The sequence below is a fragment of the Acomys russatus genome, chromosome X (assembly GCF_903995435.1).
Source record: "Acomys russatus chromosome X, mAcoRus1.1, whole genome shotgun sequence".
Lineage (NCBI taxonomy): Eukaryota > Metazoa > Chordata > Mammalia > Rodentia > Muridae > Acomys > Acomys russatus.
Genome location: NC_067169.1, coordinates 104100145 through 104172233, shown reverse-complemented (window position 1 = coordinate 104172233; position 72089 = coordinate 104100145). Strand labels below are relative to the sequence as shown.

General features: G+C 39.2%; 2 protein-coding genes across 2 annotated transcripts; one reads left to right on the top strand and one right to left on the bottom strand.

Moving 5' to 3' along the window:
• Positions 1-15521: 15521 nt before the first annotated feature.
• Positions 15522-36061, bottom strand: LOC127185444 (angio-associated migratory cell protein-like). The gene is given in 3 exon segments (XM_051141903.1): positions 15522-17191; positions 34109-34140; positions 36041-36061. Coding segments are annotated over 3 exon segments (1416 nt in total). The 3' UTR covers positions 15522-15828.
• Positions 36062-36732: 671 nt separating this feature from the next.
• LOC127185443 (olfactory receptor 151-like) lies at positions 36733-37656 on the top strand. The gene has a single exon (XM_051141902.1). It carries the CDS (start codon positions 36733-36735, stop codon positions 37654-37656), a length of 924 nt encoding a protein of 307 aa, XP_050997859.1.
• Positions 37657-72089: the final 34433 nt, after the last annotated feature.

Sequence of the window (72089 nt, the reverse complement as noted above, 5' to 3'; positions counted from 1 at the left end):
ATGGTTGAAGTTATTGATACATCAGTCAAAGAAAATGTTATAACTAAAAACTTCCTTACACAAAACATCCAAGAAATCTAAAATCTAAAAACAGCAAACATAAGAATAATAGGAATAGAAGAAGACATTTTCAACAAAACTCATAGAAGAAAACTTCCACAACCTAAAGAAAAAATAATGCCCATAAACATACAAGAAGCCTATGGAAGTCCAAATAGATTGGACCAGAATAGAAAATCCTCCTGCCACATAGTAATCAAAACACTAAGTTACTAAGAACAAAGAAATACTATTAAAAACTGGAAGAGCAAAAGGCCAAGTCACATATAAAGGCAAACCTATCAGAATTTCGCCTGACTTCTCAACAGAAACTATGAAAGACAGAAGGGCCTGGACAGATGTCATGTAGACACTAAGAGACCACAGATGCCAACCCAGACTACTATTCCCAGCAAAACTTTCAATCACCATGGATGGAGAAAACAAGATATTCCATGAGAAAACCAAGTTTAAATAGTACCTAGCCACAAATCCAGCCCTACTGAATATACATGAAGGAAAACTACAACCCAAAGAGGCTAACTACACCCAGGAGAACAGAAATAATAACTAATCCCACATCCACAAAATCAAAACAAAGGACAGGGACACACACACACACACACACACACACTACCACCACCAATATTTAAAAAAAAAAAAACAAGAACTAACAACCACTGGTCATTTATATCTCCAAACATCAATGGCCACAACACACCAATAAATGACACAGGCTAACAGAATGGATGGAAACACAGGGCCCATCATCCTTTTACATACATGAAACACACTTCAGTAATAAACATAGACATTACCTCGGATGGCATTCCAAGACAATGAACCCAAGAAGCAAGCTAGGGTAGCTTACAGTAGCTAATAAAATAGACTTTCAACCAAAACTAATCAAAAGAGATGAGGAGGGAAATTTCATACTCATCAAGGGAAAAAATACACCAAGATGATGTCTCTTTATTATTTTATTTTATTTTATTAATTTATTCAGATTACAACAAAATTGTTATCCCATCATTCGTATCCTCCCATTCCTCCCTCCCTCCCACTTTAACCCTATTCTCCTCCCCTAGGCAAGATGATGTCTCAATCATGAACACCTATGCCTGGAATCCAGGAGCTCCTACATTTGTAAAAGAAACATTACTAAAGCTTAAATCACATACTGAACCTTGCACGTTAGTAGTGGGAGACTTAAATACCCTATTATCACCAATAGACAGATCATCAAGACAGAAAATAAATGGAGAAATAATGAAACTATAGACATCATGAATCAAATGGATGTAACAGGTATCTACAGAACATTTCACCCAAACACAAAAGAATATACTTTATTTGCAGCACCTCACGGAACCTTCTCCAAAATTGACCATATACTTGGTCATAAAGCAAACCTCAACAGATACAGGAAGATCCAAAAAATTCTTGCATCTTATCATATCACTATGGATTAAAGCTGGAACTAAAAAACAATAGAAAGCCTACAGACTCCTGGAAACTGAACAGCTCCCTACTCAATGACCACTGGGTTAGGGATGAAATAAAGAAAGAGTTTAAAGACTTTCTAGAATTAAATGAAAATGAAGGCACAACATATCCAAACTTATAGGACACAATAAAAACAATGCTAAGAAAACAGTTCATAGCACTAAGTGCCTTCATAAAGAAATTGGAGAGATACCATACTAACAACTTAACAGCATACTTGAACGCTCTAGGAAAAAAGAATCAGACACAACAAAGAGGAGTAGACAGCTGCAAATCACCAAACTCAGGGCTTAATCAATAAATTAGAAACACATAAAACAATTTAGGAATCAATGAAAAGAAGACCTGGTTCTTTGAGAAAATCAACAATATAGACAAATCCTTAGCTAATCTAACTAAAAGGAAGAGAGAGAGAGAGAGAGAGAGAGAGAGAGAGAGAGAGAGAGAGAGAGAGAGAGAGAGAGAGAGAGAGTGAGAGTACTCTAATCAACAAAATCAAAAATGAAAAGGGAGACATAATGACAGAAACTGAAGTAATCTAAAGAAGCATTAGGTCATACTTCAAAAACCTATATGACAGAACTTTTGAAAATTTAAATGAAATGGATAATTTTCATGAAAATTGTCAATTACCAAAATTGAATCAAGATCATCTCCTAAGGGAATAGAAGCAGCCATCAAAAGTCTCTCCACAAAAAAAAAAAAAAAAAAAAAAAAAAAAAAAAAAAAAAAAAAAAAAAAAAAAAGCACAGGGCCTGATGAATTTAGCAAAGAATTCTATCAGACCTTTAAATAAGAATGAAGACCAGTTCTCTTCAAACTATTCCAGAAAATACAAATGGAAGGAACCTTACCAAAGTTATTCTAGGATGCCACAGTCACCTTGATACCTAAACCACACAAAGAACCAACAAAGAAAGAAAATTTCAGACCAATTTCCCTTATGAACACTGATGCAAAATACTCCCAAGCTTAATCCAAGAACACATCAAAAATATCGAACACACACACACACACACACACACACACACACACACACACACACCTATATCATTCACCATGACCAAGTAGGCTTCACCTGAGGCATTCAGGTGGTGGTTCAATATAAAGAAATCTATCAATGTAATCCATCATATAAACAAACTGAAGGAAAAAACCCCACATCATCATTCCCTTAGATGCTGAAAAAGTATTTGACAATATCCAACACCCATTCATGTTAAAAGTCTTGGAGAGATCAGGAATACAAGGCACATACCTAAACATGGTAAAGGCAATATACAGAAAGCTTATAGCTAACATCAAATAAACAGAGAAAACCTAAATCAATTCCAGAGAAATCAGGGACAAGAAAGGCTGCCCACTCTCTCTGTATCTTTTCAATATAGTACTTGAAGTCCTAGATGGAGCAATAAGACAACTAAAGGAGATCAAGATACAAATTGGAATGGAAGAAGTCAAAGAATCACGTTTTGAAGGTGATATGATAGTATATATAAAGTGATAGTATACATAAGTGACCCCAAGAGTTCTACCAAGGGTCTCCTGCAGCTGATAACACTATCAGCAAAGTGGCTGGATACAAAATCAATTTTAAAAGTCAGTAGCTCTCCTTTATACAAAAGACAAACAGGCTGAGAAGAAAATAAGGGAAACAACATGTATCATAATAGCCACAATAAAAATAAAGTATCCTTGTATAACTCTAACCACGCAAGTGAAAGACCTATATGAAAAACTTCAAGTCTCTGAAGAAAGAAATTGAAGAAGATATCAGAAGACGGAAAAATCTTCTATGTTCATAGATGGATAGGATTAACATAGTAAAAATTGCCATCTTATCAAATGCAATCTTCAGATTCAATGCAATTCTTATCAAAATGCCAACACCATTCTTACAGAGCAATTCTCAGCTTCATATGGAAAAAAGTAAATAAACTGAGACTACCTAAGACAATCCTATAGAATAAAAGATCTTCTGGAAATATCTCCATCCCTGGTCTCCAGCTGTACTACAGAGCAACAATTATAAAAATGACATGCTGCTAGCATAGAAAGAGACAAGTGGATCAACTGAATCCAATCAAAGACCCAGAAATTAACCCACATAACTATGGATACTTGATTTTTGACAAAGAAGCCAAAACCATATAACGGAAAAAAAGATAGCATCTTCAATAAATGGTGCTGGTACATCTGGATGTCTACTTGTAGAAAAAATGCAAATAGAGACTTATTTATCACCATAAGCAATACTAAAGTCCAAGTGGATTAAAGATTACAACAACAACAACAACAGCAGCAGCAGATACACTAAATCTGTTAGAAAAATTGGGGAAAAGCCTTGAACTCAATGGCACAGGAGACAACTTCCTGAATAGAACACCAATATCTCAGTCTTTAAACTCAACAATTAAAAATGGGGCCTCATGAAACTGAAAAGCTTTTAGAAGGCAAAGAACACTGTCAATACAAGAAAATTATATTCTACAAATTAGAAAAAGATTTTGACCAACCATACATCTGACAAAGAACTAATATCCAAAATATATAAAGAACTCAAGGAATTATATACCACCAAAACAAACAACCCAATTAAAAATTGAGTACAGAGCTAAACAGAATTCCCAACAGAGGAATATCGGATGATTGAAAAACACTTAAAGAAATGCTCAACATTCCTAGTCATGAGGGAAATGGAAATCAAAATGATGCTTAAATTCCATCTTACATCCCTCAGAATAGCTAAGATCAAAAACTCAAGTGACAGCACATGCTAGCAAGGATGTTGAGAAAGGGGAACACTCCTCCATTGCTGGTGAGAGTGCAAATTTGTACAACCATTTTGGAAATCAAACTGACACTTTCTCAGAAATCTGACAATCATTCTACCTCAATACCACACCTGAACATATATCTGAAAGATGTCCCATAATACAACAGGGACATTTGTTCCACTGTGATCATAGAAGCTTCATTCATAATAGCCAGAATCTGGAAACAACCTACATGCCCCTAACCAAAGATTAGACAAAAAAACTGTGGTGCATTTACACAATGGAATACTATCCAGCTATTAAAATCAAGGAAATCTTGAAATTTGCAGGCAAATGGATGAAAGTAGAAAAGATCATCCTGAGTGAGGCAAACCACACCCAGAAAGACATACATGATATATGCTCACTTATAAGCAGATTTTAGCCACATAATACCTGGTAGCCACACTACAACACACAGACCTAAAGAAGCTAAATAACATGCAGGATTCTAGGAAGTATGCTTAATTCTCATTCATGAAATCAATTAGAATAGACACCAGAAGCATTTGAACGAAAGGAATAGGAAAGGAGTCTATCATAGAGGTCCTCTGAAAGACTCCACCCAACAGGGGATGGAAGCAGATATTGAGATTCACAGCCAAACTTCAGGGTACATCTCAGGGAGTCTTATGGAAGAGTTGGGAGATAGCAGGACCTGGAAGCCTCAGGAGCTTCATAAGGAGATTAATGGAGACAACAAATCTTGGCAGAGAAGGAGGGAGCTGGAGAGACTGATGTACCAAGGACTGTACATTGTGAGGACCTAAACACTCTGCTTAGATGTAGTAGATATCAGTCTCCTTGTGGGTCCTATGGGGAATAGGGACTACTTTTGACATGGAGTCTGGCGCCCACTCATTGATCACTTCCTCTAGGCCACAGAGAAAGAGGATACAGACAGTGAAGATAAAACTTGATAGGCTGAAGGCAGATGTTAGGTGAGACATGCTTTCCCTTTCTGAGGACTAGCAGAGTGGGATTAGAGAGGAAGGGTGGGATTGGGAGGTGCCAAGGGGCTGGTGACAATTGGAGTGTAAAGTGAACAAATTAAAAATAAATAAATAAAAATAAGTCATTAAAAATAAATAGAAAGAAAGAAAAGAGACAATAAAGTTAACTGGGAGCAAATATCACCTTATTACTTTTTCCAGAAACAAAAATCATTTACATTAGCATATCTCTGTACTTTTCATACCATTCCACCTCCTCATCATTTTCCTGAAAAGTCTCAACTTTGAGGTAGGAAAGATATGTATTTATTGCTTCTCATTGTATGAGTTATAAAACCACTAGTCACTTGTATCAATAAAGCAAGTACATGATGAAACTAAAATGTACTTGCTTTAGCATTCTTTGCTAGGATCCTCATTGAGTCTTTGAATAATAATTCAGGTACATGTGAATAGAGCTATCCTGGGGAAAGACTGCAATTTCACTGTGTACACCCCTGATGCCTCACCTGATCAAATCTCCCTTTAAGTTTCTTGAGTTTGATGACTCATGTTCTACTGTATCCCTCTTCCTATTGTGTCAACGAATTTGATTTCCACTTACACAGGCATTTTTCAGGTCTTATTTAGGCAACTATCTATTGAGAGTTTCACAGCACACTTCCAGGCCATCTGCTCTAAAAACCTCCCTGCCCCCTCTTCTGTAATCTTTTCTCGATTAATGATGGCTGAGAGAGAAAAATTAGCCTCTCCTAAAGATGTAACCCCTAACTAATTAAGCAATACAAAGTGGTCAACAAGAATTTACATACACACAATAAGAAACCTAAGCCAGCAAGTTGTATTTATATATTTGTACACGCACACATGTGTGCACGTGTGCACTCATGCACACACACACACACACACACACACACAGAGAGAGAGAGAGAGAGAGAGAGAGAGAGAGAGAGAGAGAGAGAGAGAGAGAGAGAGAGAGAGAATAAGCAAAGTAAAAGAAGCCATTAATTTGAGAAAGACTGAGTGGGCATGAGAGGATTTAAAGGGATAAAAAACAAGTGGATGTGACATAATTTTTATTGATTAATTTATTCATTTTACATCTCTGCCATAGCCCTCCTGTTCTCCCAGTCCCACCCTCTCTCCCCCACTCCCCCACCCTTTCCCTTATTCCTCAGAAAAGTGGAACCCCCCAATACCATCCACCCCAGTTCATCAAATTAAATCAGGACTGAGCTCATCCTCTTCCCCTGTGGCCTGGCAAGGCAGTCCCATCATTGGGGAATTATCAAAAAGTTGACATTAGAGTCCATATCAGAGACACTCCCCACTTCCCTTACTTGGGGACTCACATGAAGCCTGTGCTGCCCATCAGCCACATCAGAACCAACTAACCAGGTCCCAGAGGTGCCTGTGGAATCTGAGCACCAAAGGACCATGCATGGACTGGGCATAGTTCCTATACATAGACATAATTATATTTTAGTCAAAATTTGTTTTAAAAAACAAATTTTTTTTCTATACAGAGTCAATTCGGGAAACCTGAAGACTAGGAAAACTTAACTCTAATTTTGCTGTGGAGGCAAAAACACAGAAAATGTTTCATTTAGAATTTGAGTTATTTATCCCTGTACCTGGAGACATCTAAATATCATTCTAGCCTAAGTGAATACTTTGGCATGCATGTAAATTCATTTTAAGGGCTGTGTTTCACCATTAAATTCTCTGTAAATACACAAATCACTTAGGAAATCCCATTTAATATAGTCTGAAAAGGTGGTATGGTTTTGCCTGTTAAACTGTAGATGGCCTGTGTGAGAGGACGAGGCAGTACAATGATGTCTCATTGACTATGGAGATTTCCTTAACCAAGCCTGAAAAAAGATCCAAAGGAAGACAGCTAACTTGCAAAGACTATGGATTTCTTCTCCTCGGTGGTGAAATTCTCCTTCAGCTTACAGTCCTGAACTTCTCTAATGCCTTCTTTGTTTTAATATTTTTCTCTGCAAAGAAAAGATAGAGGTGCCTACAAATGAGAAAAATATTAAAAGGCGATGGAGTTTACTTTTGTGGGACCCAGTGATAGGCTGCATCAAAGTTCCTCTTCTTTGGGGCAATCTTATTCATTTACTCTATGTCGTGGGAGTGATATTTTCATTACCGGTATCCATATTGAATTTCTCCTGCTTTTTTCACACATTTATCCTACAATATCTGTAGCTGTTCTGCTAGATTCATAAGTATGGTTCTTGTGTGTTATTGTAAATGTTTTCCCACTATATTTTATCATGACCACTTATCCCAAACAATTATTTGCACTTCAAAGTTATGGTAATTTTCTCTTGCTATTATGTTCTATTACATTCTATGACAGATCTGTTGAAATGTCAAACTCATTATGAATAAAAATGATTGCATCTAGATGGGTATTGTGCCACTGCTTTCTCTTTTTTTGCATTTAACTCATTCCTTTATAATATTTATCATTTATTTTTGAGATTACAATATAAATACATCTTTCCTCCCTCCAGTTCTTACTTCCAAATCCTTCCATATACCCCTGTTGACTCTCTTTCAAATTCAGTGCTTTTTCTTTAATTAACTTTTGTTACATTCATATATGTATATATACATATTTCTAAACATAACCTGAACAGTCTGTATAGTGTTACTCCCATGTATATTTTCAGGGCTGATGATTTGGTATTGGATAATCAATTTGTGTGTTCTTATCTGGAGAAGTCTATTTCTATACTCTCAGTATTTCTTAGTTGCCTATCACTGAGGGCTCCTGGGCTTTTCCACATTCTGTTGTCCTTTTTTGGCAGATGTTCAACTTTATGCTATAGATTCTGACACTACTAGGAGACACAGTCTTACAACAAACTCTCTGTTCCTTTGGTTCTTACAAACTTTTCATCTCCTCTTCTGCAATGTTTCCCAAGACATACAAACAGGAGTTGTTTTGTAGATGTACACACTATGGCTGGGTTTCTCAACTCTGTATTTTAATTAGTTGCAGTTTTCTGTAATGGTTTGAATTGCAAAGATGAGTTTCCTTCATGGGGTGCAAGGAGTACACTTACTTGTTGGCATAGAGACAAATATTGTGTTGGTGTAATAGTCTAATGTTTGTAGATACCCCTTCAAACCCATGATTTTATTAGCCTTGGGCAATTGGCTAGGCTTTCAGTACCAAACATGATTTCATTGTTGGATGAGCTCTTGAGTCCAAACTGAGGCCTTTTGATTACTTCAGGGTTCTGTTGCCATGGTGGATATTCTTGTTGTTCATAGACATCATAGCTGAGAGGGAATGTGGATTGCTTCCTGTTTGTGGAAGCTTGCACAGTGTTCTCTAGTACCATGAAAGCTAGTACTCAAAGAGGAAGAATTCAGGTCAGTTCCAGATCAGTGCACGGTGTCTTCAGGAATAGGGACTTAATTTCTACTACTGGGTGAAACGCACAGCCAATATCAATAGCCTGTGATGTTTTGGAAGTCTCTTAGGCAATCATGACCAACAATGCAAAAGAGGCCTTCTCAGACCCAATCTTGAGGTTTTTGTTAGGTAGTCTTTGATTCTTGGAGGGGCCATTGTCAGCCCAGATGAAAAGTTTTACTTAAACTATATATGTGTGTGTATATACAGTTATGTGTTTTTAGTGTTTTTTGGGTAGAAAGTTAGCAGTATTATTCCTTATGACTTTCAGATATCCTTTCTGTGACTTCACACTTTTTCTACCCTTTGTATGTGTTTCCCTCCTCTCTTTGAATTACAGGCTTCACTTCCCAATCACATAGTGCTTTGTTATCTCACCCTGATACCCAAGCAATGGTCCCTTTTAATTATCCTTGTTTCTGCAGTTACTCCAGAATAAATGCTCATATCGGAAGATTTGGAGCTGTGAGCTTCCAGTAAGATAAAACAGGAGACATTTGTCTTTCTGGTCTAAGTTCACTGTACAATCTTTTCTAGTTGCAACCATTTACTTACAAAGTTCATGATTTCATTTTCTTTACAGCTGAATAGTACTCTATAGTGTCTCTATACTATATTTCATTATCCAATCATCAGTTGAAGGACTTTTAGGTTGTTTCCGTTTTCTAGATATTGTGGAAATAGCAGCAATTAATATGGCTGAGCAAGAATCTACACAGTAAGATGTCTAGGCCTGTGGACATATGCCAAGGAGTGATATAGTTTGGTCATTTAGCAGATTTATTTTTAGCGTTTTGAGAATTCTCCACACTAATTCCCATAGTGCCTTCACCATGCTGCAGTACAACCAACAGTGAATGAGGGCTCCCTATTCTCCAGCATCCACTCCAGCATTTGTTGTGAGCTGCCTTGATGGTCTTTGTCATCCTGATAAGATGAAATAACAACTTTTAACTTAAATTTCCTAAATTGCTAGTGTCGAAAAAGATTTTAAAGAGGTTCTTAGCCATTTTTATTATTTTTTCCTTTTATTGAAAATAGTCCTTTCTCATACAATATATCCTGATTACTAAAGTTTTGCCTCATTCCACTTCACTCAGTTTCTCACCACCTGACTTCCTATTCAGATTTGTTTCATTTCTGTCTCTCATCATAAAAGAACAAACTTCTAAGAGATTACAAACACAATAAAACAAAACTATCACATTGAAGTTGGACAAGGCAAACCAACAAAAGGAAAAGAGCCCAAAAGAAGGCACAATCAACAGAGATGCACTCAGGATTCTCATAAAAACACTAAACTAAAAGCTATAATATGTGTACAGAGGACCTTGTTTAGAGCCATGTAGTCCCAGTGCTTGGAGTTTCAGTCTTTAGGAGTTCATATGAACTTCACTCATCTGATTTAGAGGGTCTTGTTTTCCTGGGGTCCCCCATCCCCTCTGGCTTTATACTCTTTTTGCTTTCTCTTCTATGGGGCTCTCTGAGCTATTAGAGGAGGAATTTGATGGAGATATCACATTTAGAACTGAGTGTTCCATGGTCTCTATGTAGAATTCTTGCTCCAGTATTCTTCAGGATGAAGCATCTCCTAATGCATTGATCTATCAACACAGCAGAATATCATTAGGAGTCATTTTTACTGCTACTTTTTTTTTTAGACCAGTAGTATTTTGACTTCCTAGATTTCTGCACTGTCCTGTCTCTGGTTCTTGGTCACCCAAGCAGTGTCAGGTATGGCCTCCATCTCATGGAGAGGGCCTTAAGTCAAATCAAACATTGGCTAGTTTTACTCTAACAAGCTTTGTGCCACAATGCCAGAGCATATTTTTCACAGAACACACCATTGTAGATCAAAGATTTTGGGGGGAGCTGGCATTTATGTTTTCTTTTGGTAGCCTGCAGAGTACCTTCTAGTACCAAAGATAGTAGAACATAAGAGTGAAGGTTCTATGTAGGCACCAGCTTGACCTTTCCATGTTCAGTGAAAATTGTTTGGGTGTTGTGCTCAGCATTGGAGTCTTGCTGTCAGATTTTCCAAATTTGTGGAGTACAGATTTTAAAGTATGTCCTTATTATTCTCTGGATTTCTTCAGTATCTGTTGTTATGTCCCCCTTATCAGTTCTGATTTTTATTAATTTCGATATGTGTTTGTCTATCTTGTTGATTTTTTTCAAAGAACCAGCTCTTTGTTTCATGGATTCTTTGTATTGTTTTTTTGTTTGTTTGTTTATACTTAATGATTTTAACCCTGGACTTGATTATTTCTTGCCTTTTTCTTTTAGGTGAGATCTCTTCAGTTTGTTCTAGAGCTTAAAAACAGTATGTTAAATTGGTAGTATTAGGCCTCTCTGTCTTTTTCAGTTATTTCATTTAATAATAATTTACAATTTTCTCTTAAAATATATTGACTCATATTTTAATGCAATTATTCTTAGATACCTTACAGGGTCTTTTTTTTTTCCAAAAATTTGCTTATTAATTATTCACTTTACATCCTGGTCATAGCTCCCTCCTTCCCTGTTTCCCCCTCCCACATCCTGCCCTTCCACTCTTCTTCAAATTCATGGCTACTTTTTAAACTAATTTTTGTTATGTATACACATATATATATTCATAAATATACCTGGTTCATTCTATGTGATATTACTCTTAAGTATGTTTTCAGGGCTGACCATTTGGTATTGGATAACCAACTGTTGTGATCTTGCCTGGGGATGACTATTTCTCTCACTCTCAGCAGTCTTATCTGTCTGTATTTTTGTGTGCATGCAGGGCTGAGGCTGTCTCAGCTTTCCTCTGCCCTCTTTGGCATATTGTTGTGCTTCTTAGGCTCATGTTTAGGTAGTCATGTTGATGAGGCTTTATGGAGTAGCTTCTGACATTACTAGGAGGCATAGTCTTACAGGAAACTCCTCATTCCTCTGGCTCTTACAGTCATGTTGCTCTCTTTTACAAAGTTTCCTGAGCCTTAGTTGTAGGGATTGCTTTGTAGATGTAGCCATTGAGACTGGTCTCTACAACTCTGTGTTTTTTATTGGTTGTCTTTTTGTTTTGTTTGTCTGTTTTTATAATGGTCTATGTGTTTCAAAGAGATGTTTCCTTGATGAAATAAAATATCTTTGGGTATAAGTACAGATATTTATAATGTGGTTTAGGACTATACTCATTTAATGAATTATTGGTTCCTAGGTTCTCTTATAAAATCTATGGGTTCACCAGCCTAAGTAGCTGAATGGTTTGCCAGTACCAGGCATTTCCCCCTCCTCAGTGGGTCTCAAGTCCAATGAAACAACTGTAGGTTACCAACAAAGTATGTATGCCACTACTGTGCCCTTAAGGTTATTCTGCTGTACTGGATGTTGTAGATCATAGCTGATATAGCTGAGTCTGGCTCTTGATTGTTTTTCTCCTTTAGACACTTGTATGGCACCTTCTGCTACCATGAAACTTAGCCCTCAGGGAAGAGACATTAAAATATGTTCTGTTTCAGAGACCTGTGGTCTCTCTGTCTGAAGTGAATGGTGTCTTCAATAGTATGGATTTACCTCCCACCTCTGGGAGACAACTAAGAGCATCAGCAATACTCTGGCTGTATGCTTTAGAAGTCTCTTCAACAGCCCTAACCAAGAACTCAAAGATGACTTTAAAGAAGTTTCCTTTTTTCTGATTATACCTGTTGGATAAAGGTAATCCCTCCCTGAAATCTCTGGGCTCAGCTCACACACATTCCTGGCACCTCTTTCTACCTAACTTTGTTCATATTTTAAAATGTTTAAGTGCATGGGATATGCAGATCAATTGTAGAGTGTTTTCCCAGCTCGTTTTGTCACCATAGTCCTCCTATAAGGTAACCTAGAGTCATTAGACATCATGGAAGGGGGTAGAAAGAATGTAAGAACCAGAGAATTTGCTGTGACATTCTTTTTTTCTGGACATAGCATGGGTATAACTTTTATGAATTTTTTTTTAGCCACTGTGGTTACTTGTTCATGAACAAACTAGACAAAATTCTTTCGTGGAGGGGGAGATGCTATGAGGCCTGCTCCGTGTCTCAGAATATATTGACAATTAACAACTGCTCAGGGAAGGAGAGACATTTTTTCTCAGCAAATGCTCACTGGCAGGTTTTCTGTGCTGTAGTGGATGGCTGCAGACTGCTGCACACATGAGAAGCTCTAGCTAGAATCAGTGAGTTATTTTTAAAGGACATGAAGTTGGGAGAGGGAGTGTAGGTTTCATGAGGGTAAATGGTGTTATTTATAGTTACATTCCATTTTAGATATATGTAATTCTTATAAATAAAGGTAAAACTAAATAGACAGGAAGTAAAGAAGTGGCTGTATTGATGGGATGGGGATAGAGGGTAAAAAATGGGGTTGATATTATAATATTTTCATTGTATAGATGGATAAAATTCTCAAATAGTAAATTTTTAAAAAAATTAAAAAGACTAAGAAAGACAGATATTATATGTTTTTCTCAATCTTCATCATAAAATTTATGGAGATACATCAAAATATGTATGTATGTATGTATGTATGTATGTATGTATGTATGTATGTATGACCTGAAAATGAAGAGGAACTTTTCAGGGAAACAAAGTCAACTAACAGGATGGACAGAGGCTGAAAAAGAGAGCAGGGATATAAGAGAAGAATATTCTCAGCCTGTGGCATGTACTTTTGTATGAGAATGTTCTTACTGTTGTACAGTACCACCTACAGTGAATATACAGAGTGGGAAATAAGTGAAACTTTAAAAACTTATCTTGCCTCTGCTATATATGGTAAGCACCATTGTCAAAAGCCAGTTTAAGGTAGATTTAGACTCTGTATGTTTAATGTGCATCCAGAGATTTCTATACTCACTGCTTCACTTGGCCTGTGTGTCTGCTTTTAAATAAATCATATTCTTTTTTGATTACTGTGCCTTAGTGAGTCACTTGGTGCACTGCCTTCTGTTTTATTTTCAAAGGAATTTGAACTATTTGTATTTCATTTTGACTTGATACATTTATAATAATTTTTCTAGCTCTCTGAGCACCCTTAGTATTTCAATAGAGATTACTGCCTTGGTTAAGGTTTTATTGCTGTGAAGAGACAACATGACCACAGCAAGTCTTAAAGAAAAACATTTAATTTGGGATTGGCTTACAGTTTCAGAAGTTTAGTCCATTGTTGTTATAGCAGAAAGCATGGTGGTGTGCAGGAAGATATGGTGCTGAGGAATGAGCCAAGAGAGTTCTATATCTTGATCTGCAGGTGTCAAGGAGGAGGCTGAAGTTCCATACTGGGTATGGCATAAACCTCAAAGCCCACCCCTACAGTGACACACTTCCTTCAACAAGGCCACGCCTACCTCAACAAGGCCATACTTCCTAATAAGGTTACTCCCTATGGGCCAAGCATTTAAACACATGCATCTATGGGGGCTATTCCTACTCAAACCACCATAATTTCCTTGAATTTGTAGGTGCTTTGTGTAAGATATTCTCAATGCCGACACTTCTACTTTATGAAGAATAGAAATCTTTCATTTCTTGTGTCAACTTTAATTGTATCCAAAATGTGAAAGGTTTCATTACAGAGCTCTTTCACCTCATTGCTTAAATTTATTTTTAAGCATTTCATTATTTTTCTGTAGCTATTGGAAATAAGATTACTTTCTTTTTTATTTATTTTTATTATTTAATTTATTGAGATTGCATCTCAATTGTTTTCCCCTCACTTGTATCCTCCTGTTCCTCCCTCCCTCTTTCTTTCACCCTATTCCCTTTCCCTAGGTCTATGACAGAGGAGGACCTCCTCCCCCACTAAATAGTCATAAGCTATCTATCAAGTCTCATCTTGGTAGCCTGCGTACCCTTTCTTTGAGTGCCATCAGGCCTCCCCACCAAGGGGAAGTGGTCAAATATGGGGCACCAGAGTTCATGTCAGAGTCAGTTCCCACTTTCCACATAACTGTGGAGAATGTCCTGTCCATTGGGTATATCTAAATGTTTATTGCATGTATTGTCCTTGGTTGGTGCAGTAGTTTGAGCAGACCCCCTTGGGTCCAGATCCACCTATCATGATGTTCTTGTAGGTTTCTAGGACCCTCTGGGTCCTTCTATTTTCCCATTCTCTCATACTTCTCTCACCTAGGGTATCAATAGGAGGTCTTCACATCTATCCCAATCTCCTGGTTAAGTGAAGACTTTCATGAGACATCCCTTTTGAGCTAGTGTCTAATTATAAGTGAGTATATAACATGTGAGTCTTTTTGCTTCTGAGTTAACTCACTCAGTATTATCATTTCTACCATTTGTCCAGAAATTTTGGGATTTCCTTGTTTTTAATAGCTAAGTAGTATTCCATAGTGTGAATGTACCACAGTTTCTTTATCCATTCTTCAACTGAGGGACATTTAGGTTGTTTCCAGGTTGTAGCTATTATGAATAAGGCTGCTATGAACATATGCTGAACCATGTTCATAGATGTCCTTGTTGTGTGCTGGAGCATCTTCTGGGTCTATTCCAAGGAGTGGAATAGCTGGGTGTTGAGGAAACCCTATTCCCAGTTTTCTGAGAAAGCATCAGATAGATTTCCAAAGTGGTTGAACAAGTTTGCATTCCTACCATCAATGAAAGAGTGTACCCCTTTCTCCACATTCTTGCCAGCATATGCTGTCACTTGAGTTTTTTTTTTTCTGGGAAGTATATTTTATTTGCATTTTTAAAATCTGTAACTAGTCTCTCTTCCTCCTTTCCTTTCCCAGAGACTTGGGAAGGGAAAGAACTGGAACCTCAAAGACCTACCCCCCACATACAAAGACGCACCCCATGGCTCACACCAGCAAATCAAAGTGAAAGAAACACGGGCCACCTAAAAGACCCCAGGGCTGGACAGGAGAGGGAGGGCCTGGCAAGGCGGGTCTCTAAGAGGGAAAAAGGACAAGGAGTGGGCAAGTCAGCTGAAGGGGTTGGAAAGCAGTCCAATACCCCCCTCCTCTTCCCTCTGCACCTCTGCTGGGGGGCAGGGTGTCCCTTTATCCCCTCAACACCAGACACCATGCCAGAGGCTCCAGCTGCTAACGGTCAGGTCTCTGGACACAAAATACTTTCGCTTTGTGGTCTCCTGATGTAGTCACCACCAGGGAAGCATCTTTGCTGAGGGCAAAGTCCAGGATCTCAGCAGTATGGCCCCGGTAGTCAGTAAGCAGGCGGCCAGTCTGGGCATCCCAAAGACATACAATGCCATCCAGGCTACAGGTGTATACCACAGCAGTGCCAGCCTCCCATAGCAGCTGAACAATGCCCGACTGGTGCTGACACTGATGCCGGAGTGTCTGTGTGGACAGGTCATAGATCGCCAAGGTTCCATCCAGATAGCCAACAGCAGCCAGAGGCATCACACTGCAGAAGCCCAGGGACTCCACAGAGTTAGACTCACTCTCCTCCCCCTCTCCCAGGCTGGGCTGGGAGGCGACTGTCTCAGGTCTGAACACACCCACCACCTTGCCAGTGGTAGCACTGATCAGCTTGGCCTGGCAGTCCACAGACCCAGTGAGGATTAGGCTACCATCCTGGTTGGTGGCAACACAGGTCAGAGGGCCCTGGTGACCCTCAGTCCCTTTCAGTACATGGATGGGGCTTCCCTGCTTGAGGTCCCAAATCCTGATGGTACCATCTTCATATCCCACCACAGCTCTCTTCCCATCAAGGAGGACACAGCCACAGGTTGCAGGGCAGTTGGGGCCCTGGAAGGTCTCACAGTCACCATTTGGTACCTTCCACATCCAAGTGTTGCCATCAGCTGTGCCCGCCAACAGGACAGGCGCCCGAGGGTGCCACTCCATCCACTCCAGGTCTCCTGCTTCAAAGGACCAGAGTTCTTCCTTGGTGTCTACCTGCCATACTTTCAAAAGACCACTCATGTCCCCTGTGGCCACTAGGGTAGAGTCATGGCTGAAACCAGCACATGTCACAGAGTCTTTATGGCCTGCACACTCGAACAGCAGCTACCCATCACTGAGCCTCCACACAAAGGCTTTGTCATCTTCACCCCCTGTCACTACTAAGGCGTTGGTTTTCGGGTCCAGGCTCACACAAAACACAGATGCTGAGTGCAATGCAAAGGTGACCTCACTATCATGCGGGCTCTCCATGCTACCGACCACCCCTTCCTGGGGTTCCAGGACCCAGCCCGCGTCGTTGCCTTCTTCCTCTTCTTCCTCTTCCTCAAAGTCCACATCTTCCATCTCCTGGGCCAGATCATCTGGGTCTGGCGGGCCTGGATCCAGCTCTACCACCTCAATGATCTCTTCATCTCCATGGAAGCTTAGAGTCTCCAGCGGCGGGGTGTCTGCGGCCGCTCCGCTCTCCGATTCGGACTCCACGCGGCAAAACCTACCGATCCACTTCTCTGGGCCCAAAGGCCTCCCAGAGTCAGCTCTGCGCGACCTCACTTGAGTTTTTGATCTTAGCCATTCTGATGGGTGTAAGATGGAATCTCAGAGATGTTTTGATTTGCATTTCTCTGATGACTAAAGATGTTGAGCATTTCTTTAAGTGTTTCTCAGCCATTCGATATTCCTCTGTTGAGAATTATCTGTTTAATTCTGAGCCCCATTTCTTAATTGGGTCTTTTAATTTGGTGGTGTTTAATTTCATTAGTTCTTTATATATTTTGGATATTAGGCCTTTATCAGACGTAGGGTTGATAAAAATCATCTCCTAGTATGTAGGCTGTCACTTTGTTCTGTTGACAGTGTCTTCTGCCTTATGGAAGCTTGTTGTGTCTGATGTTGGAAAGTAGCTTCTGGCATCCTTCACTGGTCTTTGAGAGTGGATAGTTGGTGATTGATTATAGATTGAGTGCCCTTGCCTGTGGGGAACAGAGAATTCTTCCCTGGAACAGACAGGTGACCTGGCTTCCACTCCAGGAGACTTTGCTCTACACCTTAGGTTCCCCACTGGGTCAGCAGAAGTAGGCTTCTGTCCGGTCCCATTCAGATTGCACTACTGTGGTGCTTCAGTCTCACTGATTTGTGGCTGCTGTTTAGTTTTCTGTCCTGACCTCTTGTATTGTGCAGCTTCTGCCAAGAGCATGGGAGACCCTTCTGGGCTGTGTAGCCTTGATAGCCCAGGTTTTACCTGCCCAATTGTGCAGGCATGAACCACTGTGGCTGGTAGTTAGGCTTCTGCCTGGACCCATTTAGATAGCACAACTTTGGCGGTTCAGTCCTGTTGCATTGGGGCCCCTGTTTAGGTTCCTGTCCTTACCCCTCAGGGTTGCCCAGCCTGTGCCGAGTGTGGGAGACCCTCCTGGGCCTTACAGGCTGGCTAGGCTAGGTTCTATCTGCCCAATTCTGCAGGCACAGACCACTGTGGCCGGTGACTTTGTTCCTGCCTGGTCGAATTCAGACTGCGCCACTGTGGCTAGGTAACGTGTTCACAGCCACCTAGGCGTCCTTGCAGCCCCTGGGGCTTTCTGTGTACTGGCACAGGGCAGATGAGTGTCTGAGGACAGATCCACTATTTTCCCCCAAGATTTCCCCAGGTCAGGAGCTCTGGTGCTTCACTGTCCATATACCGAGTTCAGGTAATAGAGCCCGGCTGAAGTTTGCGGGCAGTGCCAGCATCTAGGGACTGGTCTCCCGTCCTCCGTGGGCTGTTAGTTGATCCAGGGACAGGCCCACCTGTGGTCTGCACTGCGAGGTACCCCACTCACCTAGTGTTTTCCAGTTCTTGCAGTCTGTGGCTCCCTGTCAGATTCCTGGTCTCCATGCGGTAGATCAGATACAGTACATGATAGGTGCCACCATCTTGGAATGCCCCCTTTATCACTTTTCAAGATTACTTTCATGTCTACATATAATGTATCTTTATTCCAAATATGGCGTTCTTATAAGTATTAGGAACGTTTTCTGTAATTTCCTAATGCCGAAGAGGCCATATAGAGTAAATATTTATTGAATAATGGTGTATTTTATCTTAACCATTGTATATTTTTATTATCTTTTTTTGTACACTGTATAAAACAATATACTATATTGTCATTTTCATACATATGTATTTTGTTCTTTGATTATACTTGCACTTTTCTATTTCATTTTATCTTCTTCCCTACTCCTGGCCCATTTCCCCTTCCTAAATATTATTCTATCTAAGTTCATATCTTATGTATTTTTAAAATATCTATATTCTATGTATGAGAGAAAGTATGTCATATTTGCCTTTCTGAGTCTTGTTTATTTTTAACACAGTGATTACCACATTTATCCATTTTCCTCCAAATGAGATGATTTCATTTTCCTTTTCGGTGTAACAATACTTTATCATGTGCATATGCCATATTTTCTTTACCCATTCTTCTACTGATATATAGCTGGCCGATTCCATAATTATGTTTTCAGTTACAACACTTAGTAATACTTATGGGACAAAATACTCATGGGGATATGACATACAGTTTTAAAATGCATGTCAGGCAATAATTCACATAGAGGGGAAGGTCCTTAAGTGTATATTTATACACAATTTTAATGCATTTTTAAACAGATCTACTTAATGCATTTATTTGGAGACAAGAATAAAAATCAAAAAGAGATGAGTTAAGAGGTGATTACACTAACTGTGGTAAGAAAAGATTGTGATCTCTTAGAGAAGTTAGAAAGAATTGTCACTCAGAGAAGCTTCTTTTTCAGTGGATGATGGTAAAGGTAGAAACTCATAACCTATCAAAGTGCTCAGAATAAATGATTGCTGAATGCTTATCCTTAAATAAGATGTATATATCACTCCATCTAAGGCTGTGTGTACATCACAGAAGAATGTAAGGGCTGGGTAATGGAGACAAATGGTATTAAAAGCTGTATACTGGAAATGGAATGGTCATTGCACTCACAAATTCATAGGAGTGGTGGCTACCTGCATGAGACCTGCTGAAAGCTATTTGTTCAGTGGTATTTCTATGAGTAATTTACTCTGGCTCAGATATATAATCCCCTACCCATGTCCATTGAAGCAATCTTAACTAAATGGTAGAAGTCACATAAAGGTGTTTGAAAAGGGGCAATGGAAAAATGGGTGGGTATTTGAAAGGGGAAAGGGGGGAGGGAAATAAAGATGGAGAGAAAACGAGCTACAAATAGCACTGAAGATGTTTGAAAAAAAAAGAGGCAAAGGGAAACATTATTTTATGATAATATTAAAAGGTATATAATTAAACCACAGAGGGTGACTCCCAGCTCTAGCTTATCTGATAATATCTACAATGTATACCTAAAAATTCTAATAATAAACTGTAATTGGGGTATAAATATACATATATAGTTTACATGAAAAATTCTCACCAAGGCTGATATTGCTCCCTCCATGAATTAAAGACCATCTAACAAAACTCCAACACCAACCCACCTGCAAAACTTCGATTCAAAATTCACCCTGCCTACAAGACGTGCAGGGATAAAGATAGAGCAGATAGAGCAGAGACTAAGGGAAGGTCCAACCAATGCCTGGCCCAACTGAACACTGACTCCATGGGAGAGAACCAATCCTTGACACTATTAAGGATACATTACAGACAGGAGCCTAACAGAGTTGTCCTCTGAGAGGCTCCACCCAGCAGTGCCTCAAAAAAGATGCTTAAACATACAGCCAAACATTAGGTGATCCAACAGGAGCCTTGTGGAAAAGTGGGGAGAAAAAGAAAAGAAAGAACTTGGATGTGATAGGAGCTCCTTGAAAAGACCAACAGAGCCAGCTAAGCAGGGTCCAGAGGGGCTTGTTGAGACTGAGGCACCAACCAAGAACCATGCGTGGAACGGACCTAAGCTCTCTACACAGATGTGGCTGATGGGCAGTTCAGGCTTGATGAGGGTCCTCTAGTAAGGGTAGCAGGGGCTGTCTCTGATAAGGACTCTTTTCCCAGCTTTTTGATCATTTCCCCTTGGCAGGACTGCTTTGCCTGGCCACATAGGAAGAGGACATGCTCAGTCCTGATGTGACATGATGGGCTGGGGTGGATAAGAAGGGGGAATCCCTTTTTCTGAGGAATATGAGAGGGAGGGATAGTGGGACTGGGAGAAGAGGAAGCATGGGGCTACAACCAGAAGGTAAAAAGAATGAATGAATGAACTCTAACACCAGCCATAAGAAACTCTCTTGAATTGTTGGTCAGGGCTTTACACAAGACTCCCGTAACATGACATGGTTTTGCTCTTGCCCTTTGTTGTTCCTTATGCCACCAGGTGATAAAAATATCCTACACTTCAGACACAGGGCTCAAAGGTCTCTGACCTGGAACTGACCTGAAGGCTATGAATTAGCTTTCATGGTTCCAGCAGGAGCCATGCAGATGCTAAGGGTGCAGCAGTGGCATGTTGATTGGAATATTCATTACCTTTGAGCTAATGAACATCTCTCTAACTGAACTTAAAACCTAATCAACAAGAGGACAATCATGTTTGTAGTGGAAATACAGCCAATGACCCAGGCCTAGTGAAGCCATTAATCTCGGGGGAAGAATCTTCAACTTCCACTTTCCAGCCTGATACCTAACCATGTATTAAATATTTCCTTATACCCACAATTAAGTGACTTCTTCCCCTTCTACATAAGCATGTCTGTTGGTGTCATATTTGCTCAGGTCATATTTTGGCAGCCATGTTTTTAAGACTTCATTGGTGTAGCTTCCCTATCATTGCTAAATGTAATCTCACAGCAAATTCCCTGTTGCTATGGTTCCAAAAATTGTTCAATCTGGGAGTTCCAAGATGGTGGTGCCTATCACGCACTGTATCTGATCTACTGCACAGAGACCAGGGAACTGACTGGGAGCCACAGACAGATAGAACTAGATAACACTATGTGAGTGGGGTCACACACAATGCAGACCACCAGTGGGCATGGCCCCAGGTCAAGCAACAGCCCACAGAGGTCCTGAAGCCACTCTCCAGATGCTGAAATGGAACCCATCTGCAGACTGTAGCCAGCCTATAAAGCCTGAACTCAGTGTGTGGGACTGTGGAACACAAGAGCTCCTGTCCTGAGGTTGTCTCAGGGAAATGGGTGAATTTTTCCTTGGACCCCCCACCCACCCCATGCCAGTGTGCAGAGGGCCCTAGGGCTGCGAGAAAGCCCAGTCGGCTGGGACCACCTTGCCCAGCTAGAGCGTGTGCCTTCTGCAGTCTGGGCCCCAATACATCTTGTCTGAATCACAACAGTAGCATGAAGGGGACCAGGCAGAAACCTACCTCTGCTGACCCAGTCTGGAGCCTGAGATGTAGAGCAAAGTCTCCTGAAGCTGAAACCAGGTCACCTGCCTGTTCCAAGAAGAACTCCCTGATCCCCACAGGCAAGGGCAGGCAACCTATAATCATTCACCAACTATCCACTCTCAATGACCAGTGAAGGACACCTGAAGCTACCTCCCAACATCAGAGACAGCAAGGACAGTATAAGAACGCAAACAACAAAACTCAAAACAATTCGGCATCTCCAGATGTCAGCTATCCCAAAGAAAGCAACCCTGAGAATCCAAACACAATCAACATACAAGAAAACAACTTCAAATCCTTAGTAATGAAGATGATAATGGAGGAAACGAATAAAATCCGTAAACAAATGCAGGAAGATGCAACCAAACAGGTTGAAGACATAAAAGAGGCCTATAGAGAGGCATTGGAAGAAATTCAGGAAAATACAAACAATCAGATGAAGGAAATCAATAAAACAGTTCAAGATCTGAAGATGAAAATGGAAACTATGATAAAGGCACAGGCTAAAGAAAAACGGGATCAAGAGGCCTTAGAGAAGAAAGTAAGAAATGCAACATAGAGGTGACCTTCTCAAATAGAATCCAAGAAACGGCAGAACAAATCTCAGGACTATGAGATACAAGTGTAGAACTCGAAACAAACATCAAAGAAAATGCTAAATCTGAAAATTTTCTGACACAAAATACCCAAGAAATCAAGGACACCATGAAAAGATGAAACCTGACAATAACAAGCATTGAGGAAAGAGAACAGAAAATATCGTCAACAAAACCATAGAAGAAAATCTCCCCAATTTGATGAAGGAGATGCATATAAACATACAAGAGGCCTACAGAGCACCAAACAGAATAGACCAGAAAAGAAAATCTTCCCACCACATAATAATAAAAACACAAAATATACAGAACAAAGAAAAATATTAAAAGCAGCAAGAGAAAAAGGCAAAGTAACATACAATGGCAAACCTATCAGAATTACACCTGACTTCTCAGCAGAGACCATAAAAGCCAGAAAGGCCTGGACAGAGGTGCTGCAAACCCTAAGAGACCACAGATGCCAGGCCATACTGCTATACACAGTGAAACTATCAATAACTAGTGATGGAGAAAAAAAATATTTCATGACAAAAACAAATTCAAACAGTACCTATCCACAAATCCGGCTTTACAGAAGTTACTAGAAGAAAAACTCCACGCCAAAGGGACAAGATATAACCAAAACTAAACAGGAAATAGATAACTACACCATCGCAAAAACACAACCACACAAACACTCTACCGGAACCAACATAAAAAATTAAGGGACTTAACAGTCACTTTTCATTAATATCTATCAACATCAATGGTCTCAATTCTCCAATAAAAAGACACAGACTAATTGAATGGATGCACAAACAAGATTGAACATTCTTCTGTATTCAAGAAACACATCTCAGCCACAAGGATAAACGTTACCTCAGGGTAAAAGGCTGGAAAACAATATTCCAAGCAAACGGCCACAAGAAGCAAGCTGGAGTAGCCATTTTAATATCTTATAAAATAGATTTTCAACCAAAATTTATCAAAAGACACAAGGAGGGACACATCATACTCATCAAAGGTAAAGTCAACCACAAGCTGCCTAGTTAGACATAGGTCCTGAGCAATAAGAGGGAACTCATGCCTGGTCTGGCGAAACCTAGCCAATAACCCATAGCTAGAGAGGTCATAGATCCTAATGGAGAATCCACTATCATTACTTTTGTAAACAAACCTAATCTTAATTATATTCTAAATATGTATTCTTATACTTGCTAGTCAGTATAGCTCTCAGCCTTCCTCAAAGACAGAGACTGTTAAAGAAGGCTTAAGTTGATCAAAAGTCAGAGAATGTCTGTGAGAATCCAGTGTCCACTCACTGTATGACTGAGCATGTCATAAAACTGTGATTTTCTTATATACAAAATAAGGCAGTTTATATAGCAATTGCAGTCTAGTTAATTTTTCCAACAAAGTAGAGAAGGTCTGCATCCATGTTTATTTTGAGATCTATGAGTACTTATAAATAAGTAATGTTAAAATAGGTTTGTGATAGAAAACTACAGTGCATTCCATTGAATGATACTCCATCATACTCCATTGCCATTACCTAACTTTTTAAAAATTTAACCAGAACATTCCTATAAGGTATTACTATGTCCACCTTAAAGAGAAAAGATGACAGTCAGAGAGAGTAAGTTAACTAAAGCCATATTGGTAGCAGTGAATCCAAGAACTTGAGCCAGTTTTTTTTTTCTGGCAAAGCTTATGTATTTTCTACTTTATAGTATAGAACTTTTGTATATTGATAACTGCCTCTGAAACACCAGTAAATTAGTTATTATATGTTCTAATAGGAAAGTCTTCTGACCAATAGTCTGAATTCTTTCTCTCTTCCCCCACCCTGTATGTGTGTTGTTTCTTCTTTCTTTCCTTTTCTTCATTCATTCCCTCCTTTCTCTCTCTCTCTCTCTCTCTCTCTCTCTCTCTCTCTCTCTCTCTTTCTTGCTTGTTTGCTTTCTTTCTTTCATTCATTCATCACTTTATAGCCTGATCCAAGCCTCCTATCTCCTCCCTCCTTTCCTCTCAATTCTACCTTCATGCCTCCTCTCATTACTCTATCCTTTCCTGCTTCTGAGAGAAAGGGAGGCTAACCCACTCTGACATCTCAAGTCAAAGCAGGACTAAAGTATTCTCTCCCACTGAGGCCCAGCAAGGCAGCTCAGTTAGGGGAAAGAGATCCAAAGGCAAGAGTCAGAGATAGCCCCTACTCCCATTGTTAGGGGATCCAGGTGTTAACCATGGTGTACATCTGCTAATATGTGTGTAGAAAGTCTAGGCCCAAGTTGCATACTCTTTGGTTGGAGGTTCAGTTCCTATGAACCCCCATGGGCCTAGGTTAGTTTACTTTGTAGATCTTCTTGTAGTGTACTTGACCCTTCCAGGTCCCTCTATCCTTCCTCCCACTCTTCTACATGATTCCCTGAGCTCAGCCTATTGTTTGGCTGTGGGTCTCTGAATCTGTTTCCATCAGCTGCTAGGTGAAGCCTCTCAGAACACAGTTATGTTAAGGTTCTGTCTGCAAGCATAGCAGATTATCATTAACAGTTTCAGGGGTTGGCTCTTTTCCATGGGGTGGGTTTAATGTTGGGCCAATCATTGGTTGGCCTTTCCCTTAATATCTGCTCCATCTTTACCCTTACATTTCTTGTAGGCAAGACAAATTTTGGGTTGAAGATTTTATGGAAGAGTTGGTGTCTCCCTCCCTCCACTGAAAGTCCTACCTGGCTGGGCTGCAGGAGGTGGCAACTTCAGGTTCCTTAATCCCTATTGTTAGGGATCTCAGTTAGGGTCACCTCCATAGACTCCCAGGAGCCTCCCCTGTCCCAAAGATCCCCCCACTTATTTCCATTCTCTCTCTCAGTCCATTCCCATCCACAGCCCACTCTCCCTGTACCTAATTCCCATCCCTGTTACCCTTCCTAACCCCTCTCCCAACCTTCCTCCCTTCCTCCATCTTCTTCAGGTGTCTAATTTTATTTCCTCTTCTGAGTGAGATTAAGCATCCTCCCTTGGGCCCTGACTTGCTTCTTTGGGTCTGTGGATTTTATCATAGTTATCCTGTGTTTTATGGCTAATATGCACTTATAAGTGAGAACATACCATGTGTCTGGGTTGCCTCACTCAGGATGATCTTTTCCTTAATACTTTTAATTTTTATTTTTAATTTCTTCACTTTACATTCTGAATGTAGCCCCTCCCTCATCCCACCCTCCCTTCCTCATCCCCCTCACTCTTCCCTGAGTCCTCAGAAAAGGGGAGTGCTCCTCCACTATCATCTGATCTCAGCCTATCAAGTTTCATCTGGACTGCCTGCATCGTCTTGCTCTGTGGCCTGGAAAGGCCACCCTGCCAAGGGGGAGAGATCAATGAGTGAACACCAGAGTTCATGCCAGAGGTAGCTCCTACTTCTCATATTATAGGACCCACAAAGAGACTATGTTGCCTACTGACTACATCTGAGCAGGGGGTCTAGGTCTTCACCATGCATGGTCCTTAGTTAATACATCAGTTTCTTCAGCACCCCTATTCCCCCAGGCCCAGATTTTTTGGCTCCATTGGTCTCCTTGTATAGCTCCTCTCCCCTCCAGGTCCTTCTATCCCCCAATTCTTCTCTTAGTCACCCTGTGATCTTCTCCAAAATTTGGCTGTGAGTCTCAGCAGCTGCTTCAATCCACCACTGGTTAGAGTCTTTCAGAGGACCTCGATGGCAGGCTCCCATCCTCTTCCCTCTCTTTAAGCACTTCTGGTGGCTATTGTTGCCCCTACAAATGAGCTTTAAGCATCCTCCATAAGGTCACCTTTGTTATTCATTTTCTTTAGGTCTGTGCATTGTAGTGTGTCTATCCTGTATTATATGGCTAATATCTGCTTATAAGTGAGTATATAACATGCCTGTCTATCTGGGTGTGGATTATGTCACTCAGGAGAATCTTTTCTAGTTTCATCCATTTGCCTGCAAATTTCAAGATCTCCTTGTTTTTAATAGCTGAGTAGTATTCCATTGTGTAAATTTACCGTAGTTTCTTTATCCATTCTTTGGTTGAGGGACATCTAAGTTGTTTATAGATGCTGGCTAGTATGAATAAGGCTGCTATGAACATAGTTGAACACATGGCCTTGTTGTACAGTGGAGCATCTTTTGGGCATATGCCAAGGAGTAGTATAGACTGGTTTTAAGGTAGATTTAGTCCCAATTTTCTGAGAAACCTCTACATTGAGTTTCAAAATGGTTGTACAAGTTTGCATTCCCACCAGCAGTGGAGGAGTGTTCCCCTTGCTCCTCATCCACTTTAATGTGTGCTTTCACTTAAGTTTTTAATTTTAGCCGTTCTGACTCATGTAAGATGGAATCTCTGAGTCGTTTTGATTTGCACTTCCCTGATGACTAATGATGTTGAACATTTCAAGAACTTCTCAGCCATAAGAGATTGCTCTGGTGAGAATTCTCTGTTTAACTCTGTACCCCATTTTTTAAATCTATTTATTAATTCACTTTATAGCACAGAATCCTGTGGCTCCCATACTATGGGGAATAGGGGCTACCTCTGACATGGATTCTGGTGCCTACTCATTGATCACTGCCCTCTGGCAGGCTGACCTTGCCAGGCCACAGAGGAAGAGGATGCAGACAGTCCACATGAGATTCGATAGGCTGGGTCATATATAGGAGAGAAGACCCACACTTTCTGGGGACTAGGGGCTGGGGGCTGGGAGAGGAAGGATGAGATCGGGAGGGCAGGAGAGTAGAGGCTACAATTGGGATTTAAAGTGAACACATTTAAAAATCTTCTAAAATTTTTACAAACAATTCTCTGTTTATCTCTGAACCTCATTTCTTAATTGGGTTATTTTGTTTGTTGATGTTTTAATTTCTTGAGTTCTTTATATATCCTAGATAATAGCCCTTTGTCAGATGTAGGGCTGGTGAAGATCTTTTCCCAGTCTGTAGGCTGTCACTTTGTTCTGTTGACAGTGTCTCAGCCCAATGAGGTCCCATTTATTAATTGTTGACCTTAGAGTCTGGGCTGTTGGCATTCTGTTCAGGAAGTTGTCTCCTGGGCCAATGAGTTTCAGGCTCTTTCTCATTTTTTCTTCTAACCAATTTAGTGTGTCTGCTTTTATATTGAGGTCTTTAATCCATTTGGACTTGAGTTTTGTCCAGGGTGATAGATATGGATCTACTTGCATTTTTCTATGCATAGCCATCCAGTTAGACCAGCATCATTTGTTGAAGATGCTCTCCTTTTTTCCATTGAATAGATTTGGTTTCTTTGCCAAAAATTAAGTGTTCATAGGTATGTGGATTTATTTCTGGATCTTCTATTCAATTCCATTGATCAACAGGTTTATTGCTATGCCAATACCATGCTGTTTTAATTACTGTTGCTCTATAATTTAGTTTTGGATCAGGGATGGAGAGTCCTCTGGAGGAAGTTTTATTTTACAGGATTGTTTTAGCAATTCTGGGGTTTTTGTTTTCCATATGAAGTTGAGAATTGATCTTCCAGGGTCTTTAAAAATTGTATAGATATTTTGATAGGGGTTACATTGAATGTGCAAATTGCTTTTAGTAAGATGTCCATTTTTACTATGTTAATTCTCCCAATCCATGAACATGAGAGATCTTTCCATTTTCTCATAACATCTTTAATTTCCTTCTCCAGAGACTTGAAGTTTTTTTCATTAAGTCTTTCACTTGCATGGCTAGAGTTATACCAAGATACTTTGTATTACTTGTGGTTACCATAAAGGGTGGGATAGATGATGGGGCTGCTATTGGGAATACAGGTCAGAGAGGCATGGGAGAATGGGAAATAGAAGGACCCAGAAGGTCCTGGAACCTTGCATGAAGACCATCAAGACTGGTGGATCTGGACCCAGTGGGGCCTGCACAAACTATTGTACCAACCAAGGACAATGCATGCAGTAAACCTAGACCCTCTATTCAGATCTAGCCAATGGACAGTGCATTCTCCACAACTGTTTGGGGAGCATGGACTAACTCTGACATAAACTCCAATGCCCCATATTTGACCACTTTGCCTTGGTGAGGAGGCCTGGTGGCACTCAGAGGAATGAGAAGTAGGCTATCCGGATGAGACCTGATAGGCTGTGATCATATTGGGGTGGGGGGAGGTCCCTTCTGTCACAGGCCTAGGGGAGGGGAATAGGGTGAAAGAGGGAGGGAGAGGGGAATGGGAAGATACAAGTGAGAGGATAGCAATCAAGATGTAATATGAGTAAAGCATTTAAATAAAAAAATTTAAAAGAATCCATTCTTTCCTTCCATTCTGGGTTTCTTGGATTAAACTCAAGTCATTAAGTCCTCCCAGAAAGATCTTTTACCTTCAGATCCCTACTACCAGCACCAGTCCCTTGCTTTTTAGATGGAAAGGTAGTAGAGTAGAAAATGGGTTTTATTAGCCAAAAGTATGATAGCTGTTTAGGGTCATATTTGAGGCCAATCTATTTGTTAACCTACCTATTGCTCTTTCTAATTGGGATTTTATACTACTTAATTCAAATGGAAAGTACATATTTCCCAGCAGGCTAGGACAATAAATATGCTGCAGTACAGGAACTGACTTAGGGACCAAAGTTGATTGAAAGATATTTCCACAAGCAGAAGACATAATAAAGCCAAGAGAGCCTATTTTCATGATATCCTTCAGTTAAGCTAAGATGATCTCAAGGGAAAGTGACTATTTTTTTCCCGCATTTGGCTCATGATTAGCTATTTATGTGGTAAGAAATCCAACAAGCTAAATGCCATATTCATTCTAGAAGAAACAGTTCAGCGAGATGAATGAAATGCTAACAATCTCCTTAGAAAAATAAAAGAAAAACTTGTAGGTGAGTAGAGTGCCCTTGTGCCTTTTGTTGTAATTATGATGTTGAAGGGAGCAAAGATTGGGTAGTTTCTTTCATGGTGAGCTACTGATACAGGCCATACAATAAAAATGAATCTATTTTGACATATTTGCATAGGGCCTATATCTTGAAAAACTTCTGGCAGAGAGTTTTTCTTTGAGTAACTCTAAATTGCTTTTCACATTTCTATTTTATGTCTGCAGAGGGAACACACAATAAATTTGGGTAAGAATGTATCAGACAGAAATCAGAGTTGATGAATTCCAAGCTTACTTAAACTAAGGTCCGCAATCCTGTGTGTTTTTCTTTGTCCCTGTCAGTAGACTTAGTAAAACAAGACAGATGTTCCAAGTCTTTCTAAGTCCTGTCCTATTACTCAGGGATTTTGAAGACCAGGCATTGTGATTGCTTTGGTGAAATAGAAGAGGATTTAGTGGGTCAGGATGTGGGATGGGGGAGAGGCTGATTGGAGGAAGACAGCATATCAAACAGATGACTTGTGTTCCTAGGAGCTATGAGAAGGGAAGATGCACAGATCCCAGCCTTCTGCAGGAACCAACAAGCAGCTACCACATCTTATTATTTCTGGGAGATGCTGCAGGAACTCAGTGCTCACAGTCATCCTGACCTCCAGAGTTTAATCCCCAACAAGGATCAGAGCAAATACTTGTAGATTTGACTTAACATTCACCTTTATATACTGTTGACTTTTTTAAATTGCAGAACTTTACTGAGTCATACAATTGTAGATATTCTGTACTCAGAGAGCCAAACTGACCTTTTTAAGGTACAGTCATGCTTTTAAGTGGCCCCAAGTTAGATCACAAATATATTTCTTTTCATTGCTTCTAGTGATTACATGGCCATCTAACCTGCTAATATTAAATAGCGTGTTTAGCCATGCCTCAGTTACGAGGCAGTTACAATTTTTCACGTAATACCTTTTTTTTTTTTAATTGTCCACATCCTTCCTCATACTCTTTTCATGTTTCAAAGCCAGCTTTGTTTATTCTTTCATGAAAATAGTGATATTTGCAATTGTTTTCTCTAATATAGTACAGGTTCTTTTAAGGCAATGATAAGAAATTACACATAAATGAATCACCTAAGATGTTATGATTTATAAATATAGGGGATGTATACCTAAAAACAGTGTGATGAACATTTTTTAATAATTCACATTTATTTTGGGTCAAATGTCTGTATATACATTTCTGCAAATGTTTAGAGTTATTTAGAAACAGAACAAACTGTGACTTTTATGGGTCACATATACACTGTGTTAGAAATTTTGTGTTTCAATGAAAACCTTTCTAAAATTGTAGGCCCTGTCATTTGATTACATAGCATGTTCCATACTGCCTGTTCTATTTGATGATGAGAATGGATCAAAAGAGTTATTTGCATTGCCATCTTATGTTTTATTATTTTATTTTTTATTATTTATTCATGCTTTAAGTAGTGAGTTTTAAAAATTCTGTTTACTTCATTTTATGTCTTTTAGTTACTGTGTCATTTGAAAGTAAAATATTCAAAAGATTTTTCATTATATACTTTAACACATCATCCTACCTCTGATTACATCATTCTGACTTGATGATTCCTCATGTTTCCAGCAACCACATAACTAAAGAAACAACATTACTCTGTTTTTGTTTTTGCTCTCTAATTTAACAGGAGAGTTGTTTTTTGTTTAACTTTTGATCTGTCTGAAATTTTGTGAAGCATAGGATGCAAATTGCATATCCTAATTCATTTCTCCTTTTACTACTACAATTTTACAATATTTGTTGAAATGTTTCAATTACAAGTGTTTATGTTTTGTGTTTGTATGTGTGGTCTAAACTCCCCTAAAGGTTATTTATTTATTTTTGTAAGAATTTGAATTCTTTGTTTTCTAAAATAAGCTATTTTTTAATCAATCTTTGTTTTGGAACCTGATGCCAAAGTCTTTTATATGAATGCCTTTGCAATAATGTTCAAAATTGGAGATTCTTTAACCTCCATTACTTAAAATAATTTTAAGACTTTGGGTTTTTTTTGTAGACAAATAACATCAATTTATCTTTTGTGTGTGTGTGTATATATATATACACAAACTTGCAAATTCACATCATACTAAATCTATACTTTTACTTAAATAATATACTACTCAAGTACATTGCGACTTTCTATTTATTTGTATCTTTATGTGTACCATTATAATTTTTCATCCATTTGTGTATAATTGTTTTGTCATTATTACATTTTTCAAAGTACTGCTAAACTGATAATAGCATCTCTTGTATAGGGCTTTCTGCCATAGGTCACCAGAAGAGTATCTATATAGCAAGGGTGACTGATCTATAATGTATTTCCTCTCTTTGATATTTATCATAACTTTTTTGTAAAAGTCTCTATTGGAATATAATTTGTATATAATAAAACTCATATATTTAAAGTGTAAAATAGTTTTTGATATATTCACATCTATATAGCTCTCACTCTGGCCATTTGTAGAACATTGTCATTATCCAAAAAAGAAATCCCATACCTCCTATTTTAGCACCTTCAAGACCCTAGCAAGAACTAATATACTTTCTGAAGCTCAGACTACAAATGGAATTTAAGGATATGTAATTCACATATATTGAACATCTAAATATCTGCTGATGTTTATATATATTCATACTTTATACATTATTTATACTTTTTACTAGTATTTATTTATAATTTATTTAAAAATTTAGAGCTACATGCATGTGCATTGTATCTACATCACTCTAGCCCTCCCCTGTACCCTCCAACTCCCCTCATCTCTCCAATTCCCTCAAAAATTCATGATCAGTGCTTCCTTAATTCTTAGGATCATACAGACACAACACACACACACATATACACACACACACACACACAATCTTAAAAATTGACAACAAAAGACAATAAACCTCTAATAACTCTAATTAGTTATTTAATATAGCTTGTATGTTCATGTGTCCAGGGCTGACTATTTGAGATCCAACAACCTTTGTGTTAGCTTGTCCCTGGAAGAAAACTGATTATATCTCTCTCAGCAGAGATTGACCACCTGCTATCTTCACCAAGGCATGGGGCCTTTTTTACTTTCCCCTGTCCATATTGGCATATCAACTGATGTTTTCATTATACATGTCTTGTTTTGGCAACCTCATCATTGACATTTCATGGGGGCAGTTTCCATGCCATGCCTGGATGATGGTACCGAGTAGCAGGTGTCCTAGTCTTTTGGCTCTTACAATTTTCAGCCCCTCCCCTTTTCCATGATTTTCCCTGAGCCTTAGGTGTAAGCATTATATTGCAGAAGTATCTGTTGGAGCTGGCTTCCCTACAACACTTCTCTGCATTTTAACCACTTATGGATTTCTGTTATAGTCCCCATCAAGATAGTCATTAAAGTCACATTACTTGCAACTTTACAAAGTAAATGGGCTTCAGAGAGGTTAATCAGTCTGTTCAGTCATGCTGTTAGGTTTTGGCTAGATCTTTGGGGAAGTAGTTTGTATTTTAAGGTCAAGAGGAAATTTTCAAAACACTCCTCTTAGGCTCGTGTCTCAGTGGTCTTCTGTGACTTTCCAGAAGAACAAATACAATAGAATATTTCTGTTACTGAGGGAGGAAATGACAGTGAAGGGCACAGATGTACATCACCATAGAAATGTGCTCTTGCTACTTCCCTTCATCAGATATTGAGAATGGTTGGTGACCTTTGAACAGTATGACTCACAGAGCCATGGGAAATTAGAGAGCAAAGCTGCAAAGAGCTTCAGAGACCACCTAGTTTAGCTGCTCTGTTTTACTGATTAAAGAACTAGGATCCACCACAAGCAAGCAATTGGCTTCCAATCATATAGCTGAAATACGGTGGCCAATAATTACATTTTATGCATTCTTAGAGTAATGAATGCACCAAAGGAGAACATCTCCTCTAGATTAACTTCAGAAAACAAGCTAAGAATAAATCAAAATGGCATTATATAAAGAGCAGGTGCATCAGGCCAGAATATCTGGTTTCAACACCAATACCGCCACTTGTTGACTGAGTCTTTAACCATGTCACTTTCTTTGTTTCTTACTTTAAAAATTAGTGGGTCAGAAAATATGACTTTCAGAAGCCTATCACTTAGTAAACACTCAAAACATTTTAGTGAAGACTTCTTTAAATTCCAAATGCTTAATTTTTTTTTAGAAGAGTCACAGTGAACAGTCTGACTGAAGAATTGAAAAAGGTAATGAACTTTTTAAAGACTAGGTACTGTAAATGTAAATGCTTTTATGAATAAGCACAGAATTGTGTTAAAAGTACCTGTAAAAGGTCAGTTTTTCAATGAGTAGGAGAACTGTGTATTTCTGGCAAGTAAATATCCAAGATACACCATCCAGGGCAATAATAAAGCCGCTCAGTTGTCATCACAACAGTAGTAAATGCAGCAGCACGTGCAGATGGGAGTATCAAATCATTCCTTTATAAAAGCCTTACTTTTATGTTTATTTCCTCTGGGAAGAAAGAACAATTCGATCTTATTTTAAATACAAAAAGAGAGAGAGAGAGATTCACTGTGTTTTTAAGACTAGCAGTCACTTACATGCTTCTCATCCAAGTATTCTTATTGAACACTTACGATGCATGCAGATACCAAGGCAAAAAGTTACCCTAAAATGGGAAAAAATTTAAATGACACAAGAATGTGAAAATAACACCGAAAGAAACCTAATTAAAAAAAATCCCAGGTATGTGAACAAACTCGAGCTGTTGGTTTAAGCCTTCCCAGGTTGAAAGACTCACCGTTGAAGCAGCGTAGCAGATGACGTGTGTGTGGGTGAGTGGGAGGGCAGAAATTGCAGCTCTGTAAGCAGGAGCTTGAACAGGCAGCAGAGAATAAGCATCTTGACGTGCTCCTCCTCCCTCTCCCACCTTCCAAGATAGAATAATAGTAGGGATCTGTTCCATGTGTATTGTACCACACTTCAGAGTTTACAGAGAGCTGCCACATTTCTTATCTTCTTTGATCTTCATGCCAACCCTAAAAGAGGAATATTCATTCTTATTTTTTCTGGTTTCAGAGGTGACAAAACATGGGACTCAAAGTAGTAACAAGTTTGTTGTTTTTTTACCATCCACTCACTATATGAATTAGTTCCAGGATTTTTTTTTTTTTTACTGAAAGCAGCTTTCTTTCCATTTACTCCACCATAGCTTTCTCCTCCTGTCTCCTCATTTGAGGGTAGACATTGTGGAATGTCCACATCACATTGCAGCATCAAGAGACAACCCAAATACTTTTGGAGGAACAAAAGCAAGCCACAAACTAAACGAGTATTAGAATAAGTACAACTGAGAGGCCCTCTTTTAATTTGTTCTGAAAAAAGTCAAGTGCATATATGTGTGTGTGTGTGTGTGTGTGTGTGTGTATGTGTGTGTGTGTGTGTGTGAGAGAGAGAGAGAGAGAGAGAGAGAGAGAGAGAGAGAGAGAGAGAGAGAGAGAGAGAGAGAGAGAGAGAGTCCAGAAGACATCATGGTAACGGAGTGATACTTGTGGAGTCTGGAGATTTTTATTTTAGCTAGTCACCAAATCTCTCTTCTGACTATTTGCAATGATGTTAGTGACACACAAGATGTCTCTGCCTGTATTTAGTGAAATAAGGACAACCAAGACATAAAATACATATAACACAGGTACTAGTGGTTCGGGAAGAATGGAGAAAATAATTTACCGAGCACTTAGTATGTACTAAAGAGTTTTTAAAAAACAGTACTATTGAATTTTCACAATAGTACCATGGCTTAGATTCTACCATTACCCTTCTTTTACAGAGTGAACTAAAAGTGACATGGGCTGAGTCTTTGATCTCCTGAGAAGATCAAAGAGTCTGTTGCTCTCCTGAGAAGATTAAGATAGTCTTTATGGCTGCAGGATCAGAAATGTTATCCCAAATGATGAAACTATGTCTTCTGGTGTATTGCAATGATGAAAATAATTTTATTTTTAATTTCTAGGGTTTAAATTCAGGGCCACAAAAGCTTTACCTTAAGCTATATGTCATAGCCCAGGAATTTTGACTTTAGTCAAGATTGGGATCACTCTTCTTCAGTCCTCTTCTGCTGCTCCTAGGCAAATTGAGGAACCCACTGTAGATTCCATTGCACCCTGGCTGTCCAATATTCTAGGTGGAATGGGAGTTGACTTAGATTCTACACATGGAGATGGAGATGCATAGATGCACACATTCTGTTGTCTGGGCTTTACCTAGGGCAAGGGCCTAGTATTTGTGTGAGTTAGCAAGGGGCCATCAGAGATAGCTTGTGACCACAAGAGTGAGGGCCAGAACCCGTGCAGTTCTGATACCATCTGACATCAACCACTTTGCTATTTTGTCCTTGACCTAGACACAGCTGTTCACTCAGTGCATTTGGGAGTCACAGTTAATTTTGTTCCTGTATTCCCTTTGATTCAGGAATTGCCAAAGGATCAAAAAGCTGCACAGCTGGGAGCTGCATGAATCCTGAGAGGTTTGCCCTTCTTGACTGGTCTTTCACAGCATATAAGCAATACCTTCACATCTGAACTCGACATCTTGTGGTCTTTTGTGGGTATTCTAATGCCTGTAATAGTATTTCAGTGAGAAGATGACCATGGTTTTGGAAAATGCTTTGCTGAGCAACATAAATAGTGAGTCATAGTAACTCCTATTTTGTCAGAAATAACATTCCAGATTCTAAAGGTGTGGAGAGAGGTGGCCTGTGATTGAATTACTTGACCCATTTGATTCACTTGCCATTAAGATGACCCATTTGCCCCATGCATCTTTTCCATTCCATAGGCATGGGAGGGAGAATAAGATTAAATTCAACTGCACTATTGTGTTTTGGTTTTATTGTTTTTGTAATAACGTGTAGTAAATGCTCACTTATTCCTTTGATGAGTACTATCAGGTCCCCATTGCCTTCTAGCCCTTTGCTGTTTTGTTCCCTCCTGAATTCTTCTTAACACCTGAGTTTTGTTAACCTCTTTCTTGCTTGTCTGTTTCTCTTCACCCTTTGCATATTACATACTTTATTTGTAAGTGGTACTACTGTATGGAAAGGAGTTTGTTTGTGACCATAGATAAGGAGAAAGGTTGGATACTATCCTGTTTATGCATTTTGAGAAGGACTGTTTTACTCATATCAGCTAGTTTTGTTTTATTTCCTCACAGCATGACAAATGAGTTTATAACTAGTCAGGAGAAGTCCTCAGTTGTGTCAATGGAAAATTCCTCTACAGAGACTAAATTCTTCCTTCTTGGTATGACAGATAACCATCATCTTGCGATCCCACTTTTTGGACTCTTTTTTATTATGTATTTCATCACTGTACTGTGGAACCTAGGCCTGTTGGTACTAATTCAAGTCAATCACCGTCTCCACACACCTATGTACTTTTTTCTCTCGAATCTGTCCTTCCTTGATGTCTGTTTCTCTTCCATCACAACCCCAAAGACTTTAGCAAATTTATTATCTCAGCTACAGGAAATTTCTTTCTTTGGATGTATGGCTCAAATGGGCTTGTTCATAATCTTCGCTTCTGCTGAATGTAATGTTTTGGCTTCCATGGCCTATGACCGTTACACTGCCATCTGTCAGCCACTGGTTTACCACATTACCATGTCCAGAGGTCGTTGTCTCCTTTTGGTAGCAGGATGTTACTTTGGTGGGTTACTTAACATGGTTGCTGTAACAACTTCCATGGCACAACTATCGTTTTGCCAGCCCCATGTCATCTCACACTTCTTCTGTGATATACCCCCACTGCTGGCATTGGCCTGCTCCGATCCCTGGGTAACCCAGATCTTGGTTGTTGGCTGTGGGGGATTTACCCTTGTTACATCGGTCATGGTAATTCTTCTCTCTTACATGTCTATATTCATGACTATCATGGGCATTCCTTCAGTTTCTGGAAAACAGAAAGCCTTCTCCACCTGTGCTTCCCACTTGACTGCAGTTGCTCTGTACTATGGAACAACTATGTACACATACTTGCAGCCCTCTCAGCATGGGTCTCAAGCAGGAAATCAGATGATCTCAGTGTTTTATACTATGGTGATCCCAATGTTAAATCCTCTCATCTACAGTTTGAGAAATCAGGAAGTGAAAGCTGCCCTGCAGAAAATATTGAGGCACAGTCTCTAATCTACTTTGTCTCACGAGATAATAGAATTTACTAAGACTTACATTTTGTTCAGTGTTTTGCTTGATTACATATGAATCCTATTAATAAAACCATCTAAAGACTATGAAACTTTATTTTTATTTTATGAATGAGAATAGAATCTAGGATGTTAACCAAACTCTAAGAACTAGCTGTGGAGAAATAATCTCATTGGCTTATGCTGCAAGGAAAACCAGAAAATAGTATTTATCTGGAGCCAGGGTTCATGGCACAGCAGCGTGCCGAGTCCAATGCTGGCTTGGGCTGTATAATGAGATGACCACATTTCAAAATCGAAGACAAAATAAACACATCAAATCCTCATCATTATCAATAAGTGGGAAATCAAGGCTGTGCTTCCATCTGCAGTCAGGCACAATCATTGAACTGCAAGTATATTTTATCTTTAGACTTTACCTCTAAGAACTGTGCAACCTTGGAAGTCAATCATCTATTGTCTACTAACTGCTAGGTGTTATGGAAGTGGCATAATTGATTGTCTTGAAAAGCAAAAGTCTGAGAATTCCAGGTTTTAAAGCATTTGGCAGACTCTCGGGCACACATAACGATTAAAAAACAAAACTCTTTCACCTATTCCTCTTCTTTCCTTGTCTCTCTTCTAAGTAACTTAAACCACCCACCTTTTACAGCTCCAAAGCAAAGATTTAATCATTGACATTCCATTTCTATCTGTAACTCCAAGTACCACATCGATATCAGTTCTCTCCTCTTCTCTTGAGTTAACTTCTTCTTCACCATCAGATCAAGGAGTTCTCTCTTCTCACCTGGATTTGGTAACTAGTTTTGTATCCTTTCTTCCTGAAACTACCCTGGGTCCTATCAAATTTACTTTTCATCAGACAGCCACAGATTTATGTGGTTAATCTGACTGATGAAGAATGTATAAAACTAGTTAGAAATTAAACAAGCCTGATCATAGTAGCCCTCTCTTACTCTGCACACTGTTTAAAATATATTCTCTTTCCATAATACAAATTCCATAGTCATGAATATAGCACAAAAATGTCCCCATTCCTTGTGGGCTATTCATCCTTAATGTCTAAACTTAAATTCCATATTTTTGTGACTATATTTTCCTGATGTTTTAGAGAGAAGTGAAAAATACCCTTTTTTTTCTAATTCACTTTGCATTTCTCTTATAGGTTTATGACACTTTGACATCCTGTGAAATACTCAGTGATTTACTTAAATTTTTTGCCTTTGGAAAGATGAAAACATGTTTGGTTGATTTTCTTTAGTCCTAGCAGAGGTCTTGGTTACTTAATAAAGGCTACAAGAAATAAGCAGAGTTTGAATTAATTGACAACAAACCCCCATCTTCATTAAATCCATGTTCTCTACTGTATATTGTTGTATCTTGTTCAATGAAGGCAAAGTAGAAACTCTTGCCTTCTAGAACTCCTGAATGCAGCAAAATCTTTGGGTTCTGTGGATGCTTCTCATTGTCTCTAGGAATAAATCTGAACTTCATTTCCTTCAATAACCTTTAATGTTTCTCTCTCTACCACCACATCAATCTGATGTCCTCTCTAGATTTTTGTCCTTCTCTAGTATCTGATACATTATGTATATAGATTGCATCTTGTAATAAAAGACCATCTTTATGTACTGTTTTCCAAATTGGAATCCATAGGTAATAAGGCCCACAGAAAGCATGGATAACTGTAGATTAAATATTTTCAGCACTGAAACAAGATTGAAAGAATAACAGTGCAATAGTTTTGCCTAAAGACAATATGATGCGGTCATTACCTGGCTTTCACTATCTTTCTCTATTCTTATCTCCAGAACCTCAATGACAGAAAACACTAGATTAATAAAAGTTGTTCTTTTCAGAATATTCACAAGGGAAACATTATATTCTGGAGCTCACTCAGCTAGTCAGTGGCAAAGGTAGAATTATAATTTAGGCTTACTGATTTATAACCCCTGAACACTATGTACTAATACTAACCTTCGATGTAGTATGGTGCTTACTGTGACTGGGAAGATAAGATGAAATGGGCGCCATATAATTGTGCTGAAAACACTAAATTGGCATTTGTTTCCTTACTGTGTGAAATACCCACCCCAAAATACACAATTTAAAGACCCCCATAGAAGTTACAGATAGCTACAACCTTATCAGTTCCCATCATTTCTCTACAGAAAGTTATGGGCCTCAGGATATCAAAGTGATTTAGTAAGAGATATGCTCATACATAGTACTGGCAACATAATTGTCAAGTCCTGACCAAGATGTACCTAAGAAGATGAAGCCCCTCGAACATACAACATTTTTCTACAGTCTTTTCTTCAACTTGTGGTGCTGCCTTAATTTGGTTATTTAGTGTCACACCATCTCAGGTGCAGGGATGCTTAAAAGGCAAGTTCAGACACTCATAGGTATCTAGTAACCTTTTATTAAGACTTGGTACAGATGTACAGGGTCTACTAAATACCAGGTTTCTCTTGCCACCAACTGCTGGGCAAGCAGACAAAGTTAACCTAAGCATTTTACCTTTCCATAAACATGATGCCCCAACCCACCAAAGGTCTTTTAAGTTTTACTTCTATGGAGATCATCAGTAGTTCCATCTCACTCACCTGTAAAAGGTGATATTATGTCAGTGACAATCTGTGGCTAGGATAGCTGATACCATGTTCAACAGTAATATTTTGCAGCTTTCTTGCACCTAAAACCAAGCCTATCTATGATTATGCTTAAGCTTCTGAGGGTAGAGAATGATGAGATAGAGTAGGACATGCTGGGTGGGGTTGATGGAGTCATAGTAAAGAATATGTTCTAGAGAGATGGAGAGACAATGAAAATAGGACTACATGCCATTAGAAGGTCCAGGCTTCGAGTATGCATGCATTTGTGCTTGTAGAGTGCCATGACCAAAAAAATTCAACATATTACAATGCCATAGATGTGAAGCTAAACTCCAAATCTCAGGCCCTTCTAAACTATGGGACCTGTACAAATGCCTTGATCACATGATATGAAACCATTTCTGTTTATAAAGAGGGGTTTCTTTAAGGAGTAGAACATGGTAGTTAAGGTACAAATTCCATGGACAAAGAATGTGGCTTGATTGAGTAATGTGTACAAGGCTCCAAATTCTACCCACATAACAATAAGAGAGAGTTTATGCTATAGAGTCAGTGTGGCAGCCACTGGAACTCTCCCTTTGTTTTCTAATTCTGTGATCTTAGGCAAGCTGAAGTTTCTATGTTTTCTGGTCTCCAATACAGGAATTAGTTTCCATGTACTGTGGATCTCCTGCCAATGTTTGTTTCAATGATATTTATCCAGTGTTCATAGTACATAGCCAAACTCAGCCCCCAGTGGCTTATGGGAAACTCCTCCAGGTTTGGACAGAGCGAGTGGATCTAGTCAGGCATTCCTGGTAGGCTTTTGATTTTCTTCACAAAACTCAAGGCCTGAACTTCTGAGTCTCAGTGTTACAAAATTTAGCCTTGGGGATCATTAACTCAGGATTTTTGGGTTTGTTTTTGGCTTCTCCAGCAGGCTTCCAAGAAGACATATTCCTCCTTTTGTCTCATAAACAGTGGCTCAATGGAAATGACTGTCTGTGGGGATTTCTGAGCTCTCCTTCTCAATCTTGCTATACCAATGCTTTTCTGATACATCTGTTCATACTGTGACTTCTCCTTCATAGCAACGTTAAGTCTTTGCTTTAGGGAATCAACTGATGTTTTCTTGTTAGTATAAATGTAATTACTGTTAGTAAATGCATTAAAGTAGCATACTATTGTCTTATCAGAATCAGAAAAAAAAAAGGAATTCAAACAAGGTGTTTTATCCATAGATCTTAGCTCAGCTTTTTCAGAGGTAGAAAGCTCATCTCATTGGTTGAAGAGATGCTGAGCAGCAGAGAGAAGGTTGTCAGGGGCAGTCAAGTTTCCATGAGAAAAGGCAGCTGGGCCCACTCAGATGTTTTGAGCAAATGAATCCCTTCATTCTGCCTGCATCCAGTGGCCAGAGTTGCAGACACTAAGCCTTGCTTTCCCAAGAGCTGTGTGAACATGGCTAGGCCCTTCTCACTTCAAACATGCATTAGGCTATAGGCCCTTTCCTGGGAGTAGGCTTCTCTAACTGTTTTAGTGACCCTTTTTTGTCTTCCTGTGGGTGGTAGTGCTTGGAGCATCATACAGGTCTGGGCCTCTAAGCAACCAATTATGATGAAACAGTCCTCAGTATCTGTGACCTCAGTCCCAATAAGTCCTCGTGTTGGACCCAGTACATAGAGTTTATCAGTACATACAAAGCAGTAAGGCCAGTTCTGTGGTGTTTGGCTGAGCAGCAGAGATCAGAAGACAGTGCTATTATCTAAGAAAAACATGTATTAGGGTCTTCTTTGGCCCTGAATTAACATATCATTTGTCTACCAATTAAGTTTCTTGGAGATATTGGAGTAGGAACATCCTATTCATAGCAGAATTTTGCTGTCTCCCCAGACATGTACCCTACGAAATTTTCTGCTGTCTCTTGCACAATGGTTCCTGAGCCTTGGAGTTAGGAATGTGATACAGTACCCAATTTAGAAAGGAACACCTCACATCCTCTCATTTTATGTGCTTGACAAGATGTGTGTCTCTGTATAACCACCATCTATTGCAAAAAGAAGCTTCTCTGATGAGGGCTAAGAGATACATTAATCCTTGGATATAAAAATGAGAGCTTAGGAGATGCTTTATTACTACATTCATTTAGTAGAATAATACTATTGGGTTCTTCCTTAGCCCCTATAAACTAGCCAGCCATGTAATTTTGGCTCAGGCATGAACTTCAGTTTGTGTTGTCCATGTACTCACTGAGGCATGGTCAAACTCTCAGTGGCCAACCCTTAAAAGAAAACTGAGTCCTTTCCCACCTGCACCGCATGCCAGAAGCCACCAGTTGTGGAGAGCTACATATCAGTATTTTTATCACAGTTTCTAAGAGTTCTCTTTGATGACTTCCCATTAAGCTATTCCTTTTTGAGGGGGTAGAGATGAGGTGGGTAGATGTTGTTACAGTCTTCAATGATTTTCCTTCTCAACTGAGTCTACAGTTATGAATACGACTGCCAAAGTAGCTTCCTTGCCCTTTGCAGTCAGTGGGAGCATGGAGCATGGCCTTCTACATGATTTCTGTAACAGCAAGGATAATTGCTGACCACATGGTCTCTGGTGTCAGCAGACCTTAGCATGGTCTCTGGTAGCAGAGCAGACCACAGACACCATGATGACCCTCTGATGCAACACAGGCCATGGACATCAAAATGTCTTTGTTTTTAATCTTAGTCATTCCACCTGGTAGAAGATGAAATATCAATGTGATTTTAATTTTCATTTCCCTAATGACTAAGAATGATGAACAGTTTTCACATATTTCTCAACCATTTGTACTTGTCTTTTCAAGTATCTTTGTTTAGTTTCATATCCCAGTTTTTATTGGGTTGGTTGTTTGGGTTGCTTTCTAAGTTTTTATATATTCTAGACACTAGTCTTTTGTCATCTGTATGAAGGGTGTTTTGTATAACTCCAAAAATATGGGTAAGCTGTCATTATTGGAGGACAGAAATGTGCTAGTTTGTACAAGAATAAGTTGAGTACACTCTGCATGTATTAATTATTTTTGGCTGTTTAGAAGGTCATAGAAAAGAGCAAGGAGAGAGGTGAGAGGTGAGAGATGCCACCGAAAACAGGGGCTATAGCCCTTTTTCTTTTGGAGCATAGAATATTGGCCCTAGAGGAAAAAATGGTCAAGCACTTGAAAAACAAAGCCAGATATAAATTAGTATTATTTTATGATTTTTCAAAAGTAGTTTGTAAAATGTCTGTCTCAAACTCATTAAATTTCCACTTATTTCTTTTTTAGTCTTATAGAGATATTTTCCTGCTTTAAAAGGCAACCTAAATTCATAACAATAAAGGTGTTAATTTCCCTTTGGTAAGGATTGTCACCTTTTCCACACATGCTGTTTGACTCTGATAATTAATTGAATTACCTAAAATCACCTTTTCCTCATGCTCATTATTGAGGACTGGAAAATATGGAGAAAGGAGAGACAAATTGATAAGTTCCAACCTCTCCAGGCAGCCAGCATTAGCATTTTGGCATAGTATTTTTAGTGTTTTTTTCTTAAAGAAATGCACAGAGTTTTTTAGATATGTGCAAAAAGCATTTGTAATAGAAAAATGGGTTATTGTTTTGTACCTTTCTCTTTTCACTTAAAATACATCTGGAAAATATACATGCCATGAAGCATTGTCATTTCTCCTGAGTTTCATGATTGCATAATACAAATGTGTATGGATGAACCTTCATGAGTAATTGTTAACAAAGAATTTTGAATAGCTCACAGAAAGAGCATATAGTGAACAATAGCTTCTATCAATGTGCTCAAAGCAAGATTGAAAAACACAAGTTAGGGTGTCACTGTACTTTATTAAATGCCTAAATAGGAGTATAGGCTAAATGAAGTTACTAGGAAGAAGAATTATCTCCTGTGATTAAATGATCATATGAATACAAAGGTTTGAAGTGAAATGGTTTTGAATAGGTAGAAAAATAAAAAGGCTGAAGCAATGAAAGCTTCTACTGGAGGTTTGTCATAAGATTATTGAATGGAACCTTTGTATTACTTCAGCACTGAACACAGCAATCTGCTTATCCCTGACAGGGAAGTGTTCATTCCACTGGTGGGGTTAGTGAGGAGGATCAGGCAAAACCTCTAGTTTTCAAATACAAAATTATAGGAGTGATGTGCGAAGCCAGAGATGTGAGAACTTATTTCTGTCCTAGAGCAGAGGGTGGTAAACTCCACAGACACTTGTGGATGAAATAGAGAAAATCAGAGGAGAAGGATTAGTAGACTAGTTTCATTAAAGAAGGCGTATTACAGAAGGGAACATTTCAGAGTAGAAGGTATGAAACAGTAGGGCTGACAAGGAAGTTCAGTAGACAGTTATCACTGTCACTTGAAAACAAGCACCCAGAGGCATCTGGAAAAGAACTTTTAAGGCAAACTCACAGATCCAACAGATATTCTGGCTCAGTCTCTTTCATCCATGCTTGTGAAGTTTTCAGTTCCTAATACTCTGAGTTGTCACAAAATGAGGGTCAGCAATTTGTAGCTATCCCAAGGGGTAAAACCAATTGGCATCACTTAAAATTCATTTAAGCCATGTTTAATTAACATAATATTTAATTCTACTTTAATTACTTTTAAGAACCCACATATTGCTTTGGTGAATTAGTATAACTTGACAAAATTAGTGTGTCATCAGGGGGAACGTTGGGAATCAATAGTCTAAATAATTTGGATAGATGGTTGGTTGTCTTCTTTCTACTCGGTAATTGTTACTATCTACCTCTACATCCCCCTACACCCTGCATCTCCTTCTGCCCCTTTCCACATACCCATATCCAATAGGTAGTCTCTTGAGAACTGAAAGTTCTATTATTTGTTCAGCCTTTACCTTTATATGCTTTTTAAGCTTGGATTCTTCATATATAACATAAAGTTAATCACAATATCTAGATAATTATGGAGACTTGGTAACGTCATGTACCTAATGTAATTCATGGGAAAACTTTAACTGACTGATAGGTCTTGATTCATATTGTGGACCAATGAGGAAGACATAATGGTAATAGCTACCACCAAGACAAAACTTTGAACGATTTTACAACTTAGCTTTATGAGCAGTATCCGGTTAATAGTCAAATTAGAATTCTTCTTCCCTAGATGATATAATTTCCACTCCCTCTCTCAAAAGGTATAAACTCCATCACCAATGCCCCAAGATACTCACTAAGGCTGTGAAGTTCAGGTCTCCAGCTCTAAAAATACCCATCAAATCATAAATTCTATGTGAGTAGAAAAGGCAAGACATGAGATGCAGAACCTTAGAATGTGATGTTGCAACCTCCCTCTCCACCATTCACCTGATTGGAAGTGAGAACAGGAAGACAGTAGTAGACTGAAAAGTACAATTTGACTCCAGGATGTAGAAAACACCATCCTTTGGCAAAAATATGATATGACATCCCATGCACAGTGCCAGGAGTTGAGTAGAATAGAGAAAGATAATTTTTGGTACTTTCCAATCTCAGGTCCTTTCTACTTCCTCTAGTTTCAATCTTCACTCCATTTCCTGTCTTATTTTTAATAGCAAAATGTACTATAGTGAAAAAAGTATCAGTTCTGAATCCAGACAGGCTTAATACCTACATTTCTGAAGTCTTGGTTTATGTAGTCATGAGTCTTTCTATCTGCTCTGTCATTTTCTTTTTCTGTATCCGGATGCTTTCACGACTACTTTAGTGCATAACTTTCCTTGGTGTTTAGATTCTTATTACTCTATTTAAAAATCAGTTTATTGGCAAGGATGTGCAAAAAACTACTTAAAGAACCCAATGAAACCATACTCCAGAAACAAAGAGAGAATGCAATAAATCTCCGCACCTAGAAAGAAAAATACTAAAAATGTCCCCAGATAGAAAGGAAGGATACCAAGTAGTATCTATAATTTGTATCAGTAAATAAATAAGATTGGTAATGGAAACTTCCTGAGTATCTATCAAAGAAAATAAAAGGCTTATTATTCAATATAAATGTTTTCTTTCATTCTTAAATCCAAAAGGCATGAATAAGGTAAATCATTATAATAATACACTTTTGTATTTATGCTACAGAAGCGTGTAGTTTATTGATCAAAGTATCACAGAGGGAGACAATATTGAGCTAGATTAATTCCAAATGTCTTTTCTTTAGTGCTGAAGTGACATTCTTATCACTCAAATTGATTTGATAAAAATGTCATTTCTAATAGGAAGAATATTAAATGATAAGAAAAAGTCATATTTTTAAACTTATAATAATTATTTCATTCTAAAGAAATTAGTAATGAATGGGAGTCACCCCATATTTGACCACATCCCCTGGAGGGGGAGACCTGGTGGCACTCAGAGGAAGGATAGCAGGTTACCAAGAAGAGACTTGATGCCCTATGAGCATATACAGGGGGAGGAAGTCCCCCTCAGTCACAGTCATAGGGGAGGGGAGTAAGGGGAAAATGGGAGGGAGAGAGGAATGGGAGGATACAAGGGATGGGATAAGAACTGAGATGGAATATGAATAAATTAATAAAATATATTTGAAAAAACAAAAAAGAAACAAAAAAGAAAAATGAAAAATAAATGTATAAAGTAAATAATATCTGAAAAGCAAAATAACAAAATAAATTCTACTTATCAATAAATTTTACTAAACCTAAATGAATAAAAAATAATAAAAGATAAGGGATGGTCAAACTATACATTCCAGGTAATTTGTATAATATTTTATATGTTATTTTGAAGAAATAAGCAAGTTAGTTTCCAAATTGCCTAGAGATGGCTGGAAAGGTGGCTTATCATATAAAAAGGCAGGTTCTGCCAAATTGGACAAATCTGAGCTCAATCTGTGTCCCTCATGGTAGAAAATTAGCTTCTACAAGTGGTCCACTGTCTTCTTGATGGCACTACAAGTAGTGCATAACCACATACCACCCATTGCAACACACACACACACACACACAAACACACACACACACACACACACACACACACACACACTGACACATCTACTTTGAAAAATAGCCCTACAATTGCTCAAAAATTTAAACATATGATCCAAAATATATATTCCTGGGTATCTAGCAAAGTAAAATAAAAATAGTTATTTATACAAGAACCTGTACACAAATGTCCATAAAGCCATTATTCCCTGTGACCAATAGGTACAAAGATCTCATATGTCCATTGATAGATGAATTATTTTAAACTGGCATTACTTTCATACAATAGTATTTTATTCATACATAAATGTAATAATACATACTACAACATGGATGAAACTTCGAAAAATGGCAAATAAAATAACTCACATAGATAATACTGTATATTGTATAATTCTACCTATGTGAAATGTATCAAATGTCCACAAAAGTTAAAATTATAGAGAAAGTAGAATAGTTTTGACAGAAATGTGGGTGAATAGGAAATTAGAAGAGATTGATTATGCATGGGGCTTTTTTCTTGAGTGGTCAAAAAGTTTGATTGTCATGATTGTTTCAGAGCTCTGTGAATATATTAAAATTAAGAGTTGAGTACATTAAATGATTAAATGAGTTAACATCATGCATATGCCTCAATAAATCTGTTAAAACAACCCAAAAGCCTCTCACAGTCTCTCTCTAACCAATGAATTAGCAATGTAATTGAAGTTCAATATTTTATATTTTTCTTTATATAGTAGGGAATTAAGCATGGTGGCTCACATTATAATCCCAGAATATTAGAGACTGAGGGGGCGAGGATCTTATACTTGAGAGTCTCTTGGGTTATATAGACAGACTGTTTCCAAGAGAACAAGAATGTGTTTGGACAGTCTTTAGGCTGGAGGCATAATTCAGTAATCGAAATTTGTTCAGCATATTCAAAACTACATTCAATCCACAGCAACAGCTTCATAGACAGACTTATATTCAGACAGGCACACACACATACATATACATACACTTACACACTCAGATACACAAACACACACTCATACACACAAACAAATACACTCACACAATGCACAGACACACACATGCATAGACACACATACAATCACACACACACTTTGGTCAGACAAATATCTCAAAAAAGGAAAGAGTATAATTTATATGTGATCTACACTATGAACTCTGAGCCTGAGGTCCTAATCAAATAGCCACTTACTTATAATTTTATTGTACATAATTGCCAAAATAAATCATTGAAATATATTTTAAAGACAGCCTACATAATTGATGGCATTAACATAAAAGAAAAAGACAACTTACATACTGGGGAAAAAAATCACAATTCCTATGTTTCATGTTGGTCATATAAACATTCAGAATTTCCAGACCTACAAGTTACAGGCCTATAATCCTTGTTATTCAGGGCCTGCGTGAGCCACAGAATAAGACTGATTAAAAATATCAAGTAAGGGTCAGGCATTGGTGGTGCTCGCCTTTAATCCCAGCACTTGGGAGGCAGATCTGAGTTTGAGGCCAGCCTGATGTACAAAGTGAGTTCCAGGAAAATCCCTGACTACACAGAGAATTCCTGCCTCTCATATATATGGTAGAGATTTTCAAACATCAGTGGTAGAGCACTACATGTGTGTAAATGTGTATGTGATTCTATGCATGTGGAGTGATGTGTATGTATAAGCATGTGGATGCCAGAGGTCAATATTGGATGCCCTTGCACAATCTCCCTCCATGTTTCTTCTTTTAAAACAGGATCTGTTTCGGAAAGCATAGCTCAGCAATTTGGCTAGCTGAGGGATCTGCCTTGCTCTGACTCCATTCCCAGTGCCAGAATTACAGGCCTCTGCTGCTTGCTCTACTCAGCTCTGTCATATTTGTTGTTAAAATCTACACTCATGTCCTCATGCTTCTGCAACATGTGATTTACTGAGTGGACCATATCCCTAAGCCAAATTCCTGCTATTCTTAATGGGGAAAGGGTGGTGTATGTTTTTTTTATAAATTATAAATTTGGATGAAATTTGAAATCTGTTATGAGCATCAATGACAAACATCAAAGACTGGGGAGATGGCTCAGTGGGTCAAGCCCTTGGCTCACAAGCAGGAGGACTGGACTTCAAATCCCCAGGCCCACCTAAGATTGTCTAGAACACTGGTGCCTGGGATGAAGAGACAACAACTCACATGCTGGCTGGCCAGGCTTACCCAAATAGCTGAGCTCCCAGTCCAGCAATAGATATTGATTCAGTATAAGAAGTAGAGAGTAAAAGAGGAAGACATTGAACATTTACCTTGGGCCTCCACATGGACATGAATACACACATTTGTCCAGCACATGCAAGCATACATAAACATAGACAAAAACATCACACATATATACACAAAGCTTGAGAATCTTCTTTTTTCTTCCAAAAGAAAATTAGTTATATAATTTCCCCATGTTTGTTTATTTTAACGATCTATTTCTTCTCACTTATAACATGTAGTATATATATATATATATATCTAATGTATATATAACAATATTTCAACATTACTAAAAATGTTGAAAAATAGGTCTTGCATTTCTTTCCAGTACAGTGTGTTCTTGTATGGTCACTCTCTGTGTCTCTCTGTCTCTGTCTCTGTCTCTTTTTATCTCTTATATATGCACTGTTCTTTTTACTATCCAACTGCTTTGTGATCAAGGTTCAGATATTATGCCCTGTCTCTTCCAAGTCTGTCAATCTATACTCCACAAAAGTAATAAATTTTTCATTCTTTTTCATAACCATACCAATCCCACCCAGCCAAAAAATACAGACACACCATGGCCACCCAACTCACCCACTTCACATGTGTTTGCCCAGTGTCCCCACAATGTCTTTCCATTTCCTGGTCCAGGGTTTAACCCATTATCATACACTACATTCCGACTTCATGCATGGTTATTCTTCTCACTAGACTATTTCTTAGTCTTTGACTTAAAATTTTGTTTGGTTTTTTCTTTATGGGTGGGTGCACCCTACCATATGAGCTTTGCAAATTTTCCCATGTCATCAGGCTTCATTCACTGAGCCATCTTGCTGGCCTACTCCGTTTTTTTTTATCTTGACTATTTAAGAGTAGATGTCCTTCATTTATCATGAAGTTTCTTAAGTGAGACCTATTTTGCAAGTAATCTTGTCATATTCATGTTATCCATTCTTACATGGATGCCCAAAGAAATGACACTATGCTAAAGGTTAACAAAATACATCAAAGAGATATTTGATGACAACTCTATTGCCATAGTTGTGATTATAAGTGTCCTTACTTGTTAAGGAGTCTGCCAGCTTTCTCCAACATAGGTTCATATTTTTTTCCTTTTGTAATGCTCAGGTATTCTATAATTAGAGATTATGGGACTATCACATGCTATCTTCAATTAATGGATGCTCCTTCCTAAATCAGTCACTACAATGGTAATCCTTAAGTAGTGTTTTTTTTTTTACATCATTCTTTCCACAGTTGTCTACCTTTCCTTGTGGGGAAGAGGTTTTACTTCACTTCAATTTTTTAAAAAAAAATTAAAGATTTTCAGAATGGACTCATAAATGAGTTACTATACTATTTAAGATGTGCTCTAATTTTCTTTTGAAACATCTTGTTCTCTGGTCACTTCCTTAATTTCCAACACAGTAAGATGTTTCAGAAACATCTTGTACTTTCACTGTTCTAATCATAGTTCTTGAAGTTCTAGCCAGAGCAATAAGGCACCAAAAGGAGATCAAGGGGATCCAAATGGGAAAGGAAGAAGTCAAATTATCCCTATTTGCTGATGATATGATAGTGTATATAAGTGACCTGCAAAATTCCACCAGAGAACTCCTACAGCTGATAAACACCTTCAGCAAGTTGGCAGGATACAAAATAAACTCAAAGTCAGTTAGCTTTCCTGTATACAAATGACAAACAGGCAGAGGAAGAAATTAGAAAAACTACTCCTTTCACAATAGCTACAAACAATATAAAATATCTAGGAGTAACTCTAACCAAGCAAGTGAAGAACTTATTCGAAAAAAACTTCAAACCTCTGAAGAAAGAGATTGAAGATGACATCAGAAGATGGAGGGATTTACCTTGTTCGTGGATCGGGAGAATCAACATAGTAAAAATGGCCATCTTACCAAAAGCAATTTACAGATTCAACGCAATCCCTATCAAAATACCCACAAAATATTTTGACGATATTGAAAGATCAATTCTCAAATTCATATGGAGAAATAAAAAACCCAGAATAGCAAAAACAATCCTATACAATAAAAGATCTTCCAGAGGAATCTCCATACCTGATCTCAAGCTGTACTACAGAGCAACAGTAATAAAAACAGCATGGTACTGGCAAAGCAATAGGCCGGTGGATCAATGGAATCGAATTGAAGACCCAGAGATGAATCCACACACATTTGCTCACTTGATTTTTGACAAAGAAGCCAAATCTATTCAATGGAAAAAGGATAGCATCTTCAGCAAATGGTGCCGGTCTAACTGGATGTCTACATGTAGAAAAATGCAATTGGACCCTTATTTGTCACCATGCACAAAACTCAAGTCCAAGTGGATTAAAGACCTCAACTTAAAACCAGAGACATTAATTCAGTTAGAGGAAAAAGCGGGGAAGAGCCTGGGACACATAGGCACAGGAAACAACTTCCTGAACAGTACACCAAAAGCCCAGGCCTTAATGTCAACAATTAATAAATGAGACCTCCTGAGGCTGAGAAGCTTCTGTAAGGCAGGAGACACTGTCAGTAGAACTAAGCGACAGCCTACAGACTGGGAAAAGATCTTCACCAACCCTTCATCTGACAAACGTTTAATATCCAAAATATATAAAGAACTCAAGAAATTAAACACCACAAAACGAAAAAACCCAATTGCGAAAAGGGGCTTGGAACTTAACAGAGAATTCTCAGCAGAGGAATATCAAATGGCAGAGAAACACTTAAAGAAATGCTCGTCCTCGTTAGTCATCAGAGAAATGCAAATCAAAACGACACTGAGATTCCATCTTACACCTATTAGAATGGTTAAGATCAAAAACTCAAATGACATCACGTGTTGGCAAGGATGTGGAGAGAGAGGAACACTCCTTCATTGCTGGTGAAAATGCAAACTAGTACAACCACTTTGGAAATCTATCTGGCGCTTTCTCGGAAGAATGGGAATAGGGCTTCCTCAAGACCCAGCTATCCCACTCCTTGGAATATACCCAGAAAATACCCTATCACACAACAGGGACATATGCTCAACCATGTTCATAGCTTCTTTATACATAATAGCCAGAACATGAAAACAGCCTAAGTGTCCCTCAGTAGAAGAATGGACTAAGAAACTGTGGTACATTTACACTATGGAATACTACTCAGCTATTAAAAACAAAGAATTCCCGAAATTTGTGGACAAATGGATTTATCTAGAAATTATCATAATGAGTGAGTTCACCCAGAAGCAAAAAGAAACAAAGGGTATATACTCACTTATATCAAAACACTAGTCCAAGGGATACGTACCATGAAAAACTTTACTTACCAAGAAAATGGGTCAGAGGAGAGGACATCCTATTGAGACTTTAGGCGAGAGTAACATGGAAGAATAAGGAAATAGTAGGACCCACAGGGTCCTGGAAACCTACAAGAAGAACTTTATGACAGGCAGATCTGGGTCCTGGGGTCCTCCTCAAACTAAGGCACCAGCCAAGGAGAATATAGGCAGTAAACTTCGAACCCCTACCAAGACCTAGCCGACAATCATGACATTCTCCACCGTTGAGTGGAGAGTGAGATCTGACTCTCACATGAACTCTGGTGCCCCTTTTCTGACCATGTCCCCTGGATGGGGAGGCCTGGCGGCACTCAGAGGAAGGATAACAAGTCACCAAGAAGAGATTCGATATTCTAAGATCATATATAGGGGGAGGAGGTCTCCCTCAATCACAGACATAGGGGAGGGGAGAAGGGGGGAAGTGGGAGGGAGGGAAGAATGGGAGGAAACAGGGGAAGGGCTAACAATCGAGATGTAATATGAATAAAATAATAAAATGGGAAAAAAATATGTGCTCTATTTTTCTTTTGAAACATCCTGTTCTCTGGTCACTTCCTTAATTTCCAACACAGTAAGATGTTTCAGAAACATCTTGTACTTTCACTGTTCTAATCATAGTATCCATTTTTTTAATTCCTTATATCTTTTGAGAGGAGTGTGCGATCCATGAGCTCATTGTTCTCCAGTAGACAGAAAGAAGAAATAATTATGCATTCATATGGTGTGTACACAACATATTCATTCTGTATATGTACCTCTATCTCTGTGTCTCTGTGTCTCTGTCTCTGTGTCTCTGTCTCTTTCTCTGTCTGTATGTATGTCTCTCCCCCCTCTCTCTCTGTCTGTCTGTGTGTGTGTGTGTGTGTGTGTGTGTATGTGTGCGTTCTGTCTGTCTGAGTACCTATCTGCATTTCTGTCTGTTCCTTTCTACTCCAACAACCTCTGGAGCACATATCAACACCTCCAATTTAGACTCAGCACCTCAGAGATATTTCTAGATTTCTTTTTTTTTTATTAATTTATTCTTGTTACATCTCAATGTTTATCCCATCCCTTGTATCCTCCCATTCCTCCCCCCCCCATTTTCCCATTATTCCCCTCCCCTATGACTGTTCCTGAGGGGGATTACGTCCCCCTATATATTCTCATAGGGTATCAAGTCTCTTCTTGGCTACTTGCTGTCCTTCCTCTGAGTGCCACCAGGTCTCCCCCTCCAGGGGACATGGTCAAATGTGAGGCACCAGAGTACGTGAGAAAGTCGTATCACACTCTCCACTCAACTGTGGAGAATATTCTGACCATTGGCTAGATCTGGGAAGGGGTTTAAAGTTTACCTCCTGTATTGTCCTTGGCTGGTGCCTTAGTTTGAGTGGGACCCCTGGGCCCAAATCTGCCTATCATATTGTTCTACTTGTAGATTTCTAGGACCCTCTGGATCCTTTTATTTTGCTGTTCTCCCATGCGTCTCTCATTTAGAGTCCCAATAGGATGCCTTCCCCTCTGTCCCAGTTTCCTGGTAAGTGAAGACTTTCGTGGGACATGCCCCTTGGGCTAGTATACAGATATAAGTGAGTATATACCATTTGATTCTTTCTGCTTCTGGGTTAACTCACTCATTATGATCATTTCTAGCTCAATCCATTTATCCACAAATTTCGGGAATTCCTTGTTTTTAATAGCTGAGTAGTATTCCATAGTGTATATGTACCACAGTTTCTTTATCCACTCTTCTACTGAGGGACACTTAGGCTGTTTCCATGTTCTGGCTATTATGAATAAGGCTGCTATGAACATGGTTGAGCAAATTTTCTTGTTGTGTGCTGGAGCATCTTCTGGGTATATTCCAAGGAGTGGAATAGCTGGGTCTTGAGGAAGCCCTATTCCCATTTTTCTGAGATAGCACCAGATAGATTTCCAAAGTGGCTGTACTAGTTTGCATTCCCACCAGCAATGAAGGAGTGTTCCTCTCTCCCCACATCCTCACCAGCATGTGGTGTCACTTGAATTTTTGATCTTAGCCATTCTGATGGGTGTAAGATGGAATCTCAGAGTTGTTTTGATTTGCATTTCCCTGATGACTAAGGAGGTTGAGCATTTCTTTAAGTGTTTCTCAGCCATTTGATACTCCTCTGTTGAGAATTCTCTGTTTAGTTCCAAGCCCCATTTCTCAATTGGGTTATTCGGTTTGGTGGTGTTTAATTTCTTGAGTTCTTTATATATTTTGGATATTAGACCTTTGTCAGATGTAGGGTGGGTGAAGATTTTTTCCCAGTCTGTAGGCTGTCGCTTTGTTCTCTTGACAGTGTCTCCTGCCTTACAGAAGCTTCTCAGCCTCATGAGGTCCCATTTATTAATGGTTGACATTAAGGCCTGGGCCATTGGTGTTCTGTTCAGGAAGTTGTCTCCTGTGCCAATATGTTCTAGGCTCTTTCCCACTTTTTCTTCTAAGTGGCTTAGTGTCTCTGGTTTTTTTTTTTTTTTTTTTTTATTAATTTATTCTTGTTACATCTCAATGTTTATCCCATCCCTTGTATCCTCCCATTCCTCCCCCCCCCATTTTCCCATTATTCCCCTCCCCTATGACTGTTCCTGAGGGGGATTACGTCCCCCTATATATTCTCATAGGGTATCAAGTCTCTTCTTGGCTACTTGCTGTCCTTCCTCTGAGTGCCACCAGGTCTCCCCCTCCAGGGGACATGGTCAAATGTGAGGCACCAGAGTATGTGAGAAAGTCGTATCACACTCTCCACTCAACTGTGGAGAATATTCTGACCATTGGCTAGATCTGGGAAGGGGTTTAAAGTTTACCTCCTGTATTGTCCTTGGCTGGTGCCTTAGTTTGAGCGGGACCCCTGGGCCCAAATCTGCCTATCATATTGTTCTACTTGTAGATTTCTAGGACCCTCTGGATCCTTTTATTTTGCTGTTCTCCCATGCGTCTCTCATTTAGAGTCCCAATAGGATGCCTTCCCCTCTGTCCCAGTTTCCTGGTAAGTGAAGGCTTTCGTGGGACATGCCCCTTGGGCTAGTATGCAGATATAAGTGAGTATATACCATTTGATTCTTTCTGCTTCTGGGTTAACTCACTCATTATGATCATTTCTAGCTCAATCCATTTATCCACAAATTTCGGGAATTCCTTGTTTTTAATAGCTGAGTAGTATTCCATAGTGTATATGTACCACAGTTTCTTTATCCACTCTTCTACTGAGGGACACTTAGGCTGTTTCCATGTTCTGGCTATTATGAATAAGGCTGCTATGAACATGGTTGAGCAAATTTTCTTGTTGTGTGCTGGAGCATCTTCTGGGTATATTCCAAGGAGTGGAATAGCTGGGTCTTGAGGAAGCCCTATTCCCATTTTTCTGAGATAGCACCAGATAGATTTCCAAAGTGGCTGTACTAGTTTGCATTCCCACCAGCAATGAAGGAGTGTTCCTCTCTCCCCACATCCTCGCCAGCATGTGGTGTCGCTTGAATTTTTGATCTTAGCCATTCTGATGGGTGTAAGATGGAATCTCAGAGTTGTTTTGATTTGCATTTCCCTGATGACTAAGGAGGTTGAGCATTTCTTTAAGTGTTTCTCAGCCATTTGATACTCCTCTGTTGAGAATTCTCTGTTTAGTTCCAAGCCCCATTTCTCAATTGGGTTATTCGGTTTGGTGGTGTTTAATTTCTTGAGTTCTTTATATATTTTGGATATTAGACCTTTGTCAGATGTAGGGTTGGTGAAGATTTTTTTCCCAGTCTGTAGGCTGTCGCTTTGTTCTCTTGACAGTGTCTCCTGCCTTACAGAAGCTTCTCAGCCTCATGAGGTCCCATTTATTAATGGTTGACATTAAGGCCTGGGCCGTTGGTGTTCTGTTCAGGAAGTTGTCTCCTGTGCCAATATGTTCCAGGCTCTTTCCCACTTTTTCTTCTAAGTGAGTTAGTGTCTCTGGTTTTATGTTGAGGTCTTTAATCCACTTGGATTTGAGTTTTGTGCAAGGTGACAAATATGGGTCCAGTTTCATTTTTTTACACATAGACCTCCAGTTAGACCAGCACCATTTGTTGAAGATGCTATCCTTTTTCCATTGAATGGATTTGGCTTCTTTGTCAAAAATCAAGTGACCATATGTGTGTGGATTCATATCTGGGTCTTCGATTCGATTCCACTGATCAACCAGCCTGTTGCTGTGCCAGTACCATGCTGTTTTAAGTACTATTGCTTTATAGTACAGTTTGAGATCAGGTATGGAGATTCCTCCGGAGCATCTTTTATTGTACAAGATTGTTTTAGCTATTCTGGGTTTTTTGTTTTTCCATATGAAGTTCAGAATTGAACTTTCAATGTCTTTAAAAAATTGTGTAGTTATTTTGATAGGGATTGCATTGAATCTATAGATTGCTTTTGGTAGGATGGCCATTTTTACTATGTTAATTCTCCCGATCCATGAGCAAGGAAGATCACGCCATCTTCTCAGGTCATCTTCAATCTCTTTCTTCAGAGTTTTGAAATTTTTTTCATACAAGTCCTTCACTTGCTTAGTTAGGGTAACTCCTAGATATTTTATATTGCTTGTGGCTAATGTGAAGGGTGTGGTTTTCCTAATTTCTTCCTCTGCAAGCTTGTCATTTGTGTATAGGAAGGCTACAGACTTTTTTGAGTTAATTTTGTATCCAGCCAATTTGCTGAAGGTGTTTATCAGCTTTAGGAGTTCTCTGGTGGAGTTTTGAGGGTCACTTATGTACACTATCATATCATCTGCAAAGAGGGATAATTTGACTTCCTCCTTTCCCATTTGGATCCCCTTGATCTCCTTTTGTTGTCTTATTGCTCTGGCTAGAACTTCGAGTACTATATTGAAGAGATATGGAGAGAGTGGGCAGCCTTGCCTTGTTCCCGATTTGAGAGGAATTTCCTTGAGTATCTCACCATTTACTTTGATTTTGGCTATTGGCTTGCTGTATATAGCCTTTATTATGTTGAGGAAAGTGCCTTGTATCCCCGATCTCTCTAAAACTTTAAACATGAATGGGTGTTGAATTTTATCAAATGCTTTCTCTGCATCCAAGGAGATGATCAAGTGGTTTTTTATTTTCAGTTTGTTTATATGGTGGATTACATTGATGGATTTCCGTATATTAAACCATCCCTGCATGCCTGGAATGAAGCCTACTTGGTCATGATGAATGATATCTTTGATGTGCTCCTGTATTCGTTTTGCAAGTATTTTATTTAGTATTTTTGCATCTATGTTCATAAGAGAAATTGGTCTGAAATTCTCTTTCTTTGTTGAGTCTTTGTGAGGTTTAGGTATCAATGAGACTATGGCCTCATAGAATGAATTTGGTAATTTTCCATCCATTTCTATCTTTGGGAGTAGCTTGAAGAGTACCGGTATTAGCTCGCCCTTAAAGGTCTGGTAGAATTCTGCACTGAAACCATCTGGTCCTGGGCTTTTTTTGGTTGGGAGACCATCGATGATTGCTTCTATTTCTGTAGGGGAAATGGGACTATTTAACTTGTTTATCTGTTCTTCATTCAACTTTGGCAAGTGAACTTGATCAAGAAAATCGTCCATTTCCCTTAGATTTTTCAAATTTGGTGGCGTATATGCCTTCAAAGTAGGATCTTATGATTCTTTGAATTTCTTCAGTGTCTGTTGTTTATGTCTCCCTTTTCATTTTTCCGATTTTGTTGATTTCAATACTGTCTCTCTGCCTTTTAGTTAGTTTGGCTAATGGTCTGTCTATCTTGTTGATTTTCTCAAAGAACCAGCTTTTGGTTTTGTTGATTCTTTGGACTGTTTTTCTTAGTTTCTAATTTGTTAATTTCAGCCCTGAGTTTGATTATTTCCAGGCGTCTACTCCTCTTGGGTGTTCTTCTGCTTCTTTTTTTCTAGGCTTCCAGTTGTGTTGTTAAGATGCTTAGTGCGATGTTTCCAATTTCTTTTTAAAGGCACTTAGTGCTATGGAATTTTCCTCTTAGCACTGCTTTCAATGTATGCCACAAATTTGGGTATGTTTTTCTTCATTTTCATTGAATTTCAGAAACTCCTTGATTTCTTTCTTATTTCTTCCCTGACCAGGTATCATTTAGCAGAGAGTTGTTTAGTTTCCACGTACGTGTAGGCTTTTTGTTATTTCTGTTGTTGTTGAATTGCAGCCTAAGAGCATGGTGATCTGATAGGATACAAGGTATTATTTCAATCCTCTTGTATCTGTTGAGGCTTGCCTTGTGACCTACGATGTGAGTCAATTTTGGAGAAGGTTCCATGGGGTGCAAGAAGAAGGTGTATTTCTTTCTTGTTTGGGTGAAAGGTTCTATAGATATCTGTTAGATCCATTTGACCCATGGCATTGGTTAATGATGTTATTTCTCGGCTTAGTTTCTGTTTCAATGACTTATCCTTCAGTGAGAGTGGGGTGTTTGAAGTTTCCCACTATTATTGTGTGGGGATCGATGTGTGGTTTAAGCTTTTTTTAGGAGATCTTTTACAAATGTGGGTGCCCTTGTATTGGGAGCATAGATGTTTCAGAATTGTGATGTCATCTTGGTTGACTTTACCTTTGATGAGTATGAAGTGTCCTTCCTCATCCCTTTTGATTAATTTTGGTTGAAAGTCTATTTTGTTCGATACTAAAATGGCTACACCTGCTTGCTTCTTGTGACCATTTGCTTGGAATATTTTTTTTCCAACCTTTTACCCTGAGGTAATGCCTTTCATTATGGGTGAGATGTGTTTCTTGGATGCAGAAGAATGTTGGGTTTTGTTTATGTACCCATTCAGTTAGTCTGTGTCTTTTTATTGGAGAATTGAGGCCATTGATGTTGAGAGATATTAATGACCAGTGACTGTTAAGAGTCTTAATTTTGATGTCGTTTCCAGTCGAGCGTTTGTGTAGTTGTGTTTTTGCCATGGGATAGTTATCTATTTCCTGGGTAGTTTTGGTTGTAGCTTGACCCTTTGGGATGGAGTTTTCCTTCTAGTACCTTCTGTAAAGCTGGGTTTGTGGATAGGTACTGTTTGAATTTGTTTTTGTCATGGAATATTTTGTTTTCTCCATCAATGGTTATTGATAATTTGCTGGTAAAGTAGTCTGGCCTGGCATCTGTGGTCTCTTAGGGTTTGCAGTATCTCTGTCCAGGTCCTTCTGGCTTTTATGGTCTCTGCTGAGAAGTCAGGTGTAATTCTGATAGGTTTACCATTAAATGTTATTTGGCCCTTTTCCCTTGCAGCTTTTAATATTTTTTTCTTTGTTGTGCATGTTTTGTGTTTTGATTATTATGTGGCGGGCAGTTTTTCTTTTCTGGTCAATTCTATTTGGTGTTCTGTAGGCCTCTTGTATGTTTATAGGCATCTCTTTCTTTAGATTGGGGAAATTTTCTTCTATGATTTTGTTGAGAATAGTTTCTGGGCCCTGGAGTCTGATGTCTTCTCTTTCTTCAATGCTATTATCCTCAGATTTCTTCTTTTCATGGTGTCCTTAATTCTTGGATGTTTTGTGTCAGGAGTTTTCCAGATTTGGCATTTTCTTTAATGGTTGATTCAATATCTGTGATTGTATCTTCTAGCCCTGAGATTCGTTCTTCCATCTCTTGGATTCTGTTAGAAAAGCTCACCTCTGTGTTGCTCGCCTTCTTCTCTGAGGTCTCACGTTCTCGTTTTTCTTCTGTCTGTGTGTTTATCATTGAATCCATTTTCATTTTCAGATCTTGAACTGATTTTTTGATTTCTTTCATCTAATTTTTTGTACATTCCTGAGTTTCTTCCATTGCCTCTTTATAGGTCTTCAGAGCTTGAACCGTTTTATTTATTTCTTTCATCTGGTTGTTTGCATTTTCCTGCAATTTTTCCAGTTCCACTCTATGTGCTTCTTTTATGTCTCTCACCTGTTTGTCTGCGTCTTCCTGCATTTGATTACGAATTTTATTTGTTTCCTCCATTATCATCCTCATTACTAAGGATTTGAGGTCATTTTCTTGTATTTCCGTTGTATTTGAGTTCTCTGGGTGGTTTTCTTTGGGATAGCTGGAAACTGGAGACGCCATGTTGTTTTGGGGTTTTTTGCGTATGCTTTTTCGTTGTCCTTTAGACATCTTGCCGTCTTTGTTTTTGTTGGGTAGCTTCCAGAGTTGAATTGAGGGTGTCTGACTATAGATTCACTTGTTTTCTTACGATTTCCCTAGGCTGCGAGCTCAAAGCTTCACTGGTGTGGATGTTAGGAGGTTAGCCCTGTTGTTCTGGTCTCTCACAGCCAGTGATCCTCAGTCCCCCTCTGCTGTGGATCCTGCAATTGTTCTGGGTCTCTGAATGAGCGTTGGGTCAGGCCAAGGTATCCACAGCCTTCTGTGTTCCCTGCCAAGTCCAGCCAGGAGCACTGGGACAGAACCACGGGCAGAACTCAGCTAGATTCTCAGGGCCTTGAACCGTCTGCCAAGCTCAGCTAGGGATTTTGGGCCCAAAATGCACACAGGGTCCAGCCAGAATTTTTGGGCTGGGACTACGCACCAAGCTCCACTAGGGCCTTTTGTCCCAAAGTGCGTGCTGGGTCAGTTATTGACTCAGGGGCCCGAACTGACCACCAATCTCAGCCAGGAATTCTGGATTCAAACTGCACACTGTGTCCAACCAGAGTCTTAGAGCTGTGGAAACCGAGAGCTCTGTCCAGCCTGTGCCACAGCAGGAGAACTGCGGCTGCTCTGAGTTAGCGCCAGTGGTGGAACAAGTGCTCCGCCCGGACTGTGTCACCGCAGGGGAGCTGCCGCTGAGCTGAGGTGGTGCCTAGGATGGAACCGAGCACGTCACCAAGCCTGCGCCACAGCAGGAGAACTGCGGCTGCTCTGAGTTAGCGCCAGTGGTGGAACAAGTGCTCCGCCCGGACTGTGTCACCGCAGGGGAGCTGCAGCTGAGCTGAGGTGGTGCCTAGGATGGAACCGAGCATGTCACCAAGCCTGCGCCACAGCAGAGAACTGCGGCTGCTCTGAGTTAGCGCCAGTGGTGGAACAAGTGCTCTGCCCGGACTGTGTCACCACAGGGGAGCTGCTGCTGAGCTGAGGTGGTGCCTAGGATGGAACCGAGCACGTCACCAAGCCTGCGCCACAGCAGGAGAACTGCGGCTGCTCTGAGTTAGCGCCTGAGGTGAAACCAAGTGCTCCGCCCAGACTGTGTCACCACAGGGGAGCTGCCGCTGAGCTGAGGTGGTGCCTAGTGTGGAGCAGCGTGCTCAACTAAGCCTGCGCCACAGCAGGGGAGCTATGGCCACGCTGAGTTAGTGCCTCAGGCAGAATTGTTTGCTGGGCCGGGCCAATACCCGGGACTCTGGGGCCGAACTGTCCGCCGAGTCCAGTCTGGGTCCAAAGGCTCCACGCGACCCAAATCCTGCCCCGAGTCCCCTCTCCCGCAGCAATTCCCACCAGCCACCACACCAATCGCCTCCACCGGAAGGCTATGAGCTGCAAACCTCAGCCGCCGCTGCTGGTGCCGCTGGTGCTGCTGCCTCTGCCGCTGCCGCTCCGATCAGAGAAAAACCACACTCCTCCCGTGTGCAGGGGCACGCGGGTCCTCCACACCCTGGTCCCTCCGAACCGTGGAGCACTCCTGCTGCCGTTATGTTTGGACCTCGGTGTTCCTGGCTCAGAAATCTGTGCAATTCCCTGAATTGTTCACTGGAGCCTCCAAACGCGGTCCACACTGCTCGCCGCCATCTTGGATCCCTCTAGATTTCTTGATTTCTGTATTTGTCAATAAATTCTTTTGTAGTGGAAAATCTAGCTCTCATTATTCTTGATTATTGATATAGTCAATTTCATTGTATATAAACATTTTCTGGTCTATGGTGGTGACCTCTCCAGCTCTCAACTCCATTGCAATTTTCTCAGCTTGCTACCTTCAAACTATGTCACAATACCACATTCACAAGAATGTGGTATAAAAGGAAGATGCCTTTGTTAAGTATTTTCAAATAATTTACATGTATTTTTTCTATTATCATAAGTTATATAATCATGTCCATGAATCCTGAAACATTTTAACTTTTCCAATTTTGATATCTCATTTTCTCAGCTTTTTTATTTATGCTAGATTGTACCCAAATAATTAAATAATGAAGGTGATTACAGACATACTTGCTTTATTCTTGACATTGATATATTACTTTAGTACCTCACCAGTAAGTAGGTTAATAGAGATTTCTAAAATTCCAAATTTACTATTTTTATATCTGATAATTTATTTTGATTAATCATATTCATTGAATTTTTATAAAATTAATGTTGTTATTTAAAGAAATTATTTTCACATCCTGAGTGACCCAGGCCAGAAAGACATCCATGCTGTATACATGGATATAAGCCCATTTAATATCTATGGTATATACATGGATATTAGCCCAAGATAGATGACCTCTGAGATTGGGATTGGGACAGATACTGAGACTCAAAGCCAGACTCTTGGGTAAGAGCTTCAAGTTGTATGGAAAGACCGGAGATGGAATCAGAAGCTCCACAATGAGACGATTAAGGCTGGCAGATCTAGACCCACGGGGTTCTGAACAAACTGATGCACCAACCAAGGATATTGCAAGAAGTGAACCTAGACCCCCCTGTTTAGATGGACAGCTCATTCTCCACAAGGAGAAAGGGAGGGGAGAGCAAGGGACTGCCTTTGACATGAACTCTAGTACCTGCGATTTGATCACTGCCCCTTGGCAGAGAGGTCCTGTGGCTATCCAGATGAGACCCGATAAGTTGTGGTCAGAGGTTGGAGGAGGAAGACCCTCATTGGTCAGAGGTCTAGGGGAGGGGAATAGGGCAGAAGAGGGAGGGAGTAAGGGTGGGAACGAGAAGATAAAAGAGGGGATTATAACCAAGATGTAATGTAAATAAAATATAATGAAAATATGGATAAAAAGCAGATTTTATTTGATAAAATTGTGGGCTAAGTTATGTTATTTCCCAATATCTAATATTTTGAAATTTTCACTATAAAACTTATAATCTTCATTTAGTTTTCTTTTTTAAAAGGACTATGGTCTCAATTTTTTAACATTTAAAATGCTACTTTTCATTGACATTAATAATTAAGAGTTGACTATGATTTCTCATTTTGAGCATTAGGAGTCTTTTTTCTCTCTCTTTGTTCCGGAACATATTAAATATCATTAAAGTACTTTGTTCTTTTAAATTCTAGTAGAATTATAGACCAAAACCTTGGAATCCATCAATACTTAAAAGCCTAAAATAAAACTATATAAATTAATAGCAATGGTATATTTTTCTGATATTACAAATTTTAAATATTTCTCAACATCCAAACTAATAGATATAGATATAGATATAGAGCTATGCTAATTTTATTGCTACACTTTGTGTACATATATCAAATTATAATATTATATCCATTATATTTTTTGAATTAAAATAATGAAAGTCATAAAATAAATCTAGAAAACACACATCTTCTCTTAGCCATTTTGGTCTAAGAGGTCTTTGTTTGATTCTTTGATGAGGTACAAATTAGAAATTGAAATTAAATTTTCAAATGAAACCCTTGGAGGAGAAAAGCAATCATTAGTGACACACAGCCGTGAACTATACAAAATACTTCAATTACTGACCTAACAAAATATGCCCATTGGTGCCATAGTAGCATGAATGTTATAGGAACAACCGATACTTTCCTTTTGGATTTAATTCCCATGTCACAAAATGAAACCTATCCCTGGCAACATTACCAGACCAAGAGTGTGTGACTTAAACAGTCATAGGCCATAATGAAGAGCCTACTGCTGTTATTCTGCTATATCAACATAACATTAAACCATGCCTAATGATTCATTACTATAACAACATATTAATGCACCCCCACCCTCAGAGAAGCTTCTATTTACTGTAGATGGAGATTAACACAGAGATCCAAAAATGGCCAAGGTAAAGAGAAAAGGAGACTGAAGAATTCTTGGCTTTAAATGTGACATCTATATTATACCCTTTCTACCAAGAATCAGAGATCAATTGGGAAGAAGGAGCAGAAAGTGTACAAGAACCAGAGGAAATAGAGGACTACAAGGAAAAGTGTTTTCTGAACATAACAGGGTGGCCAGACATATGAATTCACAGAAGCTGTGACAGTATGTACAATCTCAAGCTTGACAAAATCCAAGCACGGAGATGGGAGGTGGACATAAATTCATAGCACTTCCTGAGGAGGTACTGACAGATTATAGCTAGGTGAAAAGGAGTCAATTTTTCTTTATGAATACAGCCCCTGGTAAGTCAACCACATTCAAGTGGAAAGCTACGAATCCAATAATATATGGACAGCACATGAAGGATTTGATGGATATAGTATTATGAATGAAAATGGCTCCCATAGATTCATAGCAAGTGGCATTATTTGAAAGGAGAAGGAGCTGCGGCCTTGTAATTGTAAGTGTGGCTTTACTGGAGGAAGTGTGTTATCAGAGGTGGGCTTTGAGGTTTTAGAAGCTCAAGCCAGGCTCACTGGCTCACTATTTCTCCCTGCTGCCTGCTGATCCTGATGCAGAATTCTGATCTCCTTTTCCAACACTACGTCTTCCTGTGCTGTGCCATGCTTCCCACCATGAAGATAATGGAGTAAACCTCTGAAACTGTAAGTCAGCTCTAATTAAATGTCTTCCTTATTAAGAGTTGTTATGGTTATTGTGTCTCCTCCTAGCAATAGAACCATAACTCAGACAATGGGGATGTAAAAAGGCTATATACATTTTGATATGCAGATCTTGTAGAAATTGAGAGAAAGGAAACTACAAGCAAAACATGCAAAATTCTCTAAGAACCAATAATTCTTTTCAAAATACGTGCTATTTTCATGTATGATCATATTTAGCTAAATGATAATTCAACGCTTAAAAACTAGATACTGCAACTGCTTAAAATCCATAGAGGAGGAACAAATTCCCCCTAAGAAACACAGAACTTATGGGCTGAAACCTAAAACATTGCTAAGGCAGGCTTTAATATAAAAGATATTTTGTGTTCAAAGACCAGAAAACTTCATAGTGTTGAGATAATAATTCTCCCCCAAATAATAACATTTTCAATAAAATCATTGTAGGCATTTAAAAAAATGATGTGGGTTTGTTTGTTTGTTTGTTTGTTTTTTGAGACAGGGTTTCTTTGTGTAGCCTTGGCTGTCCTTGACTCACTTTGTAGAGCAGGCTGGCCTCAAACTTACAGAAATCTGCCTACCTCCACCTCCTGAGTGCTGGGATTAAAGGTGTGCACCACCACAGTAATCAGCTATCAAAAACAAGGAAACCTTGAAATTTGTAAGCAAATGGATGGAACTAGAAAAGATCATCCTGAGTGAGGTAACCCAGACCCAGAAAGACACTCGTGGTATATACTCACTTATAAGTGGATATTAGACCAACATAGATGTCCTCTGAGAGACTCCACCCAGCGGGGGATGGGGACAGATACTGGGACTTGCAACTAGACTCTGGGGTAAGAGCTGCAAGTTGTATGAAGGAGATGGTGGATGGAAGGACTGGGGTGGGGGTGGGGGAGGGGTGGGAGGAGCGTAGTCAGGAGCTCCGTGAGGAAACTATCAAGGCTTATGGATGTACCCAGGGGGTTTTGCATGGACTGATACAACAATCAAGGACAGTGCAAACAGAGGACTTGGACCCCTTGTTTGGGTATATAGCCAATAGATAGCTCATTCTCTGCATAGGGAAGGGGATAGTGGGGACTGCCTCTGACATGATCTCTGGTGCCTGAGATTTGATCACTCCCCCTTGGCAGAAAGCACCTGTGGGAACACAAAGAAGGGGAATGCAGAAGGTGGGGGAGAAGGACACCACCTGTCAGAGGTGAAGGGGAGGGGTATATATCGGAGGGCTGGGGAGGATGGGAAAAGAAAGACAAGAGTGAGGAGATTACAATCTGGATGTAATGTGAATAAATAATAATAACAACAACAACAACAACAACAACAACAAAGAAAGAAAGAAAGAAAAATGATGTGTTAAATTTAAAGGTATCATTTTAAAAATTTGTAGAAAAGTATCCATATAGTTAAAACAATTTACAAAGAAAATTTAAGTTGGAACACTCATTCAATGATTTTTTTTTGGAGAAATGTAATTTTATTTTTTTTTAATTAATTTATTCTTGTTACATCTCAATGTTTATCCCATCCCTTGTATCCTCCCATTCCTCCCCCCCCCCCATTTTCCCATTATTCCCCTCCCCTATGACTGTTCCTGAGGGGGATTACCTCCCCCTATATATTCTCATAGGGTATCAAGTCTCTTCTTGGCTACTTGCTGTCCTTCCTCTGAGTGCCCAGGTCTCCCCCTCCAGGGGACATGGTCAAATGTGAGGCACCAGAGTAGGTGAGAAAGTCGTATCACACTCTCCACTCAACTGTGGAGAATATTCTGACCATTGGCTAGATCTGGGAAGGGGTTTAAAGTTTACCTCCTGTATTGTCCTTGGCTGGTGCCTTAGTTTGAGCGGGACCCCTGGGCCCAAATCTGCCTATCATATTGTTCTACTTGTAGATTTCTAGGACCCTCTGGATCCTTTTATTTTGCTGTTCTCCCATGCGTCTCTCATTTAGAGTCCCAATAGGATGCCTTCCCCTCTGTCCCAGTTTCCTGGTAAGTGAAGGCTTTTGTGGGACATGCCCCTTGGGCTAGTATGCAGATATAAGTGAGTATATACCATTTGATTCTTTCTGCTTCTGGGTTAACTCAGTCATTATGATCATTTCTAGCTCAATCCATTTATCCACAAATTTCGGGAATTCCTTGTTTTTAATAGCTGAGTAGTATTCCATAGTGTATATGTACCACAGTTTCTTTATCCACTCTTCTACTGAGGGACACTTAGGCTGTTTCCATGTTCTGGCTATTATGAATAAGGCTGCTATGAACACGGTTGAGCAAATTTTCTTGTTGTGTACTGGAGCATCTTCTGGGTATATTCCAAGGAGTGGAATAGCTGGGTCTGGAGGAAGCCCTATCCCCATTTTTCTGAGATAGCACCAGATAGATTTCCAAAATGGCTGTACTAGTTTGCATTCCCACCAGCAATGAAGGAGTGTTCCTCTCTCCCCACATCCTCACCAGCATGTGGTGTCGCTTGAATTTTTGATCTTAGCCATTCTGATGGGTGTAAGATGGAATCTCAGAGTTGTTTTGATTTGCATTTCCCTGATGACTAAGGAGGTTGAGCATTTCTTTAAGTGTTTCTCAGCCATTTGATACTCCTCTGTTGAGAATTCTCTGTTTAGTTCCAAGCCCCATTTCTCAATTGGGTTATTCGGTTTGGTGGTGTTTAATTTCTTGAGTTCTTTATATATTTTGGATATTAGACCTTTGTCAGATGTAGGGTGGGTGAAGATTTTTTCCCAGTCTGTAGGCTGTCGCTTTGTTCTCTTGACAGTGTCTCCTGCCTTACAGAAGCTTCTCAGCCTCATGAGGTCCCATTTATTAATGGTTGACATTAAGGCCTGGGCCATTGGTGTTCTGTTCAGGAAGTTGTCTCCTGTGCCAATATGTTCCAGGCTCTTTCCCACTTTTTCTTCTAAGTGGCTTAGTGTCTCTGGTTTTATGTTGAGGTCTTTAATCCACTTGGATTTGAGTTTTGTGCAAGGTGACAAATATGGGTCCAGTTTCATTTTTTACACATAGACCTCCAGTTAGACCAGCACCATTTGTTGAAGATGCTATCCTTTTTCGATTGAATGGATTTGGCTTCTTTGTCAAAAATCAAGTGACCATATGTGTGTGGATTCATATCTGGGTCTTCGATTCGATTCCACTGATCAACCAGCCTGTTGCTGTGCCAGTACCATGCTGTTTTAAGTACTATTGCTTTATAGTACAGTTTGAGATCAGGTATGGAGATTCCTCCGGAGCACCTTTTATTGTACAAGATTGTTTTAGCTATTCTGGGTTTTTTGTTTTTCCATATGAAGTTCAGAATTGAACTTTCAATGTCTTTAAAAATTGTGTAGGTATTTTGATAGGGATTGCATTGAATCTGTAGATTTCTTTTGGTAGGATGGCCATTTTTACTATGTTAATTCTCCCGATCCATGAGCAAGGAAGATCATGCCATCTTCTCAGGTCATCTTCAATCTCTTTCTTCAGAGTTTTGAAATTTTTTTCATACAAGTCCTTCACTTGCTTAGTTAGGGTAACTCCTAGATATTTTATATTGCTTGTGGCTAATGTGAAGGGTGTGGTTTTCCTAATTTCTTCCTCTGCAAGCTTGTCATTTGTGTATAGGAAGGCTACAGACTGTTTTGAGTTAATTTTGTATCCAGCCAATTTGCTGAAGGTGTTTATCAGCTTTAGGAGTTCTCTGGTGGAGTTTTGAGGGTCACTTGTGTACACTATCATATCATCTGCAAAGAGGGATAATTTGACTTCCTCCTTTCCCATTTGGATACCCTTGATCTCCTTTTGTTGTCTTATTGCTCTGGCTAGAACTTCGAGTACTATATTGAAGAGATATGGAGAGAGTGGGCAGCCTTGCCTTGTTCCCGATTTTAGTGGAATTTCCTTGAGTATCTCACCATTTACTTTGATTTTGGCTATTGGCTTGCTGTATATAGCCTTTATTATGTTGAGGAAAGTGCCTTGTATCCCCGATCTCTCTAAAACTTTAAACATGAATGGGTGTTGAATTTTATCAAATGCTTTCTCTGCATCCAAGGAGATGATCATGTGGTTTTTTATTTTCAGTTTGTTTATATGGTGGATTACATTGATGGATTTCCGTATATTAAACCATCCCTGCATGCCTGGAATGAAGCCTACTTGGTCATGATGAATGATATCTTTGATGTGCTCCTGTATTCGTTTTGCAAGTATTTTATTTAGTATTTTTGCATCTATGTTCATAAGAGAAATTGGTCTGAAATTCTCTTTCTTTGTTGAGTCTTTGTGAGGTTTAGGTATCAATGAGACTATGGCCTCATAGAATGAATTTGGTAATTTTCCATCCATTTCTATCTTTTGGAGTAGCTTGAAGAGTATCGGTATTAGCTCGCCCTTAAAGGTCTGGTAGAATTCTGCACTGAAACCATCTGGCCCTGGGCTTTTTTTGGTTGGGAGACCATCGATGATTGCTTCTATTTCTGTAGGGGAAATGGGACTATTTAACTTGTTTATCTGTTCTTCATTCAACTTTGGCAAGTGAACTTGATCAAGAAAATCGTCCATTTCCCTTAGATTTTCAAATTTGGTGGCGTATATGCCTTCAAAGTAGGATCTTATGATTCTTTGAATTTCTTCAGTGTCTGTTGTTATGTCTCCCTTTTCATTTCCGATTTTGTTGATTTCAATACTGTCTCTCTGCCTTTTAGTTAGTTTGGCTAATGGTCTGTCTATCTTGTTGATTTTCTCAAAGAACCAGCTTTTGGTTTTGTTGATTCTTTGGACTGTTTTCTTAGTTTCTAATTTGTTAATTTCAGCCCTGAGTTTGATTATTTCCAGGCGTCTACTCCTCTTGGGTGTTTCTGCTTCTTTTTTTTCTAGGGCTTCCAGTTGTGTTGTTAAGATGCTTATGTGCGATGTTTCCAATTTCTTTTTAAAGGCACTTAGTGCTATGAATTTTCCTCTTAGCACTGCTTTCAATGTATGCCACAAATTTGGGTATGTTGTTTCTTCATTTTCATTGAATTTCAGAAACTCCTTGATTTCTTTCTTTATTTCTTCCCTGACCCAGGTATCATTTAGCAGAGAGTTGTTTAGTTTCCACGTACGTGTAGGCTTTTTGTTATTTCTGTTGTTGTTGAATTGCAGCCTAAGAGCATGGTGATCTGATAGGATACAAGGTATTATTTCAATCCTCTTGTATCTATTGGGGCTTGCTTTGTGACTTAAGATGTGATCAATTTTGGAGAAGGTTCCATGAGGTGCAGAGAAGAAGGTGTATTGTTTCTTGTTTGGGTGAAAGGTTCTATAGATATCTGTTAGATCCATTTGACCCATGGCATTGGTTAATGATGTTATTTCTCGGCTTAGTTTCTGTTTCAATGACTTATCCTTCAGTGAGAGTGGGGTGTTGAAGTCTCCCACTATTATTGTGTGGGGATCGATGTGTGGTTTAAGCTTTTTTAGGAGATCTTTTACAAATGTGGGTGCCCTTGTATTGGGAGCATAGATGTTCAGAATTGTGATGTCATCTTGGTTGACTTTACCTTTGATGAGTATGAAGTGTCCTTCCTCATCCCTTTTGATTAATTTTGGTTGAAAGTCTATTTTGTTCGATACTAAAATGGCTACACCTGCTTGCTTCTTGTGACCATTTGCTTGGAATATTTTTTTCCAACCTTTTACCCTGAGGTACTGCCTTTCATTATGGGTGAGATGTGTTTCTTGGATGCAGAAGAATGTTGGATCTTGTTTATGTACCCATTCAGTTAGTTTGTGTCTTTTTATTGGAGAATTGAGGCCATTGATGTTGAGAGATATTAATGACCAGTGACTGTTAAGAGTCTTAATTTTGATGTTGTTTCCAGTCGAGCGTTTGTGTAGTTGTGTTTTTGCCATGGGATAGTTATCTATTTCCTGGGTAGTTTTGGTTGTAGCTTGACCCTTTGGGATGGAGTTTTCCTTCTAGTACCTTCTGTAAAGCTGGGTTTGTGGATAGGTACTGTTTGAATTTGTTTTTGTCATGGAATATTTTGTTTTCTCCATCAATGGTTATTGATAATTTTGCTGGGTAAAGTAGTCTGGCCTGGCATCTGTGTTCTCTTAGGGTTTGCAGGATCTCTGTCCAGGCCCTTCTGGCTTTTATGGTCTCTGCTGAGAAGTCGGATGTAATTCTGATAGGTTTACCATTAAATGTTATTTGGCCCTTTTCCCTTGCAGCTTTTAATATTTTTTCTTTGTTGTGCATGTTTTGTGTTTTGATTATTATGTGGCGGGCAGTTTTTCTTTTCTGGTCAATTCTATTTGGTGTTCTGTAGGCCTCTTGTATGTTTATAGGCATCTCTTTCTTTAGATTGGGGAAATTTTCTTCTATGATTTTGTTGAGAATAGTTTCTGGGCCCTGGAGTCTGATGTCTTCTCTTTCTTCAATGCCTATTATCCGCAAGTTTCTTCTTTTCATGGTGTCCATAATTTCTTGGATGTTTTGTGTCAGGAGTTTTCCAGATTTGGAATTTTCTTTAATGGTTGATTCAATATCTGTGATTGCATCTTCCAGCCCTGAGATTCGTTCTTCCATCTCTTGGATTCTGTTAGAAAAGCTCACCTCTTTGTTGCTCGCCTT

Excerpts from the sequence above, each read along its gene's own strand:
- LOC127185443 (XM_051141902.1), top strand. The coding sequence starts at position 36,733 with ATGGAAAATTCCTCTACAGAGACTAAATTCTTCCTTCTTGGTATGACA.